The sequence below is a fragment of the Paramisgurnus dabryanus genome, chromosome 6 (assembly GCF_030506205.2).
Source record: "Paramisgurnus dabryanus chromosome 6, PD_genome_1.1, whole genome shotgun sequence".
NCBI classification, from domain to species: Eukaryota; Metazoa; Chordata; class Actinopteri; order Cypriniformes; family Cobitidae; genus Paramisgurnus; species Paramisgurnus dabryanus.
In genome coordinates, this window is record NC_133342.1 from 29,321,583 (window position 1) to 29,389,653 (window position 68,071).

The window sequence follows — 68,071 nt, forward strand, 5'->3', positions numbered from 1 at the left end:
ATATATATATATATATATATATATATATATATATATATATATATATATATATATATATATATATATATATATATATATATATATATATATATATATATATATGTTTAATTACTGTGAAAGTTTTGGATTGAATCAATGTACTGTATTTGCTGTATTAAGTTTGACTTAGGCAAAAACACTTGGGTTTAATATTATAAAGTTACATTTGAATGAAATTATAATAAAGATATGTTTGTTTTTAAAGAAATTTACATTGCTTCAATGTAATAAGCCAAGTTTGAAGACATTCACATTAGTTTAATTTCATTGTTGATAATTCCACCAGAAAGTTTTTAATTGCATCCAACAAACATAAAATACAACTATACTAATGTAATTATTTATGTGGAAATTTGCCACATAATTAAATTACATTAATGTGATATGGAGTTTGATTTTAATAAAAAATTACATTAGGTAGATGTCATAATTTTCGTGGAAATTTGCCACGCAATTAAAATACCTTTAACTGATGAGCATTTTTTTGTGTAATGTTCAGCTATTAACTCTCCATTAACCATTCATTTCTGTTTTAGTTTGAATAAAGATATAAAGAGAGAAGCTACATACCTGACTGTGCAAAGCAGTTTGATAGATTTAATAAAAGCAGAAAAACAACACAAATTACGATTTTCATTTTGATGATCCAGTGACAGTCTGAGCTTCTCAACTCACATTCTTCATGCTGGCCTGCTCTTAAATCAGATTCAGTTGTGCCAATCAGAATGATATCCTGTCACATGCGTCCTTTTTTAATTTAAATGACAGGTGCTGGCCAATAGTAATAAAAATCAACACTGAGACTTGTCTTTTGATCTTTAATTCTTGCAAAAAATCATCCAAAACAGAAAAGCTGCTGCAGGATGAAGACCTAGTTCACCTAATTCAAACACCATTTATGGACATTATCACCCAAGGTGTGAGAGATTTCGGTCAGACATAGAAAAACAGGAAAGCACTAGACAGAATGATAAGGTTACTCGTGTAACCCTGGTTTCCTGTGATAACCGGAACAAGAATTGGGTCAGAAGCTGTCACTACAGGAAAACTCGTGTTTCTGCTATACTGAAGCCTAGTGGTTAATGTCTGTGAATATTACAGACCATTGGCATTTGAGGAATTAGTGTGAGCGGTCTCGGCATGGGCCCGTCCCAGGCTGATGATGCCCTCAGAGTGGAAATCTTAGAAGGACAGAAGGGCTTGGTATGAGCTGCAGTGCTCAGCCTGAATTGACGGGCTCCATTTGGTCTGTGATTTATCGCAGACATTAACCAATAGGGTTCAGTATCAGAGAAGGAGGGGTTTCCACAGCGTCAACTACTGATGCAATGCAAAGTGAACTGTATAAAAAGGAAACAGAGAGTTTTGTATCAGTTCTTAGAACAAGTCATTTAACACTAGAAATGGCAACAGATTACAAGGAGTTAACCTTGCACTGACTTTATCTTTAATTTCTTATAAGATAAATAAGAGAAGTGTAGTGATTTTGACAAGGGCACAAATTAATTTAGTGATTTTCACATGGGCAACCATTGATTAGTATGCCATACACGGGACACTAGAGGTTTCACCTCAAGTGTGTGTGTGTGTGTGTGTGTGTGTGTGTGTGTGTGTGTGTGTGCGTGCGTGTGCGTGTGCGTGTGTGTGTGTGTGTGTGTGTGTGTGTGTGTGTGTGTGTGTCAGATGACCCCTCCCTTTGCTTCGGGGCACCTAAAGAATTTCACTTTAACAATAAGAATGATCTAAATAGATCACTTAACAAATAAGAAAATATGTAAATTAGAGGGAGTTGTCATCTAATTTATCTGAAGGATTTTGTGAGATTCGGACCAGCTTGTAGAACCCTTTAACTGTATTATCAACACAAGGAAGACTCAGTGGTAATAAAATGGAATTTATTAACAAAAGATAAACAAGAATTACTAAAAACACTACTTAATGATACTAAAATACTAAAGAATACGAAAAGATAGAAACTAAAATGCAAAGAATAGAAAATTGAAGTGAGTTGAATTTATGGCAGAATGTCTTCTGTTTCAGATAAAATGAACACCTTATTTCTAATAACCCAAATAATAAAAGAATTATCTTATAAACGTTAGAGAAATCAGTTATGCAATATTGAAAATCATATATGGTAACACTTCCTAATAGAATACACAAATGCCATGGTTTCAGGAAAGATTTGGTTGTGTTATATTTACGTTCTGCGGGGTTGAATGAGCTGTCCTTTGGTGGCCCGTCAGCCACGTGTCAGGCTTTTCTCGCGTTGCAATTGGGAAAGAGTCAGGTTCGGTTCAACAGCCTTGAACACGAAGTGTTGTGAAAATGCTGATCTCCGGAAGCACCGAGAGGATTCTAGCGATCTGGTACATGCAGACACGATCCGGTAGACGGTGCAGACGGTCCTTAACAAATCTGGAACACGCAGATGCAAGGCCTCTTGAAGTGTAGGTTTGCTCTTCTGAGCTTCACTTTGTTGCAGACGTAGGCTATTGCCTTTCTGGACGTGAGGCTCGAAACGTGGTGTGATCTGCTTAGATCAGAACTTGTGGTCTATCTGGTTCAATCTCTGTTGTCGAACTCAGAACAAGGAGCTGTAAAATATCAAAGAGAGATTCACAAACCTGGTTGGTTTTTCGATGATCTGTTATTGTCTCGCTCAGCGGGAGACAAGAAGTTGGGTGCTCTGTTTCTGTCTCTTAGCACAGGGCCTGAGACTCAGAGCTTTGAGGTGTTTGTTGTGTCCTGTTTCAGTCTGTAGCATGCAGCCGGTAGTCTCAGAACGTTTGATGGGATTTAATGGGTACCGTCAACTGTGTGCTTACCATCATTTATCAAAATATTTTCTTCATCATTTATCACAAATCTTCCAAAATAATTTTTTTACCTACTATGGAATTCGTTGGTCACTATCTGCTGTGTGTTTACCATCATTTTTTAAAAATATCTTCTTTCGTGTTTATCAGAAAAAAGAAATTCATACAAGCCGTCGGAACAAAGCCATGTGCTCCACACAAAACATAAACACATGAACTTAACATGGGTCTGGTCTGATTAGATCAAGATCCTGACAGCTTACATAATAAAATATCTCTCAAGTTATTTTGGCAACAATTATATGTAACCAAATTCAAGTGTGTTTTGGTTAGATGTGCATTGCGAATAACCGGAAACCCTGTTCTAATGTATAGATTAAATACCAATTACCTACCAGCTTATGTTCCTATCTTGACACAATTTATTTCAACTTTTGATATACAGTTCACCAAGAAAGCAAGCAAGCAGTTCCTCATTGCGGTTAGCTGGGTTATTATGCAGTTCTGTGTCTGTGTGTGTAAAACATGTTTATGTCCTTGCTATGCTCCCATACTGCGGTTAGCAGCCACATCCTCTTCCCCTATCCGACTCTCAACTTAGTCTGGTTTTGGTGCAGTCTCTCTCTCCATGTTCAACCATATTCATGGCCTCTTTCTTTCTTAATTCTACACGCCATTCCGGCATCTAAGGCTATATTCATGGCAAGAACCGGTTAATCCACACTCAAATTGATCCACACAAGTTCCACACACATGTTGGGGAAGGGAAAATTTGGTATCTCCAATTCACCTAACTTGCATGTTTTTGGCCTGCGGGAGGAAACCAGAGTACTCGGAGTAAACCAATTCTGACACAGGGAGAACATGCAAACTCCAGACAAAAGGCCACCTGACCTAGCCAGGGCTTTCACAACATATCTCACTATATGCTGTGGAATGAATGGAAGTCCATAGCTATAGGAAAGCTTGAAATAATTAATTGAAATGAATAGTCCAATTAACATTGTGAGATATGCTTGTTTACAACAACAAAATATTATAATATATTTTAATTTAAGTATGCCTCATGAAGCAGTGTTTAGCTAAACCAAGCATTCAGAGTGCTGATATAAAACGGTATATCACACCTACAAAAATGTAATAATATTGATAGAAAAATACTAATATTTTTTACGCTAAGCAATGTTCTTCAGAAGTGAAGTGGGTCATAAGCAACACAGATATCACAAGCTGCATTCTGATTTAAAGGCTGGATCATTCACGTCTTTCAAGGACACAAACTGTCCTTGAAAGGTGAGGACTTGATCTTTAAAGTATGCAGCTTCCAAAGTCCACAAAGTGATCAGATTGTAGTTTTCCAGACAATGACAGCTCATGTTAAATATTAATAGATTTCATACATAAGGTCTGTCTTACTTTTAAGTCTGGAAACAAAGGCTTTAAAGAGCTCATATTTTCCATGATTTTCCATTTCTTTTGGTGTGTAAGTGTGTGTTAAACATGTTAACGATCTGCAAAGTTACAAATCTCAAATATACGATGGCGCAAGTTATCGGCTCCAACTTAAATCTCTTTTCTTGAACAACAATGAACGCAAGGATTGTAGGTAACAGTTTATTTCCGCAGGCCATTGATGTGGACACGATGCACATTATAATAATACCACCCACTTCTGAAATACAGCCTGTGAGAAGTCTATAGCTGTGTCACAATTCTAGGGCTGCGACCTTCTAAGGATGCAATCTTAGAAGACGAGCACTCTGACTTTAAAGGTGGCAGCCTTGGAAGTCCACGAAGAGAACTGAAATAAGACGGTCTAGCCTTCGGTGGACTCAATTTGTGTCACCTGCTACACGCGCCCACCGCACCTGTTAGCAGGACACAGTGGAGACATTTCTGACTTATTAAAATAAATATGGAACCAGAAAAATATGAATTTATTTTAGAAAATACGACACGTCGTTGATGTAGAATAAACTAACCAACAGTATATCAAATTAATAAACCTAAGGGCCGTTTCACACGGTACGCGGCAAAATCGTTGCGCGGCTTCAGCTTTTCTCTTGTATTGGAAGTGTTTTGTGCAGCATTTTTTGCAAATATGTTTATCTTCAAAGGCGCATGCCATGTAGTGCCATGTCCGTAGAAGAGACGGGATTTTGGGTGCAGGAGGAAGGTGTGTGGACCAACTCCACTTCACCTACAGTATGTAACCGCCCCCGTTTTGCAGCTTTCCGCACGACTCCTATTTAAAAAGAACTAAACACTCGCAGTTGCCGCGTACTATGTGAAATGGCGTTTAGAAATATAAGCAACAAACACAGAATATTAATAACACAAAACATAACTTATAATACTAAAACAGTGACAAGAAACTTTTTTTCTGATTTTTTCTTGTTGTTTGTCATGTCTACAATCACAAATGCAGACATGGTTTTACGTTTTAGTATCCTTACCATACCAATCTGTTACGTTCTGCTTAAGCCGTGCTTGTAAAGTTAATCGATCAGCTTTGTCATCTGTATTTTCGGGATCAGATTCAGGCTCGTATTTATAAGGTAGTAAAGACGAGATGATCTTTCAAATGTTGTAAAGAGCATCACATCGTCACATGTAGGTATTCGGCCAATCACAACGCACTGGATAGCTGGCCAATCACTTTTCAAAAACACAAAATTATGATGATAAAGCTGCAATAAAATAATTGCACTCTTTGCTCTGTGACTACGTAGTGTATCTGATTTGTAGATTTTTCGTTGATTGTCTGTTCTAAAACGTATCATTTCTCTTCAAGCAAAATCAAACAATACAGGAGATCTGCTTACAGAAAAATATATGTTTATTGTATATAACAACACACTTGACAGATAATGTTACAAATCTCTATTACTGTAATCACACTAGTTTAGTTAATTGAATGTAGTGAATACTTTCCTGTAAGTACTACAGGTAATAATAATTCAACATTACTAAGCAGCACTTGTATTTTGTAAAAAGTCAGCAATCCAATGGCAAATTTTGCCAATTCAGAAGTTTGTGTTTAGAGTTGTGCAAAAAGTGTGCATGATTTCACAAATGTGTTTAGGGCGCTTTGAATTTGGTTCAGAGATTGGGGTTTAGTGTTTTATCAATTCAGAAAAACTGTAATCAACACATAATATGACAGTTAATCAGTTAGAAATATTTTTGTTTTATTCATTATTTATTATAGGCTGCAGTGTGAAGTGAATAGTGTATTTTAGGACCTAACAAAAATGTTTACAAATGTTTTAAGGATAAAGCTTGTTTTAGGATTCATAAGTGTGGATTATACAGTTTCATTGCATTAATAAATAACACGTTCTAGAAGTGTTTGTTGTGTCAACTCTCACTCTTTTCTACCTGCTATTAATTGGGTTTAGTGCTTTTATGGAATTGGAGTTGCTATTGCTATACATATTTAAAGGCGTGCAAAGATGGGTGGTATTTGTAATTATAGTGTGGGCCGGTTTGGGCCAAAATGCCAGGGCCGAATTTTTGTCCCAGTCCAGCCCTGATCATGGTTTTAAGTCAATTGATTAATAAAAGGAAAACTGTAGTAAGACCATGGTTATTTTTTGTGAAGGCAGGATGGATCAAGGTTAAAACATAAACTCCCTAGTACAATGTGTCACGTTAAGAATCAGGATGAAGACTGAAGGTTAAATAGTACTTTATTGAAACACAACACGGAGGTAGAGAATAAACAAAAAATCGGCCATGCCACTTTCCTTTCCGATATAACAATATATGGTATGCAGATTGTCCCAATATTGATTCCAATAGTCCATGGTGTGCAGTTGAGTCTGACTACAGCATTAAACCGTTGTGGGGTAACTGCCCAACACACAACATTAACAGTAAGTTTTCCTTTCAGCCCAGCTTAAGTGTTATCTACATGATAAACAGGACATTTTGAGTTATCAGAAGTCCATTATCATAGAGTACATTATGAATATCAATTTTAATATTAGAACATGCTTCTACATATTTATGGGTTATATTTTCACAGGTGACATTTGAGTGAAAATAAAAATCAACACAGAGACTTTGTGTTGATCTCTACAGGATTTCTTGGAAGATCATCCAACACAGAAAAGCTTCAGCATAAGGAAGACCCACTTTAGCCAAATCAAACACCATTTATAGACATTACCATCTTTCCCACCTGAGGTTTGAGAGGTTTCGCTCAGACAGAAAAACAGGAAATCTGTTGAAATGATAGTTTCTTAATAGTTTTACGAACATGCAGTTTAAGAATAGAAACTTCATAAATATGCCATAAACATGATATAGCAGATTAATTATCAAACTTAAGAAACTACCTAGCTTTATGTATTAACATGACATCAAACTGTCATGTGGTTGGCTGTCATGAGGCCATTACAATTGTGTCTGACCACTTCTTACAAGTGATAAAAATTGAACACAACTTTCTACGATTCACAGTGGACTTCCCATCGAGACCACATTTGTTTTTCAAAGATCACACCTTTAGGGGTGTCATACATCCGTATTCTCATTCTCTCAAAGCAAACTGTATATGAAATGCTACATTCTACATGCACAAAGAATCTGAAACTGATCTTTTTTGTTTTCAATTGAAATATCGCAATTCAAGTGGTTACAATGGTCTCACTCATATGACAACAGAACTTAAGCAAGCAAACTTCACTCAATGTTGATAGACTCCTCCCATCTTAGACATAAACCAATCACCCACTGTATGCAAATTAAGGACAGCCCTGAGTTACAACAACCAATCAGTACAAAATTCCTATATGCGTTGTCACTGTGGATATTTAAGGAAATGTTGTAAATGGTTCAGGGGGATTTTCTATTTTCTTTGAATTATGACCTTCCTACCTGGCTAATAAATTGTGTTTGGATTTATTCTGTGTTGCTAAGTTATTGACATGACTAGTAAATTACGATGTATCCTTGTTAATGCAATGACTGAAATCAGTTGAGGAGAGCCGCACAACCCACATCTTTAATCTCCGTGAGGTTGAGCAAAAGCTGTTGCACTAACATCACAAGACTGGCCATGGCACATGCTTGGGTGGTGTTCTTGGTTATGCCGCATGGTTACGACGGCAGGTCAGGCCCCATCTCGTTTATGTCATACAGGAATTTGGCCTGATATACCTGCAGCACTCCCATTGCGTGAAGGGCAGGAAAGGCTTGACCATCAGCGGCATACGATTCAGAAGGAAAGAATGAAGTGAAATGGCACATATTGGGAGGGTGGTTAGACCAGTGTTAATTTTAGCAGCAAATTCTGATTTAGTCTTAGTCTTAGTCTTTTGAATACCACACCATTTAGTTTTAGTCTTATTTTAGTCATCTGAAATCTTTTAGTTTTAGTCTAGTTTTAGTCGACGAAATATCATAAGAGTTTTAGTCTAGTCTTAAGTTTTTTAGTCTGTTATGGAATGGTATTAAGGTTTGAATATGCAATACAGACACAGATTTAATGGTTGTTATAGAAAACACGTATTTTATTTTATTCTTAATGTCAAAAAAACTGACCGTGGCTTTTTCACCAAAAAAATATCACATAAAATAAGCATAAGGCCCGCTCTACCTAAAAATATACATTGTCCCTAAATGACATGCACACACAGACGCACGCAGACACACAGACAGAGACACACACACGCACTTACGCACGCACTTACGCACGCACTTTGTCCAGTCATGTAAAACCACAACATCTACTATAATAGTAACGTTACACATTTCATTCAATTTGAAGACACTGAATATTTATACTCAGTATTAATTCAGACAACCCAATACAATCAATACAGTTCAGATGTGTATTCCTTTCGTTTCTATGTTATACCAAGTTTAGCGAAAACACTGTGGTTTATCTGATAAAATAACCTTAGCGTGTATGCTTACCTTCGCATGTATTTCTGGATGAGTCGTCTTTACAGGCTGTCGTCTTGTCATATTTGTAGTAGTGTTGTCACGATACTAGAATTTCTAACTTTGATACGATACCTTGAAATGAATCGATAATTCGATACCATTTTCGATACCACGGAGGAAAAAAACTGCCACAAAGTTAAGTTTTTTTTTTTTTATTTAAAGCTAAATATAACAAGTCTAGAACATGACAATGAGGTAAATTTTACATGAACAAAAATGTCCTGAGGTAGTGCACTTGTTCCAAAGCCTCTCAGATTGCCATACATTCAAAAAACAATAAAGTGCAAGTAAAAAAGTGCAATCTTTTGTATTTCCAAGTAAAATCAAATGCAATCACATTGTTAACAAAAGATACTTAAACTTCAAGTAAAAACAAAATCAGTGCAATCTTAAGCATCAAGTAAGAAATTAGTAAACAAAATAATTAAATGGAATCTGTTGCTGCAGTTATATGCAGATTTTCTCTACAGAGGTGAGTGAAAATCAGATGCAATCACATTGTTAACAAAAGATACTTAAACTTCAAGTAAAAACAAAATCAGTGCAATCTTAAGCATCAAGTAACAAATTAGTAAACAAAACAAAATACTTAAATGGAATCTGTTGCTGCAGTTATATGCAGATTTTCTCTACAGGGGTGAGGTGAGTGAGAATCAGATTGACAGCCATTACTGTATCCTACAGTTGTTTTGCAACTTTCAGATTTTGAGCTAGGAACACCAGCATGTCAATGTGCTCCTCTGTAAGTCGTGCCCTTCTTGCACTGCAAATGAGCCCTGATGTACTAAATACACGCTCAGAAGCTGAACTTGAAGCAGAGATGCATAGATACTTTTTAGCAAACCGGGCAAGGTGAGGTAAAGTTGTCTCATGTGTCCTCCACCATCTGAGTGGGTCCTCTCCCGCACTGATTTCAGGCATCTTTTCATATACTGTAAACTCATTTTTGAGTTCCGTTTCTGCACCCTCATGTTCTTCTCTGGATGATGAACCCTCTCCATGTTCATTCTTTTTTTCCCCCTGTATGTTTGTTAATAGATTGTTCAGATCTGATTTAGGTTTTTTTGCTGGCTGCTGCTTGTCATCTGGAGATGATGTTTGCTGACTTTGGCCCCCTGCTTCTAGAAAATTGACACTGACCATAAGATTCTGTTTAACCTCCTCTCTTAAGGTTACAAAACTGTCTTTGAACCTTGGGTCAAGAAAAGTGGCTGTGTTTAATATTAGCTGCAGATGTGTGTTCTCATATCTCTGTCTGAGATCTTCTCTGATGTTGTCTTTAAGTTGATGTTTTAGGTTGCTGTCACCTTCCTCAACGGTCAAAGTGGAGAAGATCTTCCAGGTCAGAGGCAGAACTGCAGAGAGAGTTGTGTGTTTTTCACCACTTAGGGCATCCGTGAAAGAGCTGATGGGGCTCAATACCTCTTTTACAGTCTCAAGAACTGTAATATCTGAATCTTTGGGCATGAGGTGCCATTTCTTCCGATCATCAGCTAGAACTGAACAGACAGCTTGCTGTTGTTCTAGAAATCTCTCCACCATTTCATAAGCTGAGTCCCAGCGTGTGGGCTCATCATGGATCATTCTGTGTTCAGGCAGTTGCAAATCTTTTTGTTTTTTCTTCAGCTGTCGCAACATCTTTGGTGACCTGCTGAAGGCAGACACTGTCTTTCTCAACCTCGACAGTGATCCAGACACACGGTCTATATTCAGGCCCTTGTTAATGGCAAGGTGCAAGTTATGCCCAAAGCAGGGGACCCATGTGAAGTCTTCCTGAAATGCTTTCTTGTTTGCTGAAGCATTATCAGTGGTGATACCAGCCAGGTATGACATGTCTAGCTTCCATGTTTCTTGTACCATCTCTTCCAATGCTTCCCTCAAGCATTCTGCTGTGTGCTCTGTGTTGAGCCCAATACAGCCCAAACACCAGCTCTGCATGTCCCAGGTTTCAGTGATAAATTGCAGAGTTACTGCCATGAATGTGGAAGTGGCCCTGCTTGTCCACAGATCAGTGGTGCATGAAAAAAAGTTTTTTTTCCCAAGATGGTTCATGACTATTTCTTTTGTTTCGTTATATAGGGCTGGGATTTCAGTGTGCATGAAAAAGTTCCGTGAAGGAAGGGCATACCTGTTGTTCAAATGTTCAAGAAGTTGTTTGAAGCCAGGTTTCTCAACAGTATACACAGGAACCTGATCCATGCATATGTACACTGCTACAGCTCTGTTCAGCTTCTTGGCTTCACTTGAGTTTGCTTCATACTTTCTTTGCTGTTCAAATACAGCGGGAAGTGTAGGTTGTGATTGTGTTGTTTTTGTTGCAGGTCGAGTCTCATTTTCTTTCTGGTGCTACAAGAGAATGACAAACTTTAATAAAAAAATTTTAGACCACACTTCTGAACTAACTAATATAAGAACGTAGGTTAATGGTAATAAATATTTGTTACCATTAGTTAACATGAATAAACAATGAAATACTTACAAAACATTTATTAATCTTAGTTAAAAGTTAAAACTAACATTTACTAATACATGGCATGTACTAATTAAAATCCAAAGTTCTATCTGTTAATATTTTTTCATTGGACCAGAGCTAATATGATCCGTTATATTTTTATTACCTACTGTCATAAATGCTGGTTAATACATTAACACTATTTGATGAACAGATTTAAATGCAAACGCGTGGATCACACGCGAAAACAATGCTCACTGGATCGACATGAAGTCAAGTCACCTTTATTTATGTTTTTAACAGATTGTGTCAAAGCACTTAACAGTATCAAATTGGAGGATAGAGTGTAATGGATAATAATAATAACAATACCAACCTCGAGAAATTCTTTATATAGATCCGGGTGTCGGTCTCTCAGGTGCTTTGCTATATTAGTGGTGTTAGCGCCTTTTGTTAGCACTGCTCTGTAGCATCTCTTGCATATTGGCTTGCTTGTGTCCTTCGGTTTTCCATGTTCATTTGCTTCATATGCAAAATATTTACAGATAGCACTCCTGCTGTTTTCTTTATCGACCAAAGCCGGACACGCTGGTGCCGCACTCGCCATCTTTCCATTCACTTTTGCTTAAGGGCGCGAATGAGACGAGTGCGCATGCGCGTCAACGCATCTTTCTGTTCACTTCACTGTTGTTAAACAGAGAGATAGAGACGAGTGCGAGTGTGCGTCAACGCGCCCTTGGAAAGAAGCGAAAGTGACAGATCGGCTAGTATCGATCTTTTGGGAAATTAGTATTGGCATCGTTTAGACATTTCAGTATCGATAATTATCGAAATATCGATATTTTTGACAACACTAATTTGTAGTGTGACCAGATTAGACGCTAGCTCTGACATTTTTGTAGTTAATGAGACATGTCTTCGGACCGGGTGCACCGCAAAACGTTAGCGTGTTTGCTAACGAGCGAAGTCAACTGAAATCAGCCAAAGCTGGGAACTAAGACTGTACAACTAAATATAATGTAAACAACCTGTTGTGAAAACAAACTTTGCCGCGGGTTTTCAAAATGACTCTGCCGACTGCTGCCTGTGTAGATCAACCTACCCTCAAAGATTCGCTCTGATTGGATTTCTTCCCAACTGTCCCACAAAATGAGTAGCTCTGATTGGATCTCTTCTCCATTCGTCCCTCCCTAACATTTTCGTCTTATTTTTATTCGTTGACTAAAGTGTCAGTTATATTTCGTTACAGTCTCCGTCATCATATATGATTTTATTTAGTTTTTATTTAGTTTTCGTCCGTGAAAAAGGTTCGTTGACGAATATTTTTCGTCATCGTCTTCGTCAACGAAATTAACACTGGGTTAGACATCGCTCTCCAACCGTTGACGAATAAGGGACAGAAGTGCACCTACCTGTATTACTCGTGTGGTTGGAGTTGGGTGTCATCTGCACCGTCAATGTAGAGAGAATCTAGTTGACAGAACTGTGGGGGCAGGTAAAGCGCGGTCCGCGCCAAGAGCACATGAGCTCCTAATGGACCTCCAGGAAGAAGTGGCTGGTCTCTGATGGAAGGGCTGCTGGCAGCGTCCTGGCTGCAGAAACCATTTGTCGAGTCGGCCCTGTTCAGGTTCGACCAGGGAGGACCACTGAAGCCCGAGTTTTGTAATTTTCAAATAAAACCACTTCACTCACTTTGCGGGCACAGGTCTTCGCGGGCAAAGAGAACTTGTTCTCAAAAGCAAAGTAGAGAGACTGCAACACGAGCTCATTCCGGCTTGTGACTTCGTTGCTGTTTCCGTCTCTGATGGCGTAACATGGGGAGCAGTACCGCTGAAGGTGTAGAATCGGGCACGTGGCACAACGAGAGAAAGACGCTCGCATTAGCCACAACCAGATTCAATGAGAGTGGGTTTGTCCCAGGTGCAAAAACCTTCAAGGGTCAGAGAGGCTCAGCGCAAACTGCAGTACCTACACTGAAAAAATGAACTTTTTGGTGTAGTAATATTTATTACATTAACTCTCATAATTTCTACATAATAATATTAACATTTATTGAGAACTAGATTTTCCTAAGTAAAATGATGATAAATACACAATTAATTCATGTAAAAAAATGAACTGTGTGGGAATAGTAAGTCTTATTAGATATTTTCTTGTATTATTTAACTGTTTTATAGTCACTTAACATAGTCCTTAAATAATTAAGTAAATTTTAAATCCATTTAACTAAAAAATCTAAGTAAAATTTACTTACATTTATTTGCACATGTTGTAAGGAATACCCACAATTCTTTGCGCCTGAATACTTTTATTTTTTAAGCTTTATCACAGAATAAGAACTGATAAGAACTTTAACTACTTAAATATTTGTTAGCAAAATGTCATAAAGGTTTAAGCTCTTATATTATTGATATTGTTTTGTTGTAAATAATCATTTTGTGAAATCACCGTTCAGGTGATCAGTGTTTCTTTACATGAACCCTGTTCAGAACATTGTATTGTAATTCTCTCCACAGTGCTGATAATGCATGTCAGAAACACAGTTTGTGTGCGTTTCTGTTCAGAATCAAGTTTATTCAATGACTGACTTGTTGTCAGTCATGAATTTTGTGTTATAATTTATAACACTAAAAATAACTAGGTCAATAGAAATATGTAAAGAAAATAACAAACAGAAAATACGATTTTTTAAATATTATTAGGACAGCAATGCTTCAATTTTCAAAAAAAAAAAACCCTAATAGACTTTACCTAAACAATTAAAATAAATCTAACTTCTAAATAAAATAATTAAGTAACATTTAATTAATTATTTAACATATGTTTTATCATGCAATTTTAAATAACTTTTATTTGATTTTAGTAGATAAGTTTTACTTATAAAAAGCAGTACATTTTACTTAAAAAAAGTTCGTGCAAATTGTTACGAGGATTTTTTTAAGTAAATTTTACATGTTGTTTTTTTCAGTGTAGGCAACATTATATCAATGCAAAGAAAATTCTAGCTCTTCTGGATAGCAGCAGAAGCTTGGAGCATGAACTCTGCTCCAGTGCTGGCAAATGAACAGGCTTCTTTTTCAGAGCAGCGAGATGATCACGCTGAAGGAAAAGGGTACTAAATGGCGTTCAGCCTGGACTTACATAGGCAAAGGCTTTAGCCAAACTGGCATGCTCGAACGCAATTAAGCTGTGATTTTCACAGACGTTAACCAATAGGCTTCTGTTATTGATACCTCTAAAAGTAACACAGTCTCACCCCATGTCGTCAATATTTGACGACACTTGACCATTCGTCATATGTTGACGCGAAGGGTATACCTTTTGCGTCATTTTTTGACGAACTGGGGACTTCAATACTATTACGTCCGTTGCATTCTCTTTCCTATTTTCTTACCATTTTCGCGTCGGTTTAGGGTTAGATTACGCAAAATTAAACAGTGTACGCGAAATGAAACAGTTGTCACCTGGCGTTGGGGTTAGAGTTAGGTACGCGAAATGAAACAGTTGTCACCTGGCGTTGGGGTTAGAGTTAGGTTTGGGTAGGGATGTCATTATGTAAATCTAACCCTAAACCGACGCGGAAATGGTAAGAAAATAGGAAAGAGAATGCAACGGACGTAATAGTATTGAAGTCCCCAGTTCGTCAAAAAATGACGCGAAAGGTATACCCTTCGCGTCAACATATGACGAATGGTCAAGTGTCGATGGGGTGAGACTGGGTTGCTAAAAGCATAACATTTATTTGTATCTTATGATACTATATGGTTTTCTGATACTCTATGCATTAGTTTGTGAAAACATTATAGTTTAAAAATGGTTTCTATGCATTTGTATATAGCTCATAAATGCCTTTGTAGATATGGACTGATAAAACTGAGAAGAGTTGCTGCTGCACTGGAATATCTCTATATTCAATCTAACTGTAAAATGTCTTTTTAGAATTTTCTGTACCACTGGAGACTTCACATTTATTCATTTCTGTATTGTTTATTGATTCACAGATGTACAGTAGTTCTCATTTTTTTATTCACTACTTAAAAGCAGTCAAGAAATAATGCTCTGAAGCATTTAACACTACATTATAAATACACATTCAGTATATGACATCTGCATAAAATAAGAATTTAAAAAAGAAAATGCTTTATGATTTGAATTTACATAATATCTAAAACTTCAGATGCTGGGTGGCATCTTTTCCTTTGTGTGGATCCATAGAAGATGACACTCGAAGCAAAATTTGGCCTATAAAGTTTACGTGTACCTTTTTATTTCAATTTATTAAGAGTGACGGCCACAGTCTCTTAAGTTTTTTACATAATAATTATCAACTCAATATGTATGTTCATGTACTTAGTTACTGTATGTTGTACTGTAAGTAGCTGTGTAATAATCTATTAGATAGTCATACTTTGTGAATTTTCACCAAATGCTTTAGACAATGAGCAGCACTGAGACAGTATAAACATATGAAGGTTTCATGCAGCATGAAAGACAGATCTATTCTGTGATCTCAATGTTGTCAATCAACGCTCTGGAGTCTTTACTTCTAGAACGAGATGTCTCCGTGTTATTATATAAGGGATTTTCAAATGTAGGCAAAGAAAGTCTTTTTGGACCTTTGTAGATGTAAATGTAAGCAAGGAGTCCTAATACACCCAACCCTGCAATGGACAAGAACACTGCCAATCCAGTATAAACCCTATGAGGTTCAGGACCTGTGAAAATCAGAAAACGGCATTAGTGATTCTCTGTTGTGTAGCTTTAATGTCAATACAGTTATTCATGTTAGTTCATGGTGCATTAGTTAATTGGAACATTTACAATACTTAATTTTATAAATTAATTTGTAAATAATGAAATTAACATGCACAAAGTTTAATAAATGCTGCAGATGTATTGTTCATTGTTAGTTCATGTTAGCTAATGCACTACCTATGGTAATTGTTATTTGTAGGATTAAAAATATAGGAATTTATTACTTCATCACAATTTGTCACAACCCCCATTTCCATACTGTACCATCTGCATTCCTGTGCTTACAAAGACTATTGTTACAGCTGTTTGTTCAATACAGTGGGGGTTTAAGGTGTGGTCTTCTGATTGGTCAGTTGAATGTATCATGTTAGGTTTAGTCACATGGTCAATGGATAGAGAATAAAGGTCTTGGTTTTCATGAGCTCTGGGCTTTTGCCTTTTGGCATTTGCCATTTGCTGTCTGCCCTCTGCTTTTCTTCTTTACCTGAGTTCTTGGGTTTAGGCCTTTAGGCCTAGATTCCAGTTCTTAATGGTGATTCTCTTTCTTCTAAACTTTCTTTCTTTCTCTGTTCTCTATCTTATCAGGTAATATCTCACATACATTGGAAACAGTTAATTGTTTGTATTAAGTACCATTTCATGCATTTAAAGGTTAACCATTTCAATTGTAACTTTAAGTCAGTGCTGTTATTAAACCTTTTCATTTACAAATCTGTTGTTTAGTTTTGATTTAGTGTTAAAACTTAAATGCTACATATTGCAATTCAATATATTTATATTCTAGCAATGCTCTCCCACATATTTTGCTATTATAACTGCACTTATTTCCGTCGTTGGTATATGTTGCAGAAGGGTGAAAATTGACCAGAAATACACAGTTTTATAATATCTTGCTGTTAACATTTCTCAGTCATTTCTGCGTTCCTACAGACTAAACCACTGTAGTGAATCCACCCTTACAGTTAACAAATACAACTTTATTGTAAAGTGTTACCAAAATGTCTTTAGCTAGGTTTCCATATGAGCAGACTTGGTCACATATAAGCATACATGTTTATTGCTTTTTAAATGGCTTGAATCATTTTCAAGCAGTGTTTCTTAAAAAACTGTAAGTAATAGAAAAGCATTAGGAATTAAGTCACCATACCTTTATCTGGAGCCTTAAGTGTTGGATATATTACTGCAGGGAAAGCAGATCATATTACTGTGAGATATTTAAAGATAATATATAGTATAAATGACTAAAACTTGCTTTAGAATGAGGCTAGATGAAATGATAATTTTAAGCTTGATCACTTTTGCCATAAGAAATTAATAAATATTTAGATAAACATTTAGATGATCTTATCATTTAAAAATCTTTTATAATGTAGTATGATGATAGAAGGGAGATCAGAGCCAGCATTCCCTACTTCTCAATGTATGATACAGTAGATCATTTTGTTTATTCTGTGTAGGCTATCAAACATTTACAAGTTTTTTGAAAAAAACTAGCTTTAAAGCTACAGTAGCAAGATATATTGCCTTTGACTCTGCCCTGTAATACAAAATGTCAAAAATAAAGAAGTGTTTGTGAATTCTGCTCTAACAATCCTTACCTTTGGCTGTTTTGCAGATATATGGTTGGTAGGCATCGCAATGCTTTTTTTGCCATTTTTTAGTGTGGCGGTAGATACATGTACAAAAGGGAATGTCAAAAAATTGTTCAAAATGTTCTTCTTCATCAACATAATTTTCTTTAGGTTCCCAGTTAGTGTAATCTACCACATTGCCATCCGTCCATAACCAGTGTCCTGCACAGACCCAAATAATAACCAACATGAGTCAGTCTTTGAAGAAGATCAATTGATTAAATAGAATAAAGCTTTACCTTTAAAGGTCTGGAAAAGACCTATCCAATAATCTTTGTGATTTTCCAGCAATAAGATGTTGTTTTTTAAAAACGTATCCTCTGCTTCATCCATAACACTGACAAGTGATGCTCCTGATAGACAGAAAATCAACATGCAAACATGTTTTATGCACATTCAGCAAATTTATAATACTAATAGTGATACAACAATAAAAAAAAAAAGTATTATAACATGATAAAACTGGCATTTCGATCTGTTCATTTACTCACCCCATGTCAGACAGATTCTTGAGGCTCTGCCCCATGGCTGGGGGTCTCTTACAAAAGAATAGCAGCTGTCTCTGAACGGGATCCACCTCAGTGGGCTATCTTCTGTTGATTCGGGACACTGTCCGGGATACTGTGCCGGAGGTGTGGGAGGAATCTCTATGGGAATTATTTGTTGTAGGTCTTTAATATGGGTATAGTTGTGTTTATAGTACAGTTTAGAGTTACATGAAAAGTTTCAAGAAAAATGTAGAGAGAACAGTAGTTGGACTCACCTGTTGACTGCTCACAGATACTGTGAAAGGTTTTATTGCAGAAGGCTGTTCTCCATTGTCCATTTACATCCATGTAAACACAAGGGCGGTTTGGCCGTGGCTCACTAAAGGCCCATTTTTCCTTTTTCATGGGCCAGTTATTTATCCATAAAAAGTAACCATTTGTCTGAAAGTGAATGCAAGTACATGTGTGTTATGTGTGAAAAAAATATTTACACTAGAGGCTGTTCAGTGTTATTCTACGTAATGCTTGAGTGATTCAATATGACTACATGTTACTGTACATTTTTGTATCTTTTGGACTGTATATATCCACTTTCATTGTACACTGTCAAAAGAAATGTTCCCAAGCTGTCACAGGGGTGGTAAAATACATATATATTCAGTGTTCATATATATATACAGTCTTGTTCAAAATAATAGCAGTACAATGTGTTTAACCAGAATAATCAAGGTTTTTAGTATATTTTTTATTGCTACGTGGCAAACAAGTTACCAGTAGGTTCAGTAGATTCTCAGAAAACAAACAAGACCCAGCATTCTTGAACTTGAACGCCTCTATAGGAAAACAGGCTTCACTTTCAAGCATTTTCAGAACATTTACCCACTACAGTTGGGCTGCCATGCTTATGTGACTGCCATGCTTATGTGAGCTCTCTACAATCTAATACAAATCATTGCAATCACATATTGGACCATTACTTTAAGGTCAGCATTTGGTCAATATATGCATTTAGTCTCCATATTTTGAATATTGGACTTGTGTGACGAGTGAATTTGACAGTTTCATCGTGTCAACTGTTTGAGAGGCTTTTGGGCCTGGTGGGCCTGCCACCTCTATCTTAGTACATCTTGGTAAGATTGTGGAATCATGCCTCCCAAAGGAAGTAAACAACCATCAGAGGATGATACAGTTGTAACCATGGGTGTGTTGACCCACATGATGGATCAGCAGAGAGAATTTTATAAGGAAATGTTAAAACAACAACAGGACAATTTCAAGAGCTTCGTTCAAATTATTATGGATGGAAATGCGAAAAGGTTGGATGATGTGATTAGAGATGTGCAAGAATTAAAAACTAGTCTGCAGTTCACACAAGGCATCATGGATGAGATGAAAGCTAAGAAGAATGACATTGACATAAAAATTAGATCATTTGAGAGCAGCATTTCAAAATCAAAGCAGGAATTGGAGGATCTGTTGGAGAAGTTAGATCAAATGGAAAATCATTCAAGGAGATCTAATCTACTAATTGATGGGATCACAGAGGAAAAAGGTGAAACAATCAGTGGATTGGAAAAGAAGATTCAACAAATGCTGTCTAATAATTTGGGTCTGGATGGTTCTACAATCGAGATGGAAAGGGTCCACCGGATTGGCCAATTCCATGAGGGAAGAAAGCCAAGAAAAGTTGTTGTGAAGCTTTTTAGATTTAAAGATCGACAGCGTATCCTTTCCTCCACTAAGAAATTAAAGGGTACAAACATTTATATCAATGAAGATTTTTCTGATTTGGTGCAGCAGAGGAGACGTGAACTGCTGCCAAAACTGAAAGAGGCAAGAGAGAAAGGTGAAAGAGCCAGTTTAAGGTATGATAAGCTTATAATTTGGCCAGCAAATGGACAGAAGCAAGCATCTGAATAACTGCTCATGACCGTTAATTTTTATCCTGATGTTTGTGTTTTGTTTTTGCTTTGATGTTTTAATCTTATTAATATGACAAATTTACTTTCAAACTTGCCTAAGAAAGGTTTAGTTTTAGCTCATTTGAACATTTGTAGTCTCAGAAATAAGGTACATGAAATTATAAACATCTGTTCCAATGGGATTCATGTATTTGCTTTATCAGAAACACACTTAGACTCCAGTTTTGATAATTCACAGCTAGCTATTGAGGGGTATAGACTATTTAGAAAGGATAGAAATCAAAATGGTGGGGGTGTTGCATTCTATATTAGAGAAAATATTGTAGTCACTCCAAGGGAAGATTTGATGAGCAGCGACATTGAAATGATATGGCTACAGTTAAATATTCAGTTTAACAAACCCATTTTAGTGGGCTGCGGTTACCGACCTCCCAGTTCGAATGTAGAGTATTTGGAAAAAATATGTGATAACATTGAGAAGGCATCTGCTCAAACCAAAGACATCTTTCTGTTGGGGGATTTCAACATTGATTGGTTCTCAAAGAAGTGTTATTTACGTAAAAAGATGATCACTATAACTAATGCTTCTAACCTTAAGCAGATTGTAACACAACCCACAAGAATTTCTCTGAATGGTAAATTCAAATCAACATGCATTGACCACATTTTTACAAATGTGTATGAGTTGTGTTCACATGTCATCTCAGTAGGAGTAGGATGCAGTGATCATAATTTAATCATCACAACAAAGAAAACTAAATTGCCTAAATCTGGTGCAAGGATTGTCTATCGAAGGTCTTACAAAACGTTTGATTCTAATGCGTTTGTGGAAGATGTTGAAAGGTCCACTTGGTCGGCGGTTTGTGACGAGGAGGATGTTAATGCTTCTTTACGTATTTTCATGGATAGGTTTATGAAAATAGTTGACAAACATGCACCAATTAGAAAAAGGTCGATAAAAGGCAATAATGCTCCTTGGTTAGATGCCGAGCTAAAATCTATTATGAGGGAAAGGGATAATGCCAAAGCTGAAATTCTAAAATCTAAAAGTGATATGGATGAAAGGTATTATTGTATGTTGAGAAATAAAGTGACAAAGCTAAATAGATTAAAAAAGAAAATATATTTTAGTCAAAAGATTAGTAACTCATCAAATAATAGCAAGCAATTGTGGAAAGTGATAAATGAAATAATGTGTAAAAAGCCAAAGTGTTCTAATAAGTATTTGGAAACAGCAGCAGAAATAATCACTAAACCTTTGGATATAGCAAATCATTTGAATGACTTTTTTATAAAGAAAACAGAAATTTTAAGATCTAGTATGTTATCATACCCTGAGGATTCACCTTGTAGTAATGTGAAGAACATTATGAGGAATAAATCTTGTTCATTGACATTTGGTACAGTTAGAGAGGAAACTGTTGAAAGGATGTTGCTCTCTCTCCCAGAGGAAAAAACTGCAGGTACAGATCACTTGGATGGCAAAATTTTTAAAACTGTTGCTAACATCTTATGCAAGCCTATTAGTCATATTTTTAATAGATCTGTGATAAGTGGGGTGTTTCCGGAAATTTGGAAGCAGTCCAAAATTATACCTTTAGTGAAAGATGATAGATTGGGTCTCACTGAATCAAACTGTAGACCAATCAGCATTCTACCTATATTGAGCAAAATATTTGAAAAGTTACTTTTTAATCAAATGATGCAGTACTTTGTATCAAATGATTTGCTCTCCAATTCACAACATGCTTATAAGCCAGGACACTCCACTAACACTGCATTGGTAGAAATGATAGACCAGTGGTTAACTTTTATGGATGACAAAAAGCTTGTGGGTGCAGTGCTGCTGGATTTCACAGCAGCCTTTGATGTTATTGACCATGACATTTTACGGTCTAAGCTTAAGTGCTATGGGTTTTCACATCTATCTGTATCATTGATAAGCAGTTATCTCTCTGGTAGAAGTCAGCGGGTATTTTTCAATGGGAGCTTTTCTGATTGTAAACAGTTGTCATGTGGTATTCCTCAGGGCAGCTGTTTGGGTCCATTGTTGTTTTCTGTGTTTGTTAATGATCTGTCACATGCTGTGTCAAGAGCAGATGTTGTACTCTATGCAGATGATGCTACAATGTTTTATGCATCGCCCACAATAACGGACATAAATTGCACCTTGCAGAGTGAACTTAATGCCATTACAAATTGGGTGAAACTTAATAAATTAGCTCTCAATATATCTAAAACTAAATGTATAGTCTTTGGTACTAAACATATGCTTGGCATGCCTTGTAATTTAAATTTATTTATTGATACATCTGTGGTAGAGCAAGTGAGTCAGACTAAACTTTTGGGTGTGAAGCTCGATAGTCAGCTCTCTTGGGTTGATCAGATTGACCATATTGTGTCTAAAATGGCCAAAGGCATTGCTGTTTCCCGGAGATGTTCAGCATATTGTCCACCATTAGTTATGAAAACAGTTGTCCAGGCTTTAGTTCTGTCACATCTGGAGTACTGCCCAGTAATTTGGTCCAGTGCTGGACAGGAACATCTGAAAAAATTACAAATCGTACAGAACAGAGCTGCAAGGGTAGCCCTTGGTTGCTCTTTTCGCACTAGTGTGGATAAAATGCATACTTGTTTGGGCTGGCTTAAGGTGAAGGACAAACTTAATATAAGTCTTTTATGTTATATGCATAATGCTCTATTTAAAAATAATCCAAAATCTTTTGTAGACAAATTGGTTTTTAGTGGGTATTGTCACGGACATGTAACGCGTCAGGTGAGCTCAGGTGTGTTAGTGGTTCCATCTGCAAGGTCCAATTGTATGCTAAGAACAGTATTAGTTAGATCGGCATCTGCTTGGAATAAATTGGACTTAAGAATAAGGCATATATCCAACATATGTCATTTTAAGAAGACTTTAAAACAGAGGACAATTAATAGTCTTATACCAGTTAATTTGTGACTGTTATAGGTAATGAGATTTTTAAATGCTGTATGTGTGATGTGTATATGTGGATAAAAGTATACATGTGGCTATGTTATATGTATGTTAAACCTATGTATGTTTTACTTGGTGTATTTTAATTGTGTATATGTTTTAGCACTTTGTGGGCCCCAGGAAGACTAGCAACCACATTGTGGAAGCTAATGGGGACCCAAATAAATAAACAAATAAATAAACATTCATGATATTCACGCTCTTAAGGCTGTGCAATTGGGCAATTAGTTGAAAGGGGTGTGTCCAAAAAAATAGCAGTGTCCACCTTTGACTGTACAAACTCAAAACTATTTTGTACAAAAAAATTTTTTTCTGGGATTTAGCAGTCCTGTGAATCACTAAACTAATATTTAGTTGTATGACCACAGTTTTTTTAAAACTGCTTGACATCTGTGTGGCATGGAGTCAACCAACTTGTGGCACCTCTCAGCTGTTATTCCACTCCATGATTCTTTAACAACATTCCACAATTCATTCACATTTCTTGGTTTTGCTTCAGAAACAGCATTTTTGATATCACCCCACAAGTTCTCAATTGGTTTAAGGTCTGGAGATTGGGCTGGCCACTCCATAACATTAATTTTGTTGGTTTGGAACCAAGACTTTGCCCGTTTACTAGTGTGTTTTGGGTCATTGTCTTGTTGAAACAACCATTTCAAGGGCATGTCCTCTTCAGCATAGGGCAACATGACCTCTTCAAGTATTTTAACATATGCAAACTGATCCATGATCCCTGGTATGCGATAAATAGGCCCAACACCATAGTAGAAGAAACATGCCCATATCATGATGCTTGCACCTCCATGCTTCACTGTCTTCACTGTGTACTGTGGCTTGAATTCAGAGTTTGGGGGTCGTCTCACAAACTGCCTGTGGCCCTTGGACCCAAAAAGAACAATTTTACTCTCATCAGTCCACAAAATGTTCCTCCATTTCTCTTGCCAGTTGATGTGTTCTTTTGCAAATTGTAACCTCTTCTGCACATGCCTTTTTTTTAACAGAGGGACTTTGCGGGGGATTCTTGAAAATAGATTAGCTTCACACAGACGTCTTCTAACTGTCACAGTACTTACAGGTAACTCCAGACTGTCTTTGATCATCCTGGAGGTGATCATTGGCTGAGCCTTTGCCATTCTGGTTATTCTTCTATCCATTTTGATGGTTGTCTTCCGTTTTCTTCCACGTCTCTCTGGTTTTGCTCTCCATTTTAAGGCATTGGAGATCATTTTAGCTGAACAGCCTATCATTTTTTGCACCTCTTTATAGGTTTTCCCCTCTCCAATCAACTTTTTAATCAAAGTACGCTGTTCTTCTGAACAATGTCTTGAACGACCCATTTTCCTCAGCTTTCAAATGCATGTTCAACAAGTGTTGGCTTCATCCTTAAATAGGGGCCACCTGATTCACACCTGTTTCTTCACAAAATTGATGACCTCAGTGATTGAATGCCACACTGCTATTTTTTTGAACACACCCCTTTCAACTAATTCAACTAATTGCCCAATTGCACAGCCTTAAGAGCGTGCATATCATGAATGCTGGGTCTCATTTGTTTTCTGAGAATCTACTGAACCTACTGGTAACTTGTTTGCCACGTAGCAATAAAAAAAATATACTAAAAACCTTGATTATTCTGGTTAGTCACATTGTACTGCTATTATTTTGAACAAGACTGTATATATATATATATATATATATATATATATATATATATATATATATATATATATATATATATATATATGTAAAAGCCTAAACTTTCCTCAGGGTGAATTATGATAACAGAATTTTCATTTCAGGGCGAATACTTTATTTAAAGAGCAACATTAATATTAACTAATAATCTACCTTTACACTGTTAAGACCGATCCAAATGGGCTGCTGGGTTCTGAAGACCTGTAACTGGGCATAAGCTTGTGTAATTGAGCTCCGAATGCTGACCAGATGAGCGCCATGCGACTCACACCGGCGGTTTGCCTCATCCCATGTTTGGTTCTCTTTAATCACTTTAAGCGATGAATTTCCCATCTTCACAAAAGTGTCAGGAAATTCAAACGGCACTGAGGTCAATGCAGGATCTGAAAGTATAAAGAATGTAAACATTTGATTTATTTATTCATTATTTGCCTTAAGAGCCACGAGATGAAAAAAATGAAACAAAATGTAAAAATCTACAAGATGTCTAGAAGATTTAGCTAGGCTCACCAATATCACGGGCGCAGATGAAACCGTGAGTTGCATTACAGTCGGTTGCCACCCATTTTCCAAAGTCAAAACTCGAACCATGTCCAATAACAGCACATTCCTGTTTAAACAAGCAATGTGTCATTGTAGCCCTTTATTCTATTTTCATTAATGACCTGTATAACATCACATTTTCACATTACCTCATCGCTTGAAGACACATATTTAGTCCAATGATACCCAAACCACTGTAAGTGCAACAACAAGTATTTAAATGAAAATCATTTTCACGGGTCATGCAGATAACATTAAATCGACACCAAGTTTTAACTATTTAAATGTATTAAGATTTGCAATTTACATGATACGTGTGTGGTTCTCCTCTGGCCCAATGTGTGAATTCCACACTACTTCCATCTGTCCACTTGAACCTTCCATTTGCCAGATTGCTGAGTCCAATCCAAAGGTCTGTAGTTTTATCAGGTAGCATTGTTGTAAAATAGGCTGCAAAAGTCCAACATGATGCATTATTCACAAAATATCCTAATCAGCAACAAATCAAATCTAGCAGCATAGCATTTGTAGGTTTTTTTAAAAACGGTGGGATATTATAAAAATTTTTTTTTTTTAAATAAAAATCTAACATGCATATTATATATAAAACATTTGAAAAAGAAGACAAAAGCAGAATTTTTCTATTGTCACCAGATGTGCTAATGTTTTGCTGTACTTCCCAGTCCTTGACTCTGATTGGTCAATAGCTGTTTTATAGCCATTTTTACAGATAAATATTACAGTTAATCTAGAGTTGCGAGCAGTGATAAAATTGTACCTTGTTGTTGTTCATTCATGACAGATACCAGATCTCCACCTAGATCTCTGCAGTATTCTCTCGCTTCTTTCCATGTTTTTGTGTCTTCTCTTATCATGTAGCACTAGGTTTATGGAAATGGACAAAAAGTATATGGCAAATGATTTATTATAATATATTTATTCTAAAGTATTAATTATCAACACATAAATTGCAATTACTAATTTTCATTGCAAATAGCTACACAATTTAGCTGAATCATCAATGTATCTTGTGAAACCAATTCATGTAGTATAACACTGTCAGTATTACAGTATGTGAAGATGTGTTCTTAAAAGATTGAAGGTTACATTATTCACCTTTGTCTGAAATTGTTTCCACTCTCGAGTACAACCTCCTTTTGGTTCTTTTGTTGGGGCCACTGTGGCATTGACCGGAGGAGCTTCACTTCGCTTACAAACATATGCCCACTCATCACCACAGTTGACAGTTTCCCAGAGTCCTGGAAAAGTTCAAATGCAATAGATTTATTTTGAATGGGTTTTAATTTATCACATAGGTCATCTGTTAACACAAAAGAAGTTCATGGGGAAATCTGCAGTCATTTCCTGTGTTGATATTTGTACAAAACTTTGCACAATGCTTCGAATCTATCAGTGGTCAATAACACAATTCATATCTGAAGTTACGTATGTGAATGACGATCGGCAGATGTACCTTGAGTTATGGTCATCTTCACACATCTTTCCTCACTGTTCAAGAGCGCCGGCTGATTTGCTTCCCAAGCTTCAAACACTACAGGGGAGCCATCTATCCATCTGGATGAAAGCAGCCATTGGATTGTTAAATACTTTTTAGCAATAAACGTACGAGAAGCTCAAATGCAAAAGCCGCTAGACGCCACCTCCATCAAAAATGAAATAATGATAATAGCTGAATGCTTTTGGCACATATTATACATTAATCAAATACTTTGCTTTAAAACTGCTTAATCCTGGCCTTGAGCCATTCAGAAATACCGGTTTGTTGGCAAAAACCGTTAAATGCCATGTCGATTTTTCATCAAAGTCCTTTAAGTGCAAATTGGACAAAACATGGAGTACAGCATGGAGTATGTACAGTCACATACAGTATGGATCACAGTGCCCCCTAATGTGTGGTTCAATTTTAACATTCTGACTTTCATCCTTTGCATTGTTTCTGGTTGCATCAATAGTGATTTTCCAACTCTTTACTACAGTAGGTCTTGTCAAAAAGCTCACATGCACAGATGGATTGCAGCAATAGAGAGACTATTGAGTTAAATACCAATGAAATGACTAAAGTGACATTTGTGAAAATAAGGCAGTATAATTACTGACTTTTAACCTTTTCTTTGCCATTAAAGTGACGTTACTAAACCTAAACATAAAAGCCTGATAAAAAATATATCCTTGTGTTCTTCACATTCAACTTACTGGTAAGACCCATCCAAATCAACAGCCAAACCAATAATAACATCAGTGTGCATGTCTTTAGCCTGTGACAGACAGAATAACATATCATGTATTGGGAATCAGTGAATTCAATATACAATTATATTCGATAAATCTGTACGCCGTGTCATACCTGATGCCAGATGAACACACGCTCTTCCTCATCATTGATAACCGCAAGATCACCATGTCCTTGCTTGCAAATTTTCCTTGCCTCATTCACAGAGACAGATGAGTATGAAGACACATAATATTGATTCCCTTTAAATTCAATCCAGCCATCCTCGGTCGTATTATACTCTGAAATTAAAAGTAAGACATTACAAATTTTGGCTCTTCTTTGGTCGTCAAACAGTATGAAAGAGAACATGTCACATGTTGTGACTAGTATTTAATAAGTAGAAGACTGACCTATTTCTTTAATATTTACTTGCTTTGGGGTCTTTCCTATAAAGAGATGATAGTGGTAAAATGTCTTGTACTTTATTAAAATAGTATTTATAATCTAATAATGGTAGAATTTAATGAAACCCCTATTAGATAAAAAATGGGTTGTACCTTTTTGGATTTGACAATACCATTCTTTCTTGTCTTGACAAGTCACATCATTCCACCAAATATTACGGTCCCACCATGAAACTTCAACTTCTACGCAATTTTCAATGTTGTTTAAATTGTTTGGTTCATCACTGGCCCAGTTTTGATAAGATGACTAAAGGAGAATACATTTCGAAAAAAAAAAACATCAAATGTAAATTCTCACATTCACACTTAACCAAAGTAAATCTTTTTTCAGACTTTTCCATACACTCAAAAAATGGCTGGGTTATTTTTAACCCATAATGGGTAAATAAATATTGGACAGAACACGTGCTGGGTTAAAAATTGAACCAATTTTGGGTTATTTTAACCCAACTGCTGGGTTATTATACCCCACGGTTGCATAACAACAACCCAACATTGGTTAATTTTTAACCCAGCACGGGGTAATTTTTAACCCAGCATGTGTTCTGTCCAATATTTATTTACCCATTATGGGTCAAACATAACCGAGCCGTTTTTAGAGTGTATTTTGCGGGAACAGTTTAGTAAACGAAATCAATGTTTTCAATGTTGGATTATGTACCTGCTTGCTTGGTTTTACTAAAAATAATTGTTTATACTAGTTGACAGTAAGTGATCTATAAATCGCAGGTGAACAACAAAGTATGGTGTATTGATGTACTCACCGCAGAACCATCACTCCACACATAACCCACAGCAGGATCCTGAATACTATAACCAACCCATGCAGCGTACATACTACAAGCAAAGCCATATGATTTGTCAAACACTGATGTCATTATTAGCTGGATATTTATCAGCCATTGTTAATGAAATGCAAGATAAATATTACCTTCCTTGTGACCAAGGAACATCAGTCTCCTGATGGATGCTCAGGAGATCTCCACCTAACTCTCGGCAGAAGTCAAGAGCTTCATTCCAAGTCTTCCTTTGGTTGGAGGCTACATCAAATAACTTCAAAAAAAGAAAATTGTAAATAAAATATGTCTTCTACTACCAATTTCCTAATTCTGTAATATAGAGTCAAAATGTTCTTTAAAGGATTAGTCAATAAAAAAAAAGAAAGATCCAGATAATTTACTCACCACCATGTCATCCAAAATGTTGATGTCTTTCTTTGTTCAGCTGAGAAGAAATTATGTTTTTTGAGGAAAACATTCCAGGATTTTTTTCATTTTAATGGATTTTAATGGACCCCAACACATACAGTAACAGTTTTAATGCAGTTTAAAATGGCAGTTTCAAAGGACTCTAAACGATCCCAAACGAGGCATAAGGGTCTTATCTTGCGAAACGATTGTCATTTTTGACAAGAAAAAAATGCACTTTTAAACCACGACTTCTCGTCTATCTCCGGTCCTGTGACACGCCAGCGTGACCTCACGTAATTGCGTAATGCTGTGGAAAGGTCAAGCGTTACATATATGAAACGCACATTTGCAGACTATTTTAAACAATAAACTGACACAAAGACATTAACTAGTATCATTCCACATACAACAACGTTGGAACGGTCCTCTTTCTCCACACTTGTAAACACTGGGGCGTAGTTTCGCATACGTCATCCTTGACCTCTTGACATGCTGACGTATTACGTGAGGTCACACGACCGGAGGAAGCAAGAAGTTGTGGTTTAAAAGTGCATCTTTTTCTTGTCAAAAATGACAATCGTTTTGCTAGATAAGACCCTTATGCCTCGTTTGGGATCGTTTAGAGTCCTTTGAAACTGCAATTTTAAACTGCATTAAAACTGTTATGTGTTGGGGTCCATTAAAATCCATTAAAATGAGAAAAATCCTGGAATGTTTTCCTCAAAAAACATAATTTCTTCTTGACTGAACAAAGAAAGACATCAACTTTTTGGATAACATGGTGCTGAGTAAATTATCTGGATTTTTTTAAAGAAAATGAACTAATCCTTTAATTTGTCTTTTACTTATTAAAATAACAAAAATTCAACATATGGTAATAGCTACTAAACACAATTTGATGCTGACACAATTTCTTGTTGTTCCTACAATAACATTTTAGGATTTGTGTTGTTGTTCGGTGTGAACAACATTATTACACATACATAATTAATCTCAGATATTGGCAAAAATGCACCAATAGATTGTGTCATTACTGTCATTTTACCTTGACACAAAGGTTTCTAGATCCAATTGGTACCCATTCTTCACTACATTTCAGAGGTGCGGAGGTCGGTGGCGCTTGAGTTGTAACCACTCCCTCAGCTGCTTGCTTGCAAATGTATTTCTCTTTATTCGAGCAACTCAGCACATCCCAAAGTCCGGCAAGCATTCCAGTCGTCATGGCAACACAGCCTTGCTTTCTTCCTGTTTATTTTTTTAAATACAAAAGAAGGCTACACCATGAGTCAACCATGATGGTGCTAGCATTAGTAAACACTTTAATTTCTCTATAATTTTCTGTTAAGCGTAATACTGTACCTGGCATTCCAGTGTTGAAATGAGTATATGGAACTTTCTTAGTGTTTGTCCATTCAAAAGTGTGTCGATCCCTTTGATTGGACAGCCCTGTCCAGAAATACTTCTCCGGTCGTGCTCCAACAAAACTAATCAAGAATGCATTTTCTATCCTAATGGGAACAAAAACATGATTATTTATCAGATGACTGAAGAAGAACTTCAAATATTTCGTAGAGTAAAAATTGACATTGAAATATCCTCTAAATTTGAAATGTACTATAAACAAAAATATAAGTAATTGACAACGGTTTAATGACCTGGATGTGATATCAACCAGTTGAGCGCCATCTTTAACACACATCTGTTTTGCCTCTTCAAAGGTCTTTGTCTCGGATGCTGCCATGTAACAGTAGTACCCATACCTGGTCCAACCCTTTTCAAAGATATTAAACAGCTGTCAGTAATTGTAACTCGGTCACTGACGTAAACTAGATTTCAGAATCAACACTTGAATCATCTGTTAATAAAATGGCTAGAATACATCTTCAAATCAAATTTTTGGCAATATTTTTCCCAACTATAAACACTTACGGGTTTACAGCCTGGACTTGTAATAACCGTGTCATTTTTTGAGGCTGTGGAGCTGGTTTTCTTCTTACAGATGAATCCACGCTTGTGCTCACAGATTTCATCTGCCCACTTTCCCTCCTAAAGACGAAACAGTTATTGTGCAAAAGATCTGACCATAAATCCATTATAACGAAAAAAAAACAAGACAGCTAAAGATTATATTAGGTATAGAATACATAGGATTACTGAAAAAAAAAATGTTTTCATCATATTGCTGTCATTTTACCTCCCCTCTCATTAAAACACAGTCTTCCTTATGGAGAGCGTTGTGACTTGGCTCTCCCACTTCCAACGTGATCTCATGAAAATACGTATCTATTTGTACGTAAAATGTGTCTATTGCAAACGTATGCATGAAACGTTTAAATAGATGCCTATACGTACAATATACACGTATTACGGCTTAAAAAACGTAAAACTCCTACGTTTTTTCACAATAATTACGTATAAATGCTTACGTATAGAGAATGTGAGATGACGTCAGGCTGCGCCGGAAGGATAGTTCTCTGCTGGAGTTACTGGTTTTTATGCCCCCCTGTTCAATTTTTTGTCTGAACGTTGAAATCTTTATGTACACTGAATTAAATAGAAAGTGTTATCTACTGGGAAAAGCTGTTATCGCAAAACAACAGTTTTTGGAAAAATGAAAGACTATATAGCGACACGTACGCGAGTTGGCAGCCCAAAGGATAACAGACTTGACGTACCGCCTCCAACGTTACTGGGATACTCGGACATTTCGCGTTTTTATTTGAGATGTGTTGATATAATTCTCCTTATCACGATTTTAACGCTTTAAGCAAACAATAAACTAAGTAGATTCTTTCATGCAATATGCATGACGTTAGTTTCACACTCTCGCGTTGTAGCATAATTTTTAATAATCACTTGTAGTAAAATCATGTTTTTTACAGAACATTAGTAAGTTAGACATACAATATTGTCATATGCAACAAGGAATAACATATATAAAAATGGTTAGTTAAGGTTCGTTATGGAACTTTAGTAGAGAAATCTGCATGTATGTTTGGGGGTTGTATAATATTTAACTTATGTTATCAGGTACGCATTTTTCCCCTTCGCTTTGCTTGGACAACTTCCGGTCACGGCATTTCTCCTTTTGCATCTCCTGCGCACTGTGTGCTGTGCAAAGAAATATAGCGGTAAGCAATTCATCCATCCATCCAACAGTTTTCTTATTTATATGATTTGTTAGGTGATATTGCATTCAAAGTAAACTATAATTTTAGTATGTGTATAGTTGCATGGTCACATGTAGTTTCTCGTTTAACGCGAAAATCTTTCAAATTTTATAATGTATTAAAGTGTCTGCAGCATGTGCTAATGTTATTCCTTACACTAAGTACTGTACTGTGTAAATGTAAGATATTTAATCCACCAGTTCATAATACACTTGAAAAAGCTCACTTAACTCGTATAACGTTAGCTCCTTACCATCTTGAAACGGCTTGGACCAGCTTTAACATGTTTAATTTAAGTTATTGAAGTAACCTTAAAACAGCACCACACCAGCAACGTTAATCAGCATGAAAATTGTATTGATCTATGCTATTTTGTAGAAGCATAACAATATAACATTGCATTGAATGGTTTTTACAGGTGTTCTCATGCGTGTGTCACAGGATGCCTGGATCAACTTTCAAAAAATGTAAATCATACAATGTCCAAATTTCTGTGGCTTGCAAAACCTGCAAACACTGCAGACAAAAGCAAAAAAATGAAAAAAGCAATACAAGTTGCCAAACAAAAAATAAATGAGCAATGGAAAGTTGCAAATAATTTCTGTAAACTTGTAAATTCTGGGTGTACATGTTCTGGTAGGTCATTATTTAATACATCCCAATGCCTTGCCTTGCCTAATACATTCCAATGGTGAAGTTGCCCTTTATTGTGTCTGAATGTTTATATGTGTCTCTATACGTTAGCATGTGTGTTTGTAACCACTGTTTGTTTTTTAAATTATTCCAGAAATCTTTCTTGTCACATACATTACCTATTTCACAGCAGAGGACTGCAGTGCTGCTGTACAAACCTCTTCTGCAGCAGCCAATGTCCCTCATCTGTCTGTCTCACAATCACTTAAAGGTAACACTTATACTACTAACTCTCTATCTGTCCATTCTTTCATCTGTACATCCTCCCTACCATCCATCCATACGTCCTACCTAGACTAGGCATGGGCCGGTTACCGGTTTCAAGGTATACCGAGGTTTAAAACAGTCAAGGTTTCAAAACCACTAAAATGTTCTGTGATACCGTCTCCAAGGTATGAGCTGTGCTTATACAAAATTCATTAAATCATGAAGTCATGTGATTGATTTGATGTTTACATTTAATATACATTACGAAAATATTATATATGTTTTGAAAGCATATTATAATTTAAAGGCTTAATTGTACCTGGCATTTGAAAATAACACATTTTAGTGTTGCAATGGCAATACCGCAACACCGTGAAACCGTGGTATTTTTGCTAAAGGTTATCATGCCGCCAGAATCTTATACCGGCCCATGCCTAACCTAGACCTGTCCATCTGTCTGTCCATTCATTATTCATTATTCAGTCTGCAAGTTTCTGTCTATCTAATCACTTTACACTTTCTTTAGGTCCAAAAGACTCCAGTGCTGCTGTACAAACCTCTGCTGCAGCCGATGTCCCTCATCTGTCTGTCTTACAATCACTTAAAGGTAACACTTACGCCGGTTTCACACCGCAAGCATGAGCAGCGCGTATCCGTAGCGTGAGCAGTTCGTGAGGAGAGCGTTTGCTGTGCGTGTCCATTGTGCTTTCACAACGTCTGCGTTTGCAGCACATACTGTGCAGTTTAATAACAGTATAAAAATCTCAACTTCTCATTACTTTATTTTACATGCATTAATCAGCAAAACCTCTTCAAGACGCTTTTTGATGGTCAGTGTAATTTATGTAACTGTGATTTGTTTAACCCACATTGTTTTCGTGCTGTTCTGGTCCGTGTAATGACAGATATAGATACACAATTATAGACATAAAAAGCCCATGGCACATTATTAAATCTGTTTCTCTGAAGTTTTACGATAAAATAAAAAAATCACTCAGTGATTGACAGCATGAAGTAGTCGATCGTGTTTCCCTTCAACAGTTTAAGCATAGATTTATAGATGTATCTATTTCTCTGAAGATTATAGATGAGGACTCATTTAGTGCTGGGCAGACAGTGAATGACAGCGATCTTCTGGTGTTTTTAAAGGTGCCCTTCCTCTGGCGTTTTTATTGTTTTAGACTGTTGTCTGAGGTCTACTCATGACGTTTGCATGGTTTTTACATCCAAAAACATCAAAAGCAATAAGTAATAGGCCATTTTGTACCCTGATTTTGAGGCTGGTTAGAGAAGTGATCCGTTTTAATGGGCGGGCTGCTCTGACGACTTGGATGTAAACGCCCACTGCTATGATTGGATAACAGTTTATCGTTCAAACTAACTTTAATCTCATGTGTAATCAGTTTAATGTTAAGTGAGTGTCTTAAGACACAGTGTCTTTCTTACACACGCATATTTTATCATAAACCCTTTTGACACACACACGCGTGTCTTTTATCGTAAACCCACGCACAAAAAAACACGTGTCTTTTATCGTAAACCCTTTCGATGCGCGTGTAGCAGCGCCCACACACACACACACACACACGTCTTTTACATAAACCCTTCGACGCGCGTGTAACGAATGCACAAACACACACATGTGTTTTTTATCACATTCAATGCGTGTGCATCATAAATTCGCGTGAATCGCGTCCCTCTGAAGAGAAATCCTGTCCGCAACTGATAGTAACACATAGTACTAAAGTGTTTTACTCACACAAACACGCGTGTCTTTTATTATAAACCCTTTCAAAGCGTGTGCAGCATGAATTCTCGTCCATCGGATTTGGAAGAGAAAATACCGGCCGCCACAGTGACACATAGTACTAAAGTGTTTTACTCACACAAACATGCTTGTCTTTTATCATAAACCCTTTCAAAGCGTGTGCAGCATGAATTCGCGTCCCTCGGAAGAGAAAACACCGGCCGCCACAGTGACACATAGTACTAAAGTGTTTTACTCACACAAACACGCGTGTCTTTTATCATAAACCCTTTCAAAGCGTGTGCAGCATGAATTTGCTTCCCTGGGAAGAGAAAACACCGGCCGCCACAGTGACACATAGTACTAAAGTGTTTTACTCACATAAGCTGCGCCATTCTGTCCAGATCCAATATTGATGGAGGAGCATTGCTTTTTAATCGCAGTCTCTCTTCACATCCAGCGTTCTTCTGAACATCCAAACATGTAGCAACTGTTATGATTCCCTCGTTTAATAGGAATGATGTCTCTCGACGAAAAACAATGGCCCGAATACGGTACGGTTGACGTTTAGCCATCCTTGCTTGCTGTAACTTGTTATGAAAACAAACTCAACTACACGTAATATGTGGGCGCGGTCTCAAGTTGAAGAGCTCATGAATATTAATGACCTCGATCAGTTCCACGTCACACTGATAAGCTTTTCAAACTGACCTGATTTCTCAGCTTATTTCTTTTCAGTGGCTAGAGCTGACAGAGGAGGTGGAAGTTAATTTTCACATTCACGACACAACACAAACACATATGGACCTAACACATATCAAAAAATACAAGTAAAAACGGTTTTATGTGGAAGGGCCTCTTTAAATATTTCATTGCTTTCTTTTAAGTTGCTCAAAGTCATGACTGTTTGAAACACACTTGGCGTCACATTTATGATTTTATAGTAAAATTACACTTTTTTACGTCGATCCATGACCATTTAAAACATAAACAATGCACTGTCACTTTAATTGAGCGTGAGCAGCACAGCAAAAATAGAGCCGATGCTGAAATGATCGCAGCACTGCTGCTTCAGCGACGGTCCTGCCACGCGAGCATGCCCTGCTCACGCTTGCGGTGTGAAACCAGCGTTATACTACCAACTCTCTATTTGTCCATCCTCCCATCCATACATCCTCCCTACCATCCATCCATACGTCCTACCTACCTGTCCATCTGTCTGTCCATTCATCATCCAGTCTGCAAGTTTCTGTCTATCTTGTCTGTCTGTCTGTCTATCCATTCATCATCTAGTCTGCAAGTTTCTGTCTATCTAATCTGTCATTTTACACTTTCTTTAGGTCCAAAAGACTCCAGTGCTGCTGTACAAACCTCTTCTGCAGCAGCCAATGACCCTCATCTGCCTGTCTCACAATCAATTAGAGGTAACACTTATACTAGCAACTCTCTATCTGTCCATCCATAAATTCATACATCCTCTCATCCATATATTCTCCCTCCCATTCTTCCATACATCCTCCCTAGACCTGTCTATCTAATCTGTCTGTCTGTCTGTCTGTCTGTCCATTCATCATCCAGTCTGCAAGTTTCTGTCTATCTTGTCTGTCTGTCTGCCTGTCTGTCTGTCTGTCCATTCATCATCCAGTCTGCAAGCTTCTGTCTATCTTGTCTGTCTGTCTGTCTGTCTGTCTGTCTGTCTGTCTGTCTGTCTGTCTGTCCATTCATCATCCAGTCTGCAAGTTTCTGTCTATCTTGTCTGTCTGTCTGTCTATCCATTCATCGTCTAGTCTGCAAGTTTCTGTCTATCTTATCTGTCATTTTACACTTTCTTTAGGTCCAAAAGACTCCAGTGCTGCTGTACAAACCTCTTCTGCAGCAGCCAATGTCCCTCATCTGCCTGTCTCACAATCACTTAAAGGTAACACTTATACTACCAACTCTCTATCTGTCCATACATAAATTCATACATCCTCTCATCAATATATTCTCCCTCCCATTCTTCCATACATCCTCCCTAGACCTGTCTATCTAGTCTGTCTGTCTGTCTGTCCATTCATCATCCAGTCTGCAAGTTTCTGTCTTTCTAATCTGTCATTTTACACTTTCTTTAGGTCCAAAAGACTCCAGTGCTGCTGTACAACCTCTTCTGCAGCAGCCAATGTCCCTCATCTGTCTGTCTCACAATCACTTAAAGGTAACATTTATACTACTAACTCTCTATCTGTCCATTCTTTCATCCATACATCCTCCCTACCATCCATCCATACATCCTACCTAGACCTGTCCATCTGTCTGTCCATTCATAATTCAGTCAGCATATTCTGTCTATCTAATCACTTTACACTTTCTTTAGGTCCAAAAGAATCCAGTGCTGTGTACAAACCTCTTCTGCAGCAGAAAATGACCCTCATCTGTCTGTCTCACAAACAAACAAATTTCGGTACAAGATTAAAGGTAATTCCCTGAATGAATTTTTGCTTGCTTATTACAATATTTAACACATTCATGTTTACTGAATCTATAGACACATCAAAAAATCTATGAACACATCGGGCTAAAAGAATGTGGTTTGCAAAATGAAAAACATTTAGTGGTAACCAATTGAAGTAGTTTGGAGAAGATTTTTTTAGTAGGAAAAGAGATCCATTGTCATCTTTCTGCATCCACACTGTATATGCCTTTTTTATTTTCTATCCTACATCCGGCATTGTGTTGTTCAAAGCCTCAGTCCTTCTCAAATAGTAATATGATTGTTTATGCTCTCTTCCTATTAGACTGTCCTGTGCATTTACTCAAAGAACACTTTCCATTTGTAAAAACCATGGGAACGAGAAAAGCAAAAAATGTAAGTAACATTGAGTTTTTATTTGGCTTGAATTTAAATGTCTGTGCAGGATCAGAGAGCTTTGTGATAAATTTCTTTGTTAATAGAAATGGTTAAAATGTCGAAAATAAAACGTATTATTTGCTTATTTTCAAGGGAATAAACAAACAAAGGTTTCGGTGGCAGCCTTGCTCTGGCTGGTATGTATTTTTTATATTAGTTTGTAAATATAAAATATTATTATAAATATAATATAAATAATAAACATACATTGTCACAGTTTTACATAAGTTTGTTTAATTTTTATTCTCTCTGTCTTCTAATATTTTGCTACTTAAATTCTACAGTGTTACTTGCATCTTTTTTTAATAAATGTCAGTTAGGGTGAAAAAACAATGTACTTTTTTATATTTATATTTTAAACTTATATTGTTTTTCAGTGGAGTAAAGTGGAAGGACACATGGGAGCTTCATTCGGATGAATAAAGTAATGGGTTTTTTTTTTTCAAAAGCTTACTGCACTAAACCCTTAAATGTATGTTAACCATTAATATTTTATATTGTTTTATGTTTTTCTATACAGACATTTGAAAACATTTAACTATGTTGATTGATCTGTGTATCTATTGGCCATGTACAGTTATTTTTATCTTGACTGCTCCCTCTTATAGTATTTGTTAATTTGTCCCCCCGCTCTGTTCTCTGTTACCCTTTTGTTTTCCTATGTTTTGTCCTCTGTCTGTTTTCCTCCTCTGTGGTTCCCTGCAGGAATCCTGACCCTTGACGTTTTGCCAGCCCTGTATTGCCCGAGTCCTCTCAAACACTGACGAAGAAATTGACATTGTGGAGAGTTTTGATGATCTTTTGTTGTTCAATAAACATGAATCTGCACACTGCATGAGTCCTTGCCTCATATGTACCCAACTCTAATGCATATTTATCAAAGAACTGTGCTAGTTAAAAATAAGTATAGCAGTTTATATATGTTATACACAGACGAGGTATATAGAACATATTGTATATTGTGATTATAACTATAGAAAAATTGATATAAAATTTATTATTATTTGTTTCCTTTTACATAATATTTTTATATTTACAATATTGCATTCAATAGTTATTATTAAATATACTACTTTACTATTGTTTTTATAAAGGTATCTCATAAATTGTGAATAACATTAACAGCATGACCATTTTGTAGTGCTACTATCAGTAACTTTTGTACATAGTTTTAGTTTTTTTTTTTTGTGGTAATTAGACAAAAACTGTAGTCTTTTGCAGACATTCTATAACATTTACCTTCTGTATTTCTGTGTCATCGTCAGAATTCAAATCATAATGAAATTGAATTTAATTGTAATTTAATGTCAGTTCTTACGTGAGCATTTTAGTATATGCACAATTTTACCACTGGAAGGTCCACAACAGAGGATGTGTATCATATAGACCATAAGAGCATTCAAGATGGTACATTTCACTCAAATAAATGTCAAAAACTCTTTAAGAGTTTGTACAAGTAACAGCATGCAATGGTTTACCTGTAAAAGTCTGTAACTATTCCTAATCCTTAGTCCAAGTATTTATGTCAAGAAACATCTCTGTTCTTACAGAAACAGAAAGTAACACTGTTCCAACAGTAAATTTGGTCCTTAAATCTGGATAAACATTGATACCTACATAAAGTGAAGGAATGTGTGACATGCTTGTCAAGTATGCAACACAAACCTGAAATGTGACCCCTGCATTTAACCCATCACAGTGAGTAGTGAACAGATGCACTGCAAGTACTGAACACACACACCCAAAGCAGTGGGCACACCAGGAGCAATCACAGGTGCCTTGCTCAAGGGCACCACAGTCGCAACCTGCCAGACCCGAGAATCAAACCAGCAACTCTCATGGGGGTTACAAGCCCAACTCTCTAATCACTAGGCTATGACTGCCCGTACACACTTCTCCAAATGTCTTTTAAAAAGCCTGTACAGTGCACAAAGATGTGGTAAACTACTTCTTTATAAAGTCAGTGTTACTTACAGTCTCTGGGTCCATACATGCACTTCTATGGAGAAACATATAACCTTTATGGCTGGCCACAGCTCCAGGGGTGGCTTGAAGTGTGTGTGTGTGTACCTGGTATTTATCACGTTGTGGGGACCAATTGTCCGTACAAAGATAGGAATGCCAGTATTTTTTTGACCTTGTGGAGACATTTTGAGGTCCCCATGAGGAAACAAGCATATCAATCAAAAAGAGTCATGTTTCTTGAAAATCTAAGGTAGCAGAAAGTTTTCTGTGATGGTTGGGGTTATTGTTTGGGAGTAGAATATACAGTTTGTACAGTATAAAAACCATTAGGCTACGTCTATGGAATTTCCCCACAAAACATGGAAACCAAAATGTGCGCGTGTGTGTGTTCCCTGCTGAAAAAACAGCAACAAATCAGCATGGACCAGCATGGGAATTATGCTGGTCTATGCTGGTTTAGCTGGTGGTCACCAGCATACCAGCAAGGCCAGCATATGTTGTGTTTTGGTGCTGGTAACCTTTTTTTTCAGCAAGGTTAACTACTTTGCATTTAATCCATCCAGTTGCTGTACACAGATGATACAAGTATTACCATACTTGTCCTTAACATGTAACCTTCATGTCAATTTTTGACAAAGATTTTAGACATTGCAAGAGGTGAGCACTGTGATGTCTAATGGAGATGCTTTACAAAGACAGTGGCCGGGTCAGAAATCAGCTGTATTATTTCATGTCCCTGCTGAAAAAAACAGCATACCAGCAAGACCAGCATTGTGTTTTGGTGCTGGTTTGCTAGTGAACACCAGCTAAACCAGCATCACCACCAGCATTAGCACCAGCTAAACCAGCATCAGCACCAGCATCAAACCAGCATTAGTACCAGCTAAACCAGCATTAGCCCCAGCATCCCATGCTGGTCATACCAGCATATGTTGTGTTTTGGTGCTGGTATGCTGGTGACCACCAGCTAAACCAGCATAGACCAGCATAATTCCCATGCTGGTCCATGCTGGTTTGATGCTGTTTTTTTCAGCAGGGGTGTGAAAATGATTCTCCCTAAGCATGCTTGTTTAAGTTATACGCAACAGATACATGGTATGCGTTTTCGGCTTGCTATCCGAAGAGAGGGCTCTGAGCTTGATATTTGACCCGAACCCGGAGCACACACGCAACAAGGAAAGGGCTCCGAGCTCGGTATTCGGTCCGAACCCAAAGCACTCCCCTCATATTCTGGTTAGGCAAGTGACGAGTGTAACAGTTGTGGAGGGATGCTGAAAACTATCAAGGCACGTAGGGTCGACGGCGGCCGTTTCCTAATCCGAAGGCTGAACCCTCCGGAGGTCGCATTTGCAGGCATTTACGTCGTAAAATGTTGTAATATGCTTTTACTCAGAAATGTCATATATGAAATACAAGTAACACAACGTGTATTAACAATAACGTTACATCTAGTCATCTGAACAGATGGAAGAGAAGAGAAAAAAAGGAAAAAAAAAACAAAACAAGTAGGCAAAAATCAAAACGGTAGCCTACATGAAATGTCTCATCGTATTTCTTAAAAAAATAAATACATTGCGAATGTAATAGTAAACTTAAACAAGGCTTGATGACGTATGCAGCCTGCATATGCGAACTCCGGAGGCTTCGTATCCATGCTGGTCACTGGAAACACGCAATACATGATGATTTAGATTTACCTTACGAAAATTAACCATGGTTTTATTGTGGTAAAAGTGTAGTAACCATGGTTTTTTGGTGTATTTTAGTGTATGGTTTTACTACACTAACCATGGTTTAACTATGGTTTTTGAAAACCATGGTTGTCAAAACCATGGTAATTTTGTAGTTACTATGGTTTTACTACACAGTATATGTTTTTTTGGTTTTAACTGTAGTAAAACCATGGTTAATTTTCGTAAGGGTATTTAAACGTGTTTATCCCAAACTTTGTTATTAAAACTATAAGCACTGTAATGGTGACCTATTCAAGTATTTGCCCATCAAAAATTAAATCCTTGTTTGTAATTTATTTATTAATGTCACAAAGAATTGAACATTGTAATGTTTGTCTCCCAATTTACACTTTAGTAATAGTGTACACGCATGCATGTACATTATTTATATGAATTTACAATTTAAAGCAATTTTCTTAAAGAATACAGCAAGTAACAACGAGTAAATATAATTACTTTTTATTTATCATTGTTTAGATTTGGAAATAATGTTCTGTTGCACACAAAATAGAAACATTTCTCAAAACTACTCTTACAGCCCCCAATCCCAGCAATCCACTGTAGGACATGTCTGTAAAAATGCACAGGATATATGTCTGTAAATCCCATCAGAAAAACCCAAATTAACATTTTAATCCATCCTTTATTAAAAAGTTAATATTTCATCTCCCATGGTATAAGGCAAGCACACATGCAATCAAGAGCGAAAAACTAAAAAAAGAGAAGACTGATGGAGAAAGAAGAGTAATAGATAAAGTGAAAGAAAAAAAACTGCAACGTATTTAGTAAATAACTACAGCAGACATGTATCATCTTCATCAGAGCTCAGATCAGACCTGCTTGAATAAAGGGCTTCTGAGTCTTATGGCCAGCTGGGATATTTACATTCTTCAACAGTAATATGTTTGTTTATGATGTCTATTGTCTGATAACTTGTTTTTACAGTGCCCTGGTGAGCTCTTAACTGATGTAATTTTCTCTTCAACACACATTGAAGTCCTTGAATCCCATCATCTGGAAGATTCCAGGGGTTAACTGTAAAACAAACACAAATGAAAATAAGGGTTAATTTCATGTGGCATCTGGCGAATATGAATACATGGTTACATATACAGTTGAAAAAAAAAGTATGTGAACCCTTTGGGCTTACTTGGATTTCTTCATAAATTGGTCATAAAATGTGTTCTGATCTTCATCCAAGTCACAACAATAGAGAAACACAGTCTGCTTAAACTAATACCACACACATATTATACGTTTTCATGTTTTTATTGAACACAACATGTAAACATTCATAGTGCAGGGTGGAAAAAGTATGTGAAACCCTAGGCTAATGACTTCTCCAAGAGCTAATTGGAGCCAGGAGTCAGCCAACCTGGGGTCCAATCAATGTGATGAGATTGGATGTGTTGATTAAAGCTGCCCTGTCCAATAAAAAACACAAACCAGTTTTGAGTTGGTTTTTCTGAAGAAGCATTGTCTGATGTGAACCATGCCTCGCACAAGAGAGCTCTCAGAAGACCTACGATCAAGAATTGTTGACTTACATAAAGCTGGAAAGGGCTACAAAATTATATCTAAAAGCCTTGATGTCCATGTGTCCACGGTAAGACAGATTGTCTACAAATGGAGAAAGCTCAGCACTGTTGCTACACTCCCTAGGCGTGGTCGTCATGTGAAGATGACTGCAAGAGCACAGCAAAAAATGCTCAATGAGGTAAAGAAGAATCCTAGAATGTCAGCTAAAGACTTACAGAAATCTCTGGCACTTGCTAACATTTTTGTTGACCAATCTACAATAAGGAAAACATTAAACAAGAATGGACTTCATGGGAGGACACCATGGAGGAAGCCACTGCTGTCAAAAAAAAAAAAAAAAACATTGCAGCACGTTTGAAGTTTGCAAAAGAGCACCTGGATGTTCCACAGCACTACTGGCAAAACATTCTGTGGACAGATGAAACCAAAATTGAGTTCTTTGAATAGAACACACAACGCTATGTGTGGAGAACAAAAGGCACAGCACACCAACATCAAAACCTCATCCCAACTGTGAAATATGGTGGAGGGGCCATCATGGTTTGGTGCTGCTTTGCTGCCTCAGGCCCTGGACGGTGTACTGTCATCGATGGAAAAATGAATTTCAAAGTTTATCAGACATTTTGCAGGAAAACTTAAGACCATCTGTCCGCCAACTGAAGCTTAACAGAGGATGGACGATGCAACAGGACAACGACCCAAAGCATAGAAGTAAATCAACAACAGAATGGCTTCAACAGAAGAAAATACGCCTTCTGGAGTGGCCCAGTCAGAGTTCTGACCTCAACCCGATTGAGATGCTGTGGCATGACCTCAAGAGAGCGATTCACACCAGACATCCCAAGAATATTGCTGAACTGAAACACTTTTGTAAAGAGGAATGGTTCAAAATTTCTCCTGACCGTTGTGCAGGTCTGATCTGCAACTATAGGAAACGTTTGGTTGAGGTTATTGCTGCCAAAGGAGGGTCAACCAGTTATTAAACCCAAAGGTTCACATACTTTTTCCACCCTGCACTATGAATGTTTACATGTTGTGTTCAATAAAAACATGAAAACGTATAATGCTTGTGCGGTATTAGTTTAAGCAGACTGTGTTTCTCTATTGTTGTGACTTAGATGAAGATCAGAACACATTTTATGACCAATTTATGAGGAAATCCAAGTAAGCCCAAGGGGTTCACATACTTTTTCTGGGTGGGGTCAACAAGGGCATTATGGTGTTCAACGGCAAAAGCAAGCTTCTTTTTCTCCTCATTGATTTTTCTTCTCATTTTATTCAGTCCTTTGATTGTGGCTGAAACATAATGAATTATAATTGGGAATTTTTTGCAGTAACAGCAGCAGGACTAATAATGCAGAAGACAACAAACAAGTAGTTCTTTACTAGATATTTAACATACCAGTGTGTCTATAAAGACGATGCTGCCGTTGTTTAATGCACAAAGATAATTCTTCTATTGTGTTCCTTGTTGTCTGAATTGCAACATCACTGTCTCCTACAGTTGCTGTAAAAAGTGTCAAAAATTGCAATCATTAAAAAATAGCATTTTCAAGTTGTAGCACACTTGTTTTTGCAAATGTATATGAAAAGACATGTTATAGCTTTTACATACTAGTGTGAGCCCACTCCTGAACATCTGTGACCATCATCTACAACCAGTTCATTTTCATTGTAGGTTCTTGTAGGCTTTCGGTGTCTTTCTTTAGATTCAGCTGAGTCTAAAACATACAAACCAATAAACCAGTGATATGGTTAGTTACAATGGCAAAAGTATGTGCGAGCGAGCGAGTTTGTGCGAGCGAGCAAGTGAGTTTGTGCGAGCGAGCGAGTTTGTGCGAGCGAGCGAGTTTGTGCGAGCGAGCAAGTGAGTTTGTGCAAGCGAGTTTGTGCGAGTGAGCGAGTTTGTGCGAGCGAGTTTGTGCGAGCGAGTGAGTGAGTTTGTGCGAGCGAGCGAGTTTGTGCGAGCGAGTGAGTTTGTAAGAGATAGAGAGATGAAGGTGAAGAGATGACATTTTGTAAAAAATGCCTGAAAATAAACTAATTAAAACACTTTAGTAATTCAAACACTTTCAAAAGCCTGATGCTTTAACATTTAACAGAAATAATAAAGATTAATCTAAATAAGGATTGCCTTTTGGTATCGTGTGCAAATAGTTTGGCACATATTTTGAGTCTTTTCTGCTCATTAACCCAATTTTGCGTAGCATGTAAACACCTAACAGGCTTTCTCACGGTTTTGTGTGCATGTGCGCATGTCTCCGCGTGTGAAAGATAAACATCAGACGCGAAAGAAAGTGCAAAGTAACACATAAATGTCTCTGCTCTAGTAAAGCAGTAGCAGAGAACCTGCAAAAATAAAAACTGATGTTATATTTACAGGTTCTAGAGACACGAAAAGAGATAAAACAATATAGCTTAAGACAGATATGCCGCCAACTTTTTGATAGAATATTATGCGCTATAGGCGATGATGTCAATACCTGCGAGAAACCTGACAAATCTCCAAGTCCCATGTAAACACAGTTGTCTGCATGGCCGGTTTATTGATTTACATGTAAACGCATAAAAAAAGTTTTTTATAATAAGCAGATTTTTGATAGTTATCCGTTTATTTTGTGCATGTAAACGTACTCATTGATATAGGGGCAGTTTCCCAGACTGGGTTTAGATGAAGACACAACTAGGCCTTAAGTTATATTGGGAGATTTAGACTTTTTACAAACATACCCAACGACAAAAAAAACCATTAGTGTGAGCTAGAGATACAAAATAATAGGCAGGTTCTTTTATATGGCTGACCTGTATGAGAGAAAAGTACTCACTCTGCCATAGTGCACTGTCTTCATGTCAAGCATTCTTATGAATGCAAAACGGGACAATCCTGGAGCAGCCATTTTCAAGTCTTCGAAGGACACAAAGACTTCCTCATCATAAATGGTACAGAAGTTTACAGTTGCAGGCCAGTAGCCACTCTTCTGCATTTCTAGCACACCTGGTATCCATGTTTCTCTACATTGCTCAGAGTGAAGATGGGGCAATGGTAGTTCGTAGCGACCTACAAAATAATTGTTAGTAAATGAAATGCAATACCAGTGTATAATGACAGACTACAAATAATTTCCCAAAATGTACACACACTTTTAAAAGGAGGACATTAACTACACAACAGTCAAACCTTCAACTGTCCTGTGCAGAATGCAGATGTGTTTGTGTCATATTATTATAACTTGTCCAGAGTAATCACAATGAGCAAGGTTAAACAGGCAGGGGTTAGTTTTTTATATGCAGCTTGCAGCATTGGAACTTTACACAGAATTTAAACCAGAGAGTTTACAGACACATTTAAATACATAAAGACATATGTAAAGCACATACTCTCATTTTGCCAACAACATATCCTGTTTTGCCTTCTATAGACAAAGATATTCTAAACAATACAAGTGCCGATATTATAGATACTATAGCCTCAAAAATGTGCTTGTGAAGGAAATAAAATGTTGGACAACACAAATAGACAAAATGGCTACCGTTGTACACGTGGAGAAGCTTAAAAAAGTAAAACAATTAATTGGTGAGCATGGATCGCAGGTGTGCCAAGAGGTTTGGCAGCCAGGCAAGAATTCAAGGACCTGTAGCTAACATTGTATACATTCATTTTACACAGTAACAATCCCTTACGAAAATTAACCATGGTTTTACTACAGTTAAAACCAAAAACCATGGTTACTGTAGTAAAACCATGGTAACCACAAAATAACCATGGTTATGACAACCATGGTTTTCAAAAACCATAGTTAAACCATGGTTAGTGTAGTAAAACCATGGTTTTGCTGATAGTAATCAATACACCAAAAAAACATGGTTACTACACTTTTACCACAATAAAACCATGGACTTTTGTTATTGCTTCTATGTGGGAGTTTACCGTTCAGTCCAAAAAGCCATTTGTTCATATTGTTGCTGGTGAAACTGTCTATATGCTTGTATCATTAAAACTCAACATTCTGTTGCAAAAACGTGACACTTTGTTTTGCACATCAGAATTAATATCATTACAACTGTCGTAATCTTAAAAATAATAAAATAGAAAATGTATAAATAAATTATATTTGTTCCACCAATCTCACATATTTTTCTTAAATGTTTCAGTAAAATAATACCGTAACTGCTTAAAAGTTTGGATGTTCAAGAAAAATACTGACCTTTGGATGTTGGTCTGGCCGTCCAAACAGCTCTATGGATTTAGTTAGAGAACGGTTCAGATGAATAATATGAATCGGTATGCAGCATATTATGTTAGTTTGATCTGAGAATACAGAGACAAAACAAATAAGTCAAATAATTATGAATTTACATTAGATTGATCATATTAAACACTAATCATTTAATGACTATCACCTGTTAAAACCTAGTATCAATTCAGTCGATGCACTTTTTCGATTAACTTACCACTCAAGTTATTATCTAACAAAAACCAACAACTGACTAAGAATATATTTAATAAAATAGAGCAGACATATAAATTAAAAAATGTAAATAAATTTCCTCACCTGGAGAAGAGATGTCAACACCGTCGCTGAAATTGTACATCTGTTGCAACGCTGAAATGAGTCCGGTCGGGAACGCGATCTGTTCTGGTTTTGTCCGATCATTATTTTAAATAAAAAGGAATTACATCGTAAAGTGTATAATGCTCTGTAGCAAGTAAGTATTAAAGTGCCAAAGTGTTTTAAACGGAGTATTAAATCTAATGCGCATTAAAAGCGCTTCATAAAAAAGCGGCTTCATAAGCAAATGTTACTGGATAACTACTGGTCAGAACACGTTTAATCTGTACGTATTTTAGGACATTTTACGTACATTTAGATACGTATCGATCCTGCAATTACGTCCAGATAATACGTAAAGGCACTATAAATACGTAAAAGCACATACGTATTGGACTGTTTTAATTTACGTGTAAATATGTACGTTTTGTTTGTGAGACCAGGCTGCCACTTCCCATGGGACAAACGCCACGCTGGACTGATCACTCCACTCAAACAGCATTTGAGTTTTACGATCATTGAAACCGATCCACAGCTCATCCGTCTTTCCTGAAAACATCGATAGTGATCAGTGACATACAGAAGAACCTCTTTAATATCACAAACGCTCATTAGCTTGTAGTTCAGTGCGTTTCATTTAAAAGTGAATCTATTGACACTCACGGTATCCGAGTTGCGTGATGACAAAGCTTTGCTCTTCTGTGTTCAGGATGCTCAGCAGGTCTCCTCTTTCCTGTTGACAGGCATCTCGAGCCTCCAACCAAGTTTTCTTGTTGCGATGGAGGAGATAACAGTGGCCTGAATATGGAATCCATGGGCTTTGGCAATAGCCGGTGTGCACCACTAAATCCAGATACAAACAACACACTTCTAACAAGCAAAACCAAATATGTTTTAAATATTTTATGAATCAAATTTTTTTAAATGGAAATCTTACCAGGTGGAACGGTGGAAACAGAGTGACCTCTTTGGCAGACGTATCCATACTTTTCTGAACAAAGTTCATTTGTCCATTCAGAACCATGAGGTGCTTTCAGGGCACCACAGCTCTGGCCTGGTTGTGTTGTTGGGTATCCTTTGACAAATAAACAATTTGATCATCACAAGTACTTACTGAATGAATAGTATGGACATAAAAAATCTAGGATGTGATAAATCAAGGCACTGCCAAAGTCAGTGGCGGCCAGTGACTTCTTTTTCGAGGGCACACGATGCATCGTCACACCATGTATTTAGCCCATCATGTGTGTGGCTCGTCACACCAAAATGCGTGTTCGCAGCGTCATGTGAACTATGTGGATCACTCGTCTTGTCAAAATAAGTGCCTGCTGCTGTACACTCTTCTAAAGCGTTTATGATCAAAAAGACGCACAGGTTTGTCAGATACTTGCTTAATCTCATGTGTAATCAGAGTTTAGTGTTAAGTTAGTGTTTTGCAAGTATTTTGTGAACGTGAGCGTTCTGAACACGTTTATGTTCATACGCAGTTTTGGTTATTTATGAGAGAGATGGTGCATTTTATATCTGTAAATTTTTGGGGCTAACAAATGCGTTTTCAGTGAGGCACTGCCATGCCAATGGGACTGCAATGGACAACTTGTTAGCTGTTGTTTGTCACACACTTGTGCATAAAGTTCACAACAAAGCGCGTCACATAATGCTTTGTAATGTTATGCACAGCCGATTTTCCCACAACAGCTCCGCCAATATTATTCAACGCAATGCAACGCAGTTATACGGCCAATCTCATGTAAACATCTGAGTGCTAAATGCTAAATCCATTGTGAAAAAAGTTGACATCAAATTTACTATGTAAGACTATAGAAACATGCACATGCAAATCATAAACATGCTTGACTTCTTATGTGAGCTCAATATTTTGAGCAAAATTTGTAAATAAATGTGATTGACTGTCAATCATAAACATTAACAGTGTGAAATAGCACATACAATGATGTTTGCATAATTATTAATATCCATTTTAATTTCAGCTTTGTCTACATTTCATTTTCAAATCTCTTGTGATTATTCAGACAGATGGAAAGCTACAGTATCGCAATTTTAAATAGTTATCTTCTGCTCTTGTAATATAGAACCAGCATAGTTTTGTTTAGTTTTTATCAATCATTTGCCTCTTAAACTGCATATTAACCACACTGCTAAGTCTCACATCTGTTGAGCTACAGGAATTCGGTCAGACTAAAAGATGAGTCTTACCACTGAGCCACTTCAGATAACGTAAAGGCTGTCCATTGGTCCACTGCCATCCACTGGACCCATCTAATTTGTTCAGTCCAGTCCACAGTGAACTTTGTGCATTCCGAATCATTCCTAATAAAAAAAGAGATATTTATTTTACTGTAGATCAGTGGTCTCCAACTTGGTGCCACGCGTGCACCAGTTTGCCCGCATGAAGTCTGTGAGATGCCCGCCAAAGCACATTCTATTAATAGCCTCAATTTAAATATTTATTTATTACATATTTTATATCTTAGCTTGGCTTCTTTTAAGTATGTAAAAAATTTAACCAATGATAAAACAGATCAACAAGTAAAAAAAAATCACCAAATAAAGCAAAAAGTTTTGAGTAGACTACATAAAATTGGTAGCCATTGCTAACTAACAAAACGGTTGGAGACCCCTGCTGTTTATACATTGGACGTTCTGTTTTTATGAGTTTTGGAGGGCCCAATGCACAGTGTCTCTCTGATGGCCCTTTACCTGTAACAAAGGTGTGTTCATGAGGCTCAGAAACACTCAGGAGCTCTCCACCCTGCTGCTGGCAGCTCTTTCTTGCTTGATGCCATGTCAGCGCCGACTTATCGTTTAGTTGGTAATAGACATTTGTCAGAGGATTTTTGGACCAGAGCGTATCTGCAAAAAAATAACCCATATCCGTCAATATACGGAAGCAAATGTTCTACTGCTTAAACTGACATATTATTAATGTAATTCATGATAATGGACCACTGATAATTAAAAATGTCATGTTAATCATGCAGGTAACACTTGAACAGGTGACTTACTGTCAGGTGTTGGGCAGTAGCCCCACAGCTGGTTAACACTGTAATCAGACTCAATTGCACACCATGGACTTTTGGCATGCTCGCTGGTACAATCTGCATACCATTTATTCTCATATCGAAAAGGAAAGTGGCATGGACGCCCAAATGCATTTCCATCAATTGTGTATATTTCTGGAAAACAAAAATAAGAATTAATTTCTTGTGAAATTTCAACTAAATACTTGTTTTGGTATGATTTACTGTTCCCTTTCAGTCGGTCACTACGACGTCACGTCGTGACCGACGAATTGGGAACCGCTCCGCGGGTGACCTATCTACTTCGAGAAACTGCAAAAACGCTAATGAACTTGGCATGCAGGTATTTGCATAATGCCGGCGCCGCCCCGCCAGGTGCGTATATAAGCCACAGGTGCACAATACCTAAATTAGCTTTTATTGCTTCGAAGCCGGCAGACATCTGCTCTCGAGAAGCTTTCTAACTGATCTTCGTAGATCCTGTTCTGGGAAGGGAAGAAAAAGATCTCAGCTTGCTGAAGTTGGTTGGGCAAAGACACCTCAGCGGAGGCTCGCAGTGTTTTCTCCACCCTTTCTCTCTCTCTCTCTCTGTCTCTTTTTTTTAGGACTTGAGTTCGAGTGAGTGCATTTGCCTCTCCCTGTGTGTTTCACCAGCTCGCACAAAAGAGTGATTTCCCTAAAAGAGCAGCACGTTTGAGCTTTGTGTCTTTTTAAAGACCCCGAGATGGCAGCCATGCTCGCTTGGACGGCGGAGGCGGTTGGCTTGGAGTGGACTAAACCTCCCCCACCTGAACCGTCCCGCCTCGATGATTGGTTCTTCGGGGGTGCCAGGGCTTCTCTGTCCTCGCCCCCGGTGCCTTTCTTCCCCGAGGTGCATGAAGAGCTGACGCGGTTGTGGAAAACCCCGTTTTCCGCCCGGAACCGGCCGTTTCAGCCTTCACCTCTCTCGAGGGTGGAGATGCCAAGGGGTACACTGGTATCCCGTCAGTGGAGCGGCCGGTCGCGATGCAGTTGTGTCCGGCCGGTGTCGCTTCCTCCTGGCGGGACCAGCCTACTCTCCCCTCACGGGCCTGTAAGCACTCGTCGGCGCTACCTTCGAGGGGGGAGCATACCAGTACAAAGTCCTCCCATTCGGGCTCTCTCTGTCGCCCCGTGTATTCACCAAAGTAGTGGAGGGGGCTTTAAAACCCCTGAGAGAGAAAGGTGTGCGCATTCTCGCGTATCTGGACGATTGGCTAATAATAGCTCAGTCACGTCAGACGCTGTGCGATCACAGAGATTTAACTTTAAAACACCTTGCTCATTTGGGTCTTCGGGTCAACTGGGAAAAGAGCAATCTTTGCCCCGTGCAGAGAATCTCTTTTCTCGGGATGGAACTGGACTCGATCGATTTGACAGCTCGTCTAACAGAAGCGCGTGTACAGTCGATTCTGACTTGCCTGAATACATTCAAGAGCAAGAGCGCGGTCCCGCTAAAACAATTTCAGAAGCTCCTGGGGCATATGGCACCAGCCGCAGCTGTAACTCCGCTCGGACTGCTTCATATGCGACCGCTTCAGCATTGGCTTCATGATCGAGTCCCGAGGAGAGCGTGGCTGCGCGGCATTCACCGTGTTATCATTACACCTGCGTGTCGTCGCACTTTCACTCCGTGGTCAGACCGTGCGTTTCTCCGAGCCGGTGTGCCTCTGAGACAGGTCTCCAGGCATGCAATAGTATGCACAGATGCTTCGGACATGGGGTGGGGGGCCACGTACGATGGGCTTGCGGCTTCGGGGGTCTGGACGGCACCCCAGCTGCATTGGCACATAAATTGCCGAGAAATGTGGGCTGTATATCTTGCGCTCGTCCGTTTCAGCAACGAGTTATGGGGCAAAGATGTATTAGTTCGCACAGACAATACTGCGACCGTTGCGTACATCAATCGTCAAGGCGGTTTACGCTCGCGTCACCTGTCGCATCTCGCCCGTCACCTCCTCACTTGGAGTCAGAAGAATTTGAGGTCTCTTCGTGCCATTTACATTCCGGGCACGCTCAATGTAGAGGCGGATGCGCTCTCTCGAGCTGCGCATCCCGGCGAATGGCGACTCCACCCCATAGCGGTTCAGCAGATTTGGAGACGTTTCGGCAAAGCGCAGATAGATCTGTTTGCTTCCCCAGAGACGGCCCATTGTCGCCTATTCTATTCACCAGTGTTGGGAACGTTACTTTAAAAAAGTAATTAGTTATAGTTACTAATTACTTCTCACAAATAGTAACTGAGTTAGTAACTGCGTTACATTATTATAAAAGTAATTAATTACCAGGAAAAGTAATTACTGCGTTACTTAAAAAAAAAAAAATATTTCAAATAACTTGAATGCCCCTTAAAAAATTAAATATGTTAAATTACTAAAATGGATACTAAAGAGAAATCACTAATTTTGTGGCAGCATGTGACGATGTGAGGTGCTTTATTAGATCAGAATTACTTGCCACAGACGTGGAGAGACTTTTTCTTCATGGGCATAAGTTGCACATTACACAAACATTCCTGCCTTTCACCTCAACAATGGAAAAGTAGTGCTTTATACTTCGTGTTTGCGACCGCTACCTTTGAGCGTGTTGTACTTGCCATCGCCCTGTCGCCGGTGTTTTCGGAGTGATTGATGCGCGATGACCGGGCTGCATGTCAGTGCTTTGAGATGGGTCACAGTCAGCAGCAGCACCGCTGCTCGTTGAGAAGAGAAAACGACGCGTATTTTCATGTCAGTCTACAAAAGTCTCCAACCACGCCAGAAAAGATAGCTAGATTTGTCCTATAAAGTCGCTAAAGTGATAGAAAGTTGCTAAATCTAGCGACAAAGTGACCAAGTTGCTCAGACTTTTTAACACTGCTTGCTCGCTCCTCGGACTTGGACTGCGCGTGTGGGCGGGCCTTTTTGTGAACTCTGCCTCTGGTTGGCTACCGATGGAAATTAAGCCAATCATCATCCGTTATGTTTCTCACAACACACACAAGAGAAAAATAGTGTTTGGCTGAGAGAGTGAGCATACGCGGCTGAAAACCACTACAGTAAGATCAATTTTAGTAACGCGAAGCATTTTAATGTCAGTAACGATAACGGCGTTATAACGGTGGAAACAGTAATTTATTTGATTACTCGTTACTGAAAAAAATAACGCAGTTACTAACGCCAATTACTTATAACGCCGTTATTCCCATCACTGCTATTCACTAGCCGACGACTCGCTCGGCGTGGATGCATTGGCACACAGCTGGCCGCGAAACATGCGCAAATACGCGTTCCCTCCGGTGAGCCTCATTGCGCAAACCCTATGCAAAATCCGGGAGGATGAGGAGAGCGTGCTGTTGGTGGCACCGTATTGGACAACCAGGAGTTGGTTTCCAGAACTCTCTCTCCTCGCGACAGCCCCTCCTTGGAAGATTCCCCTGAGGAAGGACCTTCTTTCTCAACAAGAGGGCACATTATGGCACCCGCGCCCCGACCTGTGGAACCTCCATGTGTGGTCTCTGGACGGGGCATGGAGGATGTGAGTGATTTACCGCAAGAGGTATCTAACACTATTGCTGCTGCGCGAGCGCCGTCTACGAGACAGGCTAACGCGTTTAAATGGAACCTGTTTGTCGACTGGTGTTCTTCCCAAAGTGAAAACCCCCGAGAATGCCCGATTAGTGTTGTGCTTTTATATCTCCAGCGTCGTTTGGAGAGTAGGCTGTCACAATCCACTATTAAGGTCGATATCGCTGCAATATCAGCTCACCATTCACCCGTAAACAGTAGGACAGTGGGTCAGCACGACCTGGTCATTAGATTTCTCAGAGGCGCTCGAAGACTGAATCCTTCGCGTCCTCCCTCTATTCCTCCTTGGGACCTGTCCTTGGTGCTGAAATCACTCCAGGAAGCCCCATTTGAGCCTCTGCATAGTGTGAGTGTTACATTTCTTACTATGAAAACATTAACTCTCTTTGCTTTGGCTTCTGTTAAGAAGATAGGGGATATTCACGCATTTTCGGTCGATGATTCGTGCCTTCAGTTCGGACCGGCTGCATCCAGTGTAACACTGAGACCCCGCCCCGGCTTTGTGCCCAAAGTTCCCACCACTCCTTTCAGAGATCAGGTGGTGAACCTGCAAGCGCTGCCTTTGGAGGAGGCAGACCCAGCCATGGCTTTGTTATGCCCTGTTCGTGCACTACGTGTGTATATAGACAGGACGCAAAGCTTTAGGACCTCAGATCAGCTCTTTGTCTGTTATGGTGGTCAGCAGAAAGGGAAAGCTGTCACCAAGCAGAGGATGTAATCATTGGATTGTGGATACTATAGCCCTTGCATATCAGAAGCAGGACGTGCCTTGTCCATTTAATTTACGTGCCCACTCTACACGCAGTGTGGCATCATCTTGGGCACTGGCTCGCGGTTCCTCGCTAACAGATATTTGTAGAGCTGCAGGCTGGGCGACACCTAATACGTTCACAAGATTCTATAGTGTTCGTGTCGAACCGGTTTCCACTCGGGTTCTTTCTACTAACTAGTTAAGAATGCCGAGGGTCGGCTCGTGTGTCGGCTTGGAGCCTCTATTTTGGTGCTGCACATTTGCACCAATATGGAAGGCCACCGGGGAAAAAACGTCACAAAAACTGTTTTTGCCTCTCCTCCACCCCCCTGATAGCTGGTGTTGCGGAGCATCCGCTGTCAACCTATCACTGATGTATTCTTTGTAAACCTGTGTAGGCTAGGCGTCCACATTTGTCCCCTACGTGGGGTTCATTTGTGTGTATACTCCGTGGGGTACTAATCCTCCACGTTTTCCTTAGCAGAGCCTGCTCTGCATCATATTAATTGAAAAGGCTGTAATACTGGATTATAATTCATCAACTTTAAGTTTATTCATGAAGAGACACTGTAAAACAATTAAACCTCAGGTGGTGTTGTTAACCTGATAAACTAAGTTTATTTATGAAAAGACACTGTAAAACAATTAAACCTCAGGGGGTGTTGTTAACCCAAATTTGACCCGTAGATGAAAGAGGTCTTCAGATATACAACTCTTTGATGTGTTAATCTATTCATCACAAAGGTTTTTGAACTGTTAGCCTTTAGGCTCACATCACCGAGTATCTGCTGAAATGTAATGTATACATATTATCTGGTTCTAAGATTGTGTTTTACATACATATTCATGTGCAATAGTATTTTAAAGGTCATGGTGCGATGAGTAAAAGGTCTCATTTCTATAAGTTTAAGATACACTTAACACAGATGCATTTCTTGTAGGTGGGGTTTTGCCAGAGTACTTCTGGCTAGTTTGACCAGGTGTTCTTAAGTATCACTTGCCACAGGTCAAACTGGACTTTGTAGTTTTACGATGTCTTTGGATCACGCTGTGTATAAAAGGTGGCCTGGCTAGATGTTCTGGGAGCCATTCTGTACCCAGAAGCTCCCACACTCTGTGTGTATTCAAACCTTATGGAAGCAGATCTTCCCGCACTGCTGTGTGTCTTGAGTTGCCAGGTATGATTTTATTTTATATGTAATGTTTATTTTTCTATGCTGATCTTTTAGTAAATATTGTGATATATTTGTAATTGATTGATTTATGCTGATCTTTTAGTAAATGTTTTGATATTTGAAAAACCAAATGATTGATTTAAGTGTAGCCTACCTGGCAAAATAAATTGTTAATCTTTTTTCATTCTAAAACTTGTCAAATCTTTATTATATTTTCAGGGTTTAAGTTAAATGTATTGAAGGGGGCATAGATTAGGAGAATTGCCTCTATTGAAAATATTACTGGAGTAATTGCCTCCCCGTTTTAAGGTTAGATGGAGTAACCTCAACCTAAAACATAGATGGATCCTCTTATTTTCAATGTGTTTGGAGAAACCTCTAACTTTAACTTAAGTTAGAAGGAGAATGCCTCTATGCCCAGCTGTATGGAACTGCCTTAGCACCTTCAGAATTACACCTTATTCCCTATGTGAATATAACCCATTCTAAATAAATATAATAATAATTGTATAAATTATGATCAGCATCAGAATAGTATTGGTAACTAAGAAATTGGAGTCAGATTATAATTTAACCGCAGAGGTCAAAAAAAACAAATTAAATAAATGGAATTACTCTTCTAGAAGCGCTACGGAGGGAAAGAACACGTGATTCCTTCACCACGCCATTGGACTTCGACGTTGGGCCAATTGGGTGGCGTCTTACAAGGCCATGTCAAAGATTAAAATAAATGTGAAATCAATAAATGAAATCAAACTTTGATGCCCCAATCTCATAATTTCACAAACATGGCCACATTTAGCTGATAAAACACATAATGATATGATTTTATGATCGATTATATATAATTATATACAGTACTGTGCAAAAGTCTTAGGCCACCATGCCAGAATTAGATTTGTTGTTTTTGCAATGTTATAGTGATCATATATAATTTTTTCTCTCTTTATTAGAATACATCTAGAAATTACAGGAAATGTGTATGTAGTATAAAAAACTGTTTAAAAATGTAAACTGATGTGTCAAGTTTTTAGGGTAAACTCCCCTTCCACTTGCGCAATAGCAGGAAACTGCAGGATCTCTTAAACCGAAATAAAATTAAATCCTAATTTCAAATGATAAAGAAATTACTCTTTTTAGTTCATTCTGCTCAAAAACGCTCAAGATGTGTTTAGTGCCAAAAGAGGTCACACTAAACACGGTCAAAGTGTTTAGAAGAATGTCAAAAACATTTAGTCCTGAAAATTACATTTTTTTACATATATAAACATTTCCTGTATTTTCTGTTAATAAAATAGATTGAAAAATAAATATGGATGGACATTAAAACTTCTAAAACAACAAATCTGGTGGTGGTGATGATGGCCTAAGACTTTTGCACAGTACTGTATATTTAGTTTCTGTGATTTCATTTTTCATGTAAAGCTGATTTGATACATTGTAAAACAGTGCTACATAAATAAATATAATTTAACGAATGGGCCCAATAAACTTAACATAAAACAATAAAATACTAAATAAACCTACAAAATTATAATATATTATATTGTAATATATTTTATTATCATTTATCGTCAATGCACAGGTTAAATAGCATCAGTACAATATAAAGATCTTGGTAAAACATACAGTATTAACTGTAAAATTTGATTTTTAGTTTATAATTTAAAAAGTAATGTCATGTCAGATTTACTATTGCACTTTTTTAATTATTAATAGCAATTATGAAATATTCCCATAAAATCAATTCACCCTTGTCCTTTTACATGCAATGTATGTTACAATCTGCTTTGCAAAACAGACTCCCTGACTGTACACATTTTTCAAATCCAAATTCACTTGCAGTGCATTCAGTCTTATTCGTTTGTGTGATCCATGGGAATCTGACTAACTGGTAGCACCATACTCTATCAACTAAGAGCAATATACCAAAACAAACACAAGCATTTTAACTTCATGCCAGTACTACGTCAAGCACTTTAAGACACGTACCTTCATAAGGCCGAGAGCAAATGTTGTTCTGTGTACCCTGAATTGTCCATTGACTCTTTGTTCCAGTGTCTTTAGAGATGAGTGGCACACCATTATCATTTACAGAAAGATACAGAGATTCATTCTTTAGTCGAAGCAATGAATCGCTCCGGCATTCCCACTTCTGCAAAACATTGTCGTCTTCACACATCAACCACTGCAGCTTTTTACCCACAGTCTTACTACCAACTCCAAGGCATTTCTTTGTGTAAATGTTCAAAATGCGATCCTTTGAAATCCAGCGAAACTGTTGTAAGCCAGCGAGTGGGTCGCAGTTATAAAGCCTGTCCAGGTAGTTTGCCATGCATTTGTTAGAATCCACGTTATACATCAAAATGTTTCCTTTTGCACAAAAATAAGGGAGATGAGACACAGTAGTGTTCAGCTATTTACTCTCCATTACCATTGATGATAAATAAACAAAAAAAGGTTAAAAATTATAGACAATATAAATCAAAACAGCAACTGATAGTATTTTTTACAGTAAATGGTACTACAACGACATATCAATGCTAATTAATGCATTATTACTATTCCATTACGGTTTTAGTTTTAGACATCTTTTTTTTTTGTTTGCACCATAATACTTAATTCTGTGTAACTGGAACCTGTTGTAAACAAACATGGACAATTACACTGCTTCATGTTCAATTAAAAATATTTGGTTATTATATTTATTGGTTCTTCCTTACCCCAAAATAGCTGGAAGAAATCTGAAAAGAAAAACAAACCAAAACTTGGGTCTTATATCTAAATAAAGATATAAAAAGAGAAGCTACAAACCTGACTGTGCATCGCAGTTTGATAGATTTAATAAAAGCAGAAAAACAACACAAATTATTTTCATCTTGATGATCCAGTGACTGTGAGCTTCTCAACTATCACATTCTTCATGCTGGCCTGCTCTTAAAACAGGTTTAGTTGTGCAAATCAGAATGATATCCTGTCACATGCCCCCTCTTTCTTTTTTTTTAGAAATGTTGAAACACTAATGTGACCACAAGATCTTTCTGGAAATGAAAAATGTTTCTTCACGATAATCGAAAAATCTTAGTCACCTAATTCTTAGTCTCTCTGTCTGTCTGGGACATGTGAAAAAGAAACATTACTGTCTGTAGTATCCTGACAGACTCAAAACTGTACATTGAAATTCTTACTAATTAAACAGTAATCATTTTTGTATTATACAATTGATTCATTTAAGAATATACACAAATAAAACTATAATAATTTTAGCTTTTAAACAATTGATCATACTGCACATGTAGAACACATGTCACAGTAATTCTGCCATGTCAGCATGCACAACAATAACAGTACAAAAAAATAAAATTCCTCTCAAAAATTATGATCGGGAAGCTTCTTTCCTGTTATGCTTTATACGAATATCCCTGCACATCCTGTCTTTAAACTAGTGGTGATGCAGCATTTTACTGTATTAAAAAAATTGTTTTGCTTGTAAGCACAGTTTAAAAGAAGGCAAGAGTGCCATGCCAGCACTAATATTAAAGAACGTTTTTAAGATTTGTCTGCAAGTTGTTTCGATAAAATGCTGTCGAATACCATAGACATAGACAATGCTGGGTTATTTAGGAAACAATCTGATGTAGCTGTTCAATAAGTGCTTGCTTTGGTCCTGTAAATCACTAATTGTGATTTATACCAAGGTAAGTGAGCATCTTTAATTCAATTCTGTGAAAGTCAACACCAAGCTCTCAAGGCGAAATGTGCAATTGACAGAACATTGGAGAAAGCATTACCAGTGAGGGAAACACCAGGTGCCTGCCAACTGCAATGAATTGAGAGAAAGCCTACTGTATGTCATGTCCATTCCTGCAGGATTAACTGTGTTTAAATATTTAGTCTATCCACTTCTCAGAGTGACAACGCTCCTCCTTATCCTAGTCCAAGACTAAAATGCACGTTTGAGCTGCCTTAAGTTAAAAACACCTTGTACTGACATATCTTAACATATATCAGTGCCATTGTTTTGTCTCAAGATGCACACCAGTATTGTTTTTGTAAGATATGTATGTAAAAACTACTTAAATTTCCTAATATAACTAAGGTCTAGTCCTGGATTAATCTAAACTCTGTCCTGGAAACCGCACCATGAACAAATGTCTGAAGTTGTCAGTACTGGACCTCTCGACAAAGCCTGGTTTCTCACAAGTTTTTTTCTCCATTTATACATCAATGGAGTTTTGTTTTTTTGCCACTGTCACCCTGTTGTTTTTTTAATCCACTTTTATCAGTATGTAGGTACATTTAATTGTATTACTGCAAATTGTCTATGTATGTTACACTGTGAGGGATTAGAACGGACCCAAGTGCAGACGTAGACAATGAAAATAGAATTTATTGTACAAAACAGGGAAAACAAAAACCCACGAGGGGGCAAAACAAAACAGGGTAACACAACACTAGACTGATACTAACTAACATAAAACCAACAATAAACTTTCCACAAGATATAACAAACTAGACTAAGTACTCTTAATTCTCACAAACGACGGACACAGGAATACGACAAGATATGCGACAAGACGAACGAGCACAGAACAGCAAACACAAGGACAATAAATAGGGACAAAGTAAATTACATACACCTGGAAATCATTACGAGTAAGGGATCGGGAAAAAAGTGACGAGACCCGGGAAATGCGTGGTCAGAATAAACCAATACTAAAACCACACATTTCCCACATAGAACATATGTACTGTCAGAACCCTGCCATGCTAAACTAGATCTAAATACCAACAAGGATCTGGCAGGATTCTGACAGTCTGTCTTACTTTTAAGTCTGGAAACAAAGGCTTTAAAGAGCTCATATTTTACATGATCTTCCATTTCTTTTGGTGTGTAAGTGTGTGTTATACATGTTAACGATCTGCAAAGTTAAAAATCCCAAATAAACGATGGCGCAAGTTATCGGCTCCAACTTAAATCTCTGTTCTTGAACAACAATGAACGCAAGGATTGTAGGTAACAGTTTATTTCCACAGCCCATTGATGTAGACACGATGCACATTATAATAATACCACCCACTTCTGAAATACAGCCTGTGAGAAGTCTATAGCTGTGTCACAATTCTAGGGCTGCGACCTTCTAAGGATGCAATCTTAGAAGACGAGCACTCTGTCTTTAAAGGTGGCAGCCTTTGAAGTCCACGAAGAGAACTGAAATAAGACGGTCTAGCCTTCGGAGGACTCAATTTGTGTCACCTGCTGCACGCGCCCACCGCACCTGTTAGCGGGACCGGGTGTGCCTCATAAGCCTTGAAAAGTGAAGCCTCTGGCTCTTTGATCGCCCCCTGGTGGCTGGCTGCAGTACAAGTCATAAACCCCGCCCTCTCCATTCAAATGAATGGGACTCTGCTCTAAATAAAAAAAATATTTACACTTCCAATAAAAGTTTCTGAAAGATGGTTTTGGTCCTTTAAAGTAGTTTTTATCACGCTGGTATATGTTCAAGTCTTCATTATTGTGCTAAGTTTCATTTTAGCACGTAATTTGATGCAATAGAAACGGGGCGTGACGTTATGATTGGCGTGGTTGAATTGGTCGCGCGGGCGTTTGGGCGGAAGTTTGATACCGCGGCTCCGCCTCTGGCTCCACGGACGATTCCTTCTGCGCATGCCTTGGCTACAAACTGACGTTTTTATGTAACATTGTGGCGACCGTGGTCGGACATTTTTGGCTTCAATTCATTACAATGGTGGGAGCCGACGTCGCGTCGTCCATCTTTTTTTACAGTCTATGAGCGGGACACAGTGGAGACATTTCTGACTTATTAAAATAAATATGGAACCATAAATACGACACGTCGTTGATGTAGAATAAACTAACCAACAGTATATCAAATTAATCAACCTAAAGGCTGTTTCACACGGTACGCGGCAAAATAGTCACGCGGCTTCAGCTTTTCTCTTGTATTGGAAGTGTTTTGTGCAGCATTTAGTGCAAATATGTTTATCTTCAAAGGCGCATGCCATGTAGTGCCATGTCCGTAGAAGAGACAGCATTTTGGGTGCAGGAGGAAGGTGTGTGGACCACCTCCACTTCACCTATGTAACCGCCCCCGTTTTGCAGCTTTCCGCACGTCTCCTATTGAAAAATAACTAAACACTTGCAGTTGCCGGCCTTTAGAAATATAAGCAACAAACACAGAATATTAATAACATAAAACATAACTTATAATACTAAAACAGTGACGAGAAACTTTTTTTCAGATTTTTTCTTGTTGTTTGTCATGTCTACAATCACAAATGCAGACATGGTTTTACGTTTTAGTATCCTTACCATACCAATCTGTTACGTTCTGCTTAAGCCGTGCTTGTAAAGTTAATCGATCAGCTTTGTCATCTGTATTTTCGGGATCAGATTCAGGCTCGTATTAATAAGGTAGTAAAGACGAGCTGATCTTTCAAATGTTGTAAAGAGCATCACATTGTCACACGCTAGGTATTCGGCCAATCACAACGCACTGGATAGCTGGCCAATCACTTTTTAGAATGATGAGCATTGTACTGGGCTGCGTTCAGCCCAGACAAAACGTTGCACAACGTTTATTAAACAGAAACAGTGATGTGTTGAACCCTGTTGTGATGACGCAAGAGTTGCAACTACGGTAGCTGAGAATATTGTGGAAAATAATGTGTTTTTTAAACCATAAACACGTAAACGCATTGCATTACACCAAATAGCGTTATTTTTAGCAACGTCATATAGGGGCTTTTTAACAAATATACGAACACTTTTTTATTTACTGTTAGTAACAGACAGGCTTTTATCATTTAATAAAAAACATCTTAACCTTTTGTGACTGTAGCAGGACAAGCTGACACTAAAGCATGCAGGGGCGGGGCCAGGGGGGGGGGGGGCAGGGGGGGCACGGGCCACCCCCACAATTTGATTGGCCACCCCAAGTGCCCCCCCTCCCACTCCATCAGTCTCGTCAGTATTAATTATGTACTAGTGGTTTTGCTTTTCTTAAAATAAAACTTCATATTTACAGGGCTTTGATTTATTTATATTAATTTTTTTATTAGCTTAAAATATTAAAATGCAAGTCCGCATTGGGGAGGAACCACTCTACCATGACATGTTGTTATCGGAGTCAATTAGTAGGGGCACACTTAGAGTAACGAACGGTGGAGGCACCAAGAAAAACAAGGGAAAAAACAGAGGACGGAGAAAGGAGTTTTCTGCAGATGGTGAAAAAGGACAACAAAGTCATAGGTAAGTCAGCTGAGTTTTGATATGTTTCCTTAAATGTGGAAAGCTACGATTAGTAAGTTAGAGCTAAGTCCTCTCTGTTACTGTCGAGAATGCTCATTACTAAAGTTGAAGACAACCTAACGGTATGTTAAAATTATATATAAAGTCACGTTTGCCTTTGCGTTTGTAATAAATAGTGGTGTGACAGATCGCAGTTTATCCATACGGATCACAACCCACGTTTCGACCCGCATGTGATTCGATCGCGAGAGTTGCGCTGCTAAGTTTCCATCCACTTGTCAATCGAATTATCTGAAGTTCGGTAAAAAAACGTATGCGAATAAAGCGGGTGAAAGCGAATAAAAACCTGTACGTAATGACGTCACATGCTGTTTTGCGATCAAATTGGTATATCGAATTGATTTGAGACATTTGAAGGCGTTTCCATTCATTTTCACACTGAATCGCACAATATTCAAGCAAACATTTGCGAACAAAGTTTTGCTAGACAAAATGAATTGCGCCATACAAGTTATAAGTGCTTATGTGCCAGCTGAGCTAATAGCGACATATCAAGCTATACTAATAAGAAAATGACATTAACATAAAATTGCTATGATGATGCAGCATGTAAATGCCCGACGACAACGGAGGCATTAACGTGAAATGATAGACCGGATCAATGCTTAACGTAAATGCGAACAAAAAATATCTTTCCTGAGCTGTTAATATTGGAAGCCAATGAAACTACGAGGGTTCTTTGGCCGAGGATCCATCTCATCAAGGTCGAATTTGCTTTTATTTTCCCTCCGGCACCGTTGCGAGATAACTCTCTTTTTTGAAACACGTATCACTGTTTGAGCACCTTACATTTACTCCGGAGGACGTCCCACGTCTTGTCATAACCATTGTTGGACATTTCCTTCGCGAGTTCCTAATAAATTATGGCATTTCTTAGATTTTTGCTATCTTAAATAGAGCTGTAATCGTGCCTTAAAAGTTAGGACTGAAATGACCGGAGCCCGACAGAATGCAGCCCGAACCGAAAGCACATTTAGATTGACACCTTTTTAAAAGCCCGAACCCGTTTACAGCCAGATATTATTTAAATGTGCGCACGCAAACGTCTCGGTTACGTATGTAACCCTCGTTCCCTGAAGGAAGGGAACGGAGACGTCACGTTGTGACCGACGAATTGGGAACCGCTTCGCGGGTGACCTATCTACTTCGAGAACTATAAGAAACGCCAATGAACTTGGCATGCAGGTATTTGCATAATGCCGGCGCCGCCCCGCCAGGTGCGTATATAAGCCGCAGGTGCACAATACCAAATTAGCTATATTATTGCTGAGAAGCCGAGCAGCAGTGCCCGGCCTGAAAACAGCAATGGAACAGCAAACTGTGGCGACGGGACGTGACGTCTCCGTTCCCTTCCTTCAGGGAACGAGGGTTACATACGTAACCGAGACGTTCCCTTTCAGTCGGTCACTACGACGTCACGTCGTGACCGACGAATTGGGAATCCCTACCAAAACGCCACTGCAGCTGAACCCTTCCAGTGTCTGAAAAAGCCCTCCGCCCTCCACGTAAGGGGTGGAACCTAAGGCGAAATGCAGAAGGCCGGTCACTACCTGTTCCTTAACCCACGATAGTGAAGCAGCGAACTGGGGAAGCGTCTAAACTGAGCGGAGCTAGAACACTGCGGAAGCCATCCCCTAAGAAGGTTGAATGGATGACATAAAAATATGAAACAACCGATAGGTTGCTCATAAAAAGTCTCTGAACAAAACATAGTATGCAGAGAGATGCAGAGCAGGCTCTGCTAAGGAAAACGTGGAGGATTAGTACCCCACGGAGTATACACACAAATGAACCCCACGTAGGGGACAAATGTGGACGCCTAGCCTACACAGGTTTACAGAGAATACATCAGTGATAGGTTGACAGCGGATGCTCCGCAACACCAGCTATCAGGGCGGTGGAGGAGAGGCAAAAACAGTTTTTTTGACGTTTTTGTCCCGATGGCCTTCCATATTGGTGCAGATGTGCAGCACCAAAATAGAGGCTCCAAGCTGACACACGAGCCGACCCTCGGCATTCTTAACTAGTTAGTAGAAAGAACCCGAGTGGAAACCGGTTCGACACGAACACTATAGAATCTTGTGAACGTATTAGGTGTCGCCCAGCCTGCAGCTCTACAAATATCTGTTAGCGAGGAACCGCGAGCCAGTGCCCAAGATGATGCCACACTGCGTGTAGAGTGGGCACGTAAATTAAACGGACAAGGCACATTCTGCTTTTGATATGCAAGGGCTATAGTATCCACAATCCAATGGGACATCCTCTGCTTGGTGACAGCTTTTCCTTTCTGCTGACCACCGTAACAAACAAAGAGCTGATCTGAGGTCCTAAAGCTTTGCGTCCTGTCTATATACACACGTAGTGCACGAACAGGGCATAACAAAGCCGTGGCTGGGTCTGCCTCCTCCAAAGGCAGCGCTTGGAGGTTCACCACTTGATCTCTGAAAGGAGTGGTGGGAACTTTGGGCACAAAGCCGGGCCGGGGTCTCAGTGTTACGCTGGATGCAGCCGGCCCGAACTGAAGGCACGATTCGTCGACCGAAAATGCATGAATATCCCCTATCCTCTTAACAGAAGCCAAAGCAAGGAGAGTTAATGTTTTCATTGTAAGAAATTTAACACTCACACTATGCAGAGGCTCAAATGGGGCTTCCTGGAGTGATTTCAGCACCAAGGACAGGTCCCACGGAGGAATAGAGGGAGGACGCGAAGGATTCAGTCTTCGAGCGCCTCTGAGAAATCTAATGACCAGGTCGTGCTGACCCACTGTTCTACCGTTTACGGGTGAATGGTGAGCTGATATCGCAGCGATATCGACCTTAATAGTGGATGGTGACAGCCTATTCTCCAAACGACGCTGGAGATATAAAAGCACAACACTAATCGGGCATTCTCAGGGGTTTTCACTTTGGGAAGAACACCAGTCGACAAACAGGTTCCATTTAAGCGCGTAAGCCTGTCTCGTAGACGGCGCTCGCGCTGCAGCAATAGTGTTAGATACCTCTTGCGGTAAATCACTCAAATCCTCCGTGCCCCGTCCAGAGACCACACATGGAGGTTCCACAGGTCGGGGCGCGGGTGCCATAATGTGCCCTCTTGTTGAGAAAGAAGGTCCTTCCTCAGGGGAATCTTCCAAGGAGGGGCTGTCGCGAGGAGAGAGAGTTCTGGAAACCAACTCCTGGTTGTCCAATACGGTGCCACCAACAGCACGCTCTCCTCGTCCTCCCGGATTTTGCATAGGGTTTGCGCAATGAGGCTCACTGGAGGGAACGCGTATTTGCGCATGTTTCGCGGCCAGCTGTGTGCCAATGCATCCACGCCGAGCGAGTCGTCGGCTAGTGAATAGAACAGGCGACAATGGGTCGTCTCTGGGGAAGCAAACAGATCTATCTGCGCTTTGCCGAAACGTCTCCAAATCTGCTGAACCGCAATGGGGTGGAGTCGCGAAGGAGGAGGGAGACGATGGGTTATGAGCCCGTAGCTGTCTCCTACCGCCTGAGAAGTTGGAGAGCGCGGAGGGGTTATGAGCCCGTGCGCCGCTCTCGTTCTCCTCTGATGAGTCGGAGAACAAGGGGGGTTATGAGCCCGCTCGTATCTCCGGCGCTCATCTGAAGACCTAGAGATGGAAGTGGAATTCGCTCTTTTTGTGAATTTGTGGGTGCCGACTGAAAAGTCGGCGGAACAGAAAAATGAAACAAAAGATTCCCCAACCGGCCCTCCTCCGGTGGGGGGAGTGGTGCCTTCACCATCTCCCGAAGAGCGATCCCCTCCATCTCTAGGTCGCCCGTCTCAGGGCCGCTTAGATCTTCTTTTACCACCCTTTGAAGCGGGCTGAGCGGGCGGGGCGGGTTGCTGACGACCGGTTCCTCGCTTCTTAGAAGAGCCCCGGGGAGGAACGGAGGCGGCCGCCGCAGGACGCCCTCGGCGAGGAGCAGGCTGAGGCGCCGACGTGGATGGGGCAGGCGCAGGACGCTTCCGACGTGGCATGATCTGAGCGATGGCCTCAGTCTGCTTCTTGGCCGCGGAGAATTGCTGCGCAAACTCCTCGACCGTCTCGCCGAACAGGCCGGTCTGGGAAACCGGAGCATTCAGGAGCCGGGTTTTATCGGCGTCCTTCATGTCCGCCAGACACAGCCAGAGATGGCGTTCCTGGACTACCAGGGTAGACATCGCACGCCCGACGGCGCGTGCGGTGACCTTGGTCGCACGAAGCGCCAGATCCGTAGCCGCACGTAGTTCAGAGAACTCCGCCGAGTCGTGACCTCCCGCGTGCAGGTCCCTCAGAGCCTTAGCCTGGTGGACCTGCAGCAATGCCATGGCATGCAGGGCAGAGGCTGCCTCCCCACAAGCCTTGTAAGCAGCACCGGACAGCGCCGAAGACTGCTTACAGGCCCGTGAGGGGAGAGTAGGCTGGTCCCGCCAGGAGGAAGCGACACCGGCCGGACACAACTGCATCGCGACCGGCCGCTCCACTGACGGGATACCAGTGTACCCCTTGGCATCTCCACCCTC

General features: G+C 38.7%; 2 protein-coding genes across 5 annotated transcripts; one reads left to right on the top strand and one right to left on the bottom strand.

Annotated features, from left to right (window-relative positions):
• Nucleotides 1–15,269: 15,269 nt before the first annotated feature.
• LOC135766966 (macrophage mannose receptor 1-like) lies at nucleotides 15,270–59,178 on the bottom strand. The gene is made up of 32 exons (XM_065276498.2): nucleotides 59,041–59,178; nucleotides 58,219–58,599; nucleotides 50,702–50,872; nucleotides 50,397–50,549; nucleotides 49,893–50,006; nucleotides 48,613–48,750; nucleotides 48,339–48,518; nucleotides 48,139–48,224; nucleotides 31,379–31,450; nucleotides 31,114–31,230; nucleotides 30,840–30,955; nucleotides 30,544–30,692; nucleotides 30,230–30,429; nucleotides 28,926–29,047; nucleotides 28,759–28,831; nucleotides 28,088–28,241; nucleotides 27,941–27,976; nucleotides 27,663–27,829; nucleotides 27,512–27,573; nucleotides 26,772–26,872; nucleotides 26,414–26,556; nucleotides 26,076–26,178; nucleotides 25,605–25,747; nucleotides 25,447–25,491; nucleotides 25,265–25,364; nucleotides 24,908–25,137; nucleotides 18,415–18,580; nucleotides 18,143–18,298; nucleotides 17,891–18,004; nucleotides 17,619–17,813; nucleotides 17,168–17,200; nucleotides 15,270–15,980 (listed from the first exon to the last, which is right to left on the bottom strand). The coding sequence occupies exons 1-32, from the start codon at nucleotides 59,102–59,104 to the stop codon at nucleotides 15,763–15,765; spliced, it is 4,302 nt and encodes a 1,433-aa protein (XP_065132570.1). The 5' UTR covers nucleotides 59,105–59,178; the 3' UTR covers nucleotides 15,270–15,762.
• Nucleotides 31,598–38,721, top strand: LOC135766965 (uncharacterized). 4 transcript variants are annotated; one of them, XM_065276494.2, is made up of 13 exons: nucleotides 31,598–32,129; nucleotides 32,215–32,315; nucleotides 32,773–32,990; nucleotides 33,142–33,258; nucleotides 33,781–33,861; nucleotides 36,342–36,425; nucleotides 36,836–36,919; nucleotides 37,113–37,195; nucleotides 37,355–37,455; nucleotides 37,776–37,846; nucleotides 37,982–38,025; nucleotides 38,266–38,312; nucleotides 38,594–38,721. In XM_065276494.2, exons 3-9 carry the CDS (start codon nucleotides 32,834–32,836, stop codon nucleotides 37,403–37,405), a joined length of 657 nt encoding a protein of 218 aa, XP_065132566.1. In that variant the 5' UTR covers nucleotides 31,598–32,129; nucleotides 32,215–32,315; nucleotides 32,773–32,833; the 3' UTR covers nucleotides 37,406–37,455; nucleotides 37,776–37,846; nucleotides 37,982–38,025; nucleotides 38,266–38,312; nucleotides 38,594–38,721. The 4 variants fall into 4 exon arrangements, with proteins under 4 accessions (XP_065132566.1, XP_065132565.1, XP_065132568.1 ...); XM_065276493.2 differs by having other exon boundaries at nucleotides 31,598–32,315; XM_065276496.2 differs by lacking the exon at nucleotides 38,594–38,721 and adding an exon at nucleotides 38,409–38,586 and having other exon boundaries at nucleotides 31,598–32,315.
• Nucleotides 59,179–68,071: the final 8,893 nt, after the last annotated feature.

Excerpts from the sequence above, each read along its gene's own strand:
- LOC135766965 (XM_065276493.2), top strand. The coding sequence starts at position 32,834 with ATGTCCAAATTTCTGTGGCTTGCAAAACCTGCAAACACTGCAGACAAA. Across the intron at positions 33,862-36,341 it reads TGTCTTACAATCACTTAAAG|GTCCAAAAGACTCCAGTGCT; the intron begins GTAACACTTACG and ends CACTTTCTTTAG. Across the intron at positions 36,920-37,112 it reads TGTCTCACAATCACTTAAAG|GTCCAAAAGACTCCAGTGCT; the intron begins GTAACACTTATA and ends CACTTTCTTTAG.
- LOC135766966 (XM_065276498.2), bottom strand. The coding sequence starts at position 59,104 with ATGAAAATAATTTGTGTTGTTTTTCTGCTTTTATTAAATCTATCAAAC. Across the intron at positions 26,557-26,771 it reads GAAGATGACCATAACTCAAG|GACTCTGGGAAACTGTCAAC; the intron begins GTACATCTGCCG and ends GAACTTTTCCAG. Across the intron at positions 25,365-25,446 it reads ATGTGTCTTCAAGCGATGAG|GAATGTGCTGTTATTGGACA; the intron begins GTAATGTGAAAA and ends TTGTTTAAACAG.